At 42.2% G+C, this 64,553-nt stretch overlaps 1 protein-coding gene across 1 annotated transcript; it reads right to left on the reverse strand.

The window, feature by feature from the left end:
• Positions 1-18,216: 18,216 nt before the first annotated feature.
• Positions 18,217-58,174, reverse strand: LOC141268954 (uncharacterized). Its single transcript, XM_073680368.1, has 8 exons — positions 58,025-58,174; positions 51,609-52,091; positions 26,334-26,506; positions 24,126-24,259; positions 21,332-21,387; positions 19,602-19,783; positions 19,081-19,169; positions 18,217-18,260 (listed from the first exon to the last, which is right to left on the reverse strand). The coding sequence occupies exons 1-8, from the start codon at positions 58,172-58,174 to the stop codon at positions 18,217-18,219; spliced, it is 1,311 nt and encodes a 436-aa protein (XP_073536469.1).
• Positions 58,175-64,553: the final 6,379 nt, after the last annotated feature.

Genomic DNA, 64,553 nt, shown 5'->3' on the forward strand with positions numbered 1-64,553 from the left:
GGGCCAGTATTCTGTATGGAGCGTTATAAGGGGGCCAGTATCCTCTATGGAGCATTATATGGGGGCCAGTATCCTCTATGGAGCATTATATGGGGGCCAGTATCCTGTATGGAGCGTTATATGGGGACCAGTATTCTGCATGGAGCGTTATATGGGGACCAGTATTCTGCATGGAGCAATATATGGGGCCCATAATACTGTATGGAGGAGGACTATACTGTCCGGTCTGCACTGTGCATTGAGAGAATTTGCTGGTTTCTGAGCTATTGTAGAATTTACAATAGCTATCGCTCATGTAATGCAAGAAGTGAAATCTTCGGCTATGTACTATATATTACCAATCGTGGTATGTGTTAAAGGGGCCCACTGAGACTCTTTCGCCCAGGGCCCACAAAAACCTGGAGCCGTCCCTAGATAAGAGCATAGCAAGGTACGTGACCCCGGTATCTCCACCTTCCAGGGTAATCCAGGGGACAGGGATAGACTAGGGCACCCTCTAGTTCGAGGGATTGGGTAAGTGCTCACAGTCCCTAGTCACTATGTAACAGTTCCTCATCAAATTGCCTGCAAGACTTTTCCTGAGAATCCCCCATCTGTGTCCCAACACGTTCGATTATCCCCTACATTTGGAACTTTCAAGTGGAACTTTAAAACCCATCTCTCCAGAGCAGCTTACAGCCTGCAGTGACCCCGCTGCTACCTCACCACTACAAAAGCTGCCGCCTCAACAACACCAGAGCTGTTGAGACCCCGAAACTTACGATTTCCTTCCCCATTATCCTGTAGAATGTAAGCCCGTAAGGGCAGGGTCCTCTCCACTCTGTACCTGTGTGTCATTATTAGTTTTTTCATTGTAATTTCTCTTTGTGTACTGTATGTAACCCCTTCTTCATGTACAGCTCCATAGAATCAATGGTGCTCTAAAAATAAATAATAATAACCTGCAGATATGGGGTTAATCTGCAGGTTAACAGAGTTCTGATGCTGAGCGGCTGCCGCACTGAAAGACCCACTGCCAGAAGGAAATTGACTTTATTTTTCCCTACAGCCTCAGGATTTCAGTCATAGCGGCGCAGCTTCAGTCACCACTCAGTACATAAAGAGCGGTGGCTGTAACCACGCCCTGGCACTGACTAACAGTCGGCTTTACTGTGCATCAGTGCTGAGCTGGCTGTCAGTCAGTGCCAGGGAGGAGGAGGGTAATTTCAGCTGCCACTCACTATGTACTGTGTGGTGACTAGAGCTGCACCGGCCTTGACTCCAAGACTGAAAGGTGGAGGCTGCTGGGAGGAATAAAAGTTCACTTATTTATTCCGGCAGTCGAGTTTTCAGTATGGTGACCGCACGGCGTCAGAACACTATTAACCTGCAGATTAACTTCATATCTGAAGGTCCATAGCGTTTTTTCACATGACAGGTTCCCTGTAACGGCTTACGGCATTAAAATGTTTGCTTACAGTGAAATTATAAATAATTGATTGTAAGGCTGGGTATGCCATGGACAAATATTTTTACTGCAGAGAAAAATACTGTCAAAATCATTCATTATTCAGTATGCCTAAAAGAATACACTAAAATGTCCTCAAATTTTTGGTCTTATGCCCTATTTTTAAAATAACACTGACTCTCACCCTACACTAACAGCTCGGCGGTACATTGATTTGGTTGTGGAACCACATTTTCTCCATATTGTTCCTGACATAATTACAGCTACCTTTTCCACATTCTGCACTAATTTCAGACACCATTGGTAAGACTTCATCATGGTCACTCATAAAAAACTATGGGACTGGCTGTTAAAACCACATGTCGTAAAAAATCTAAACTCAAATCTCTACAAATTACATTGAAGGTATGAAATATATTTGGAAACTAACCTTCTTGCACACATTAGGTTGGCTACGATTACGTTTTCTCTTCCTCCCAAGGTTTACTACAAGAAAAAGAGTGTTTCAAGTGCTGTTCTCTCTGAATGTGCATTTATTTTCTATACTTCATTCATGTGAGCTTTACTGTTATGTCCAGTAACGGTATTTACCCGCAGACAAAGAGATTTTTAATCTTGCCATAAAATCTTTCTTGTATTCTTCATTGAATGACACAGGAACCAAAGGTGTTGACTGCTACTGTACGGTGCCCCAGCGAGGTAGTCGTGGGCGAACTGCAGCCCCTGCTCGCTCTGGCACCCTACAGACAATTTGTATCCTCCCTCTGATGTGTGGCTGTGTATGTGGTGTTCTCCACTTACTTCAAACCATCCGATCGCGGCTGTCTCCAGGCATTTCTTTTCTGGGACCAGGGCAGCAATAAGTTCAGAGGACACGAGGTTCTTAACCATAACTTGGACTTTACTTGGGGAAGAGGAATATGTACAATATTTACAGGCAGATATAATGGATAAGGCCCGACAGGTTATTATCTCCCTCACAGGCGCTGGCAACATCTTCAGCCCTGGTTCCCTCTTTAAGTGAAGCATCTCTGTGACTCTAATCTCTAGCCCAAGAGACTCTTCTGTAATACCAACAGTGTTCCGGATCCAATATCTCCCCCACGTCTTAGCCTGGAGTCCTATTTATCTTCCTCAGCTTGCCTCTCAGGGAAGTATCAGTCCATCGCCACTGTTCTCGTGGCGTCATCGGGGGGTTGCGGGTAGTCCACTTCAGACTACCGAGCTCGGCGTAACGCTTTGCCGAGGGGGCGTTTAAGGCCTCTACAGCCAACTGCCAGAAATTTTCCCGTGTGGCCTTCCTTCTAGGAGGCCTCGCCCCCGCAACAGATTCTTCAGGCATAGGGGCCCCTCTGCTGCCCCAGAAGTGGTCGTTAGCGGCTCCGCAAACGGTTCCAGCCACCGGGGTATGGGCCGCTCACCTTCATCAGACGATGCTGTGGCAGCTGCTTCGGCCCCACCGGGATGTCCTTCGCCCTCCGCCGAGGAGGAAGCATCTTCCGGCATCCAGCTCCAACTCAACACACGCAATTCATGGATGAGCAGACCCATCTCCGGGTCAGGCCTAGTGGACCACTGTACGGGCACTGGGTACAAAGCCAAAGACTCACGGGCAGCGTCCGCGGGTGAGTGACTTCCGATTGCGACCCCTGGGGTAATCAGCTTTAGGATTTCCTCCTCACCGCTCATTCCGGACAGGTCATCCGATCCTCCGGCTGCCATCTTCTTAGAGCGTCCACTGCAGCACCTCCTTCCTCTCGTGCACTGGACAGAAAATGGCGCTGGTCGCTTACCAGTGACACGCGTCCTGCACGTCCAACTCCTCCTCTTTCTGGGCCAGCCTTCTGATGCGACCGCCGCGTCACTCGTCACTCTCGGCAGCTCCGCCTTCAGCCGCGCCCCTTCTCTGTGCGTGCTGATACTCACTGGGCCGGACTTTGCTTTACGCCACGCCCTCTTCCTCACTGGACGTCCCATCCTGGGACGCATCTTCACTGCTGGGCCCATACTTCTTTGGGCCAGAACTCGTAGGGGCTGGACATCTTTTCGCGCTCTCCTGCGCCGTCCACTCCCATGATAGGCGGTTCTTCTCCTAGACTTTACCGCCACTGTCACCATCTTGGAATCCATGCTTCGGGCCGCCATCTTGGGCCGCATACCTTCCAACACTTTCTCTTCAGTGTTCTGCGTCGGCTCTTCCCCGTTTTCTTCATGTGAGGAGCTCGCATCCTGCCGACTACGCCAAATGTAAGGTGCCCCAGCGAGGTAGTCGTGGGCGAGCTGTAGCCCCTGCTCGCTCTGGCACCCTACAGACAATTCGTGTTCTCCCTCTGATGTGTGGCTGTGTATGTGGTGTTCTCCACTTACTTCAAACCATCCGATAGCGGCTGTCTCCAGGCATTTCTCTTCTGGGACCAGGGCAGCAATAAATTCAGAGGACACGAGGTTCTTAACCATAACTTGGACTTTACTTGGGGAAGAGGAATATGTACAATATTTACAGGCAGATATAATGGATAAGGCCCGACAGGTTATTATCTCCCTCACAGGCGCTGGCAACATCTTCAGCCCTGGTTCCCTCTTTAAGTGAAGCATCTCTGTGACTCTAATCGCTAGCCCAAGAGACTCTTCTGTAATACAAACAGTGTTCCGGATCCAATATCTCCCCCACGTCTTAGCCTGGAGTCCTATTTATCTTCCTCTGCTTCCTGCAGACTAGAAGTGCCCAGGGTCCTCAATACCTCTGTTGAGTTTCTCCGGCCGGCTAACAGGACTCTTGAGTAGGGAGACTTTTACACTGGCGATATCACTGTCTGAGGGTATGGAGCTCCCGTCTACCCCAGCAGCCACCATATAGTCAGGCTGCCCGTACAGTTCACTGTCCTATCTCTTACTATATCATCACTTCCTGCTTCTGGAAACTAAGCAGAGATTTTCCTAATGTGCCCACCCTCTGTGGACTGTCATCATACAGCATTAACCCCATCACTGTCTGTAACACTGCTAGCAGACTCAACCTTACATCTGCACCCAGGACAGTGGCATCTTGTGGCTGATTACAGGTACTGCAGCCCACAAGGCATTATGCCAGAACCAAGCTCTATAACACTCAAGGCTTGGTCAGGGCACTAAGTTCCCCCTCTTCTCTACTGACTGGACCACTGATGCTAACCTCTTAGCTTGGCCTACCAACAGTTCTGAGAGGTTTAACTACGGGAACACTCCCTTTAACTACTTCAGTGCCAAAAGGAAGGCTACGTCCTTCCACACTATTACACTACCACCAGGAGGCTGACACTAAGGTCACGGCTCCACTATGAGTAATTGGTCAGTATTCGATCAGTTTTTTTTTTTCAGGAGTGGGAGCCAAAACCAGCTGAGGAACAATCAGAGAACAGGTAAAATAGAAACAAGTGCACCAATTCTGCATTTATCACCCACTCCTGGTTTTGGCTCTCACTCCTAAGAAAAAATACTGACCGAATACTGACCAAATACTGATAGAGGGGCCATGTCCTAAGAATTACAAAAGTCAGTTCGTACACTGCAGGCTATACCTAACTAAACCAGGTAGCGAGAAAGTACTATGAAAAACATACAACAACAAATAGCAAAACTAAGGAAGTAGTAATAGGCCACAATGGAAACCATGAACATCCTGTCAGGGTCATAAGTGTGAGAAAAGTGTCCCCATAGGAAAACTACGAGAAAGAGATTTTACGGTTGCTCCATTGGGGGAAAAGGGAATCACAGGACGTTCTAACTCATTCCTCTTGGGTGGGTAATAACATGTAAATAGCAGAAAAGAAAAAAGAGGCCATGAGATAACAGGATGAACCATAGCTGTCTGTAGAGCCTACCTGATAAGGCTGGCATCTACAAAAAAACTAACACCCTGTAAAGGCCATAAGAATGTGTAGATGGAGCAACAAGCAATGGACTGAGAACGTCCAGCTGTGATGTTGGTATCCCCTGGGACTGGATGAAGGGGTGTTAATGGAATGAAGTCTAACCTATGAATTAAGTGGAAAAAGATGAGACCAACACGAGAAAAAGGAAGGCACCAGACGCAAAACTCCTTTACCTAGAGAATGGCAGAGCAGCAGGAAACAGCCTCCAGTTAAGAGGACCCTCTGATGAACAGGATGATGAAGGGGAAGGCTACATCTCCAGCTCTCAATAGAGAAGCCTCTACAACATCAATCACCAAGATAAACTCCCAAGACGCATAGGGTGGAGGTAAGCAAAGGACCTTTGAAGGAAGGACTTGCCATGAGAATTAGAAGCCAGAGACCTCTGAAATAGAAAAGAGAAGATAGAGCCTTGACTCTAAAAATGGGTAGCGAACCAAATCTTATTTCAGGCTCTGTTTGTAAATTAGTTTCAGATTTGTGACAAATCTGTAACTAAATCTGCAGTGGAAATTTTTCGCAATGTGAGAAAATGTTCCTCCACGCTTCGTACATTACTTCATCGGGAGTTCGGAGGGTTTTAGAAAAACGGCATAATAACCATGACGTAAAAACCCACCGACGTAAATAGGTGGAAGAAGGTATCCTTGAAAGAGAATATCTGGATGCTATGGGGGGCAAATGCAATGAGTAATGAGAGTCTTGAACCCAAACTGTAGAACTGCGATTCGTCCTGGATGACCGGATCAATGTCCAGGCTTCTGCAAAGTTGACATACAGTTAGGTCCATATATATTTGGAGAGAGACAACATTTTTCTAATTTTGGTTCTAGACATTACCACAATGAATTTTAAACAAAACAATTCAGATGCAGTTGAAGTTCAGACTTTCAGCTTTCATTTGAGGGTATCCATATTAAAATTGGATGAAGGGTTTAGAAGTTTCAGCTCCGTAACATGTGCCACCCTGTTTTTAAAGGGACCAAAAGTAATTGGACAGTTGACTCCAAGGCCATTTCATGGACAGGTGTGGGCAATCCCTTCGTTATGTCATTCTCAATTAAGCAGATAAAAGGCCTGGAGTTGATTTGAGGTGTGGTGCTTGCATTTGGAAGGTTTTGCTGTGAAGTAAACATGCGGTCAAAGGAGCTCTCCATGCAGGTGAAACAAGCCATCCTTGAGCTGCAAAAACAGAAAAAACCCATCCGAGAAACTGCTACAATATTAGGAGTGGCAAAATCTACAGTTTGGTACATCCTGAGAAAGAAAGAAAGCACTGGTGAACTCATGAATGCAAAAAGACCTGAGCGCCCATGGAAGACAACAGTGGTGGATGATCGCAGAATCATCTCCATGGTGAAGAGAAACCCCTTCACAACAGCCAACCAAGTGAACAACACTCTCCAGGAGGTAGGCATATCAATATGCAAATCTACCATAAAGAGAAGACTGCAGTAAATACAGAGGGTTCACTGCACGGTGCAAGCCACTCATAAGCATCAAGAGTAAAAAGGCTAGACTGGACTTTGCTAAAAAAACATCTAAAAAAGCCAGCACAGTTCTGGAAGAACATTCTTTGGACAGATGAAACCAAGATCAACCTCTACCAGAATGATGGAAAGAGAAAAGTATGGCGAAGGCGTGGAACAGCTCATGATCCAAAGCATACCACATCATCTGTAAAACACGGCAGAGGCAGTGTGATGGCTTGGGCATGCATGGCTGCCAGTGGCACTGGGTCACTAGTGTTTATTGATGATGTGACACAGGACAGAAGCAGACGAATGAATTCTGATGTATTCACAGCCATACTGTGTGCTCAGATCCAGCCAAATGCAGCCAAACTGATTGGTCGTCGTTTCATACTACAGATGGACAATGACCCAAAACATAAAGCCAAAGCAACCCAGGAGTTTATTAAAGAAAAGAAGTGGAATATTCTTGAATGGCCAAGTCAGTCACCTGATCTCAACCCAATTGAGCATGCATTTCACTTGTTAAAGACTAAACTTCAGACAGAAAGGCCCACAAACAAACAGCATCTGTAAACCACCGCAGTGAAGGCCTGGCAGAGCATCAAAAAGGAGGAAACACAGCGTCTGGTGATGTCCATGAGTTCAAGACTTCAGGCAGTCATTGCCAACAAAGGGTTTTCAACCAAGTACTAGAAATGAACATTTTATTTACAATTATTTAATCTGTCCAATTACTTTTGGTCCCTTTAAAAACAGGTTGGCACATGTTAAGGAGCTGAAACTTCTAAACCCTTCATCCAATTTTAATGTGGATACCCTAAAATGAAAGCTGAAAGTCTGAACTTCAACTGCATCTGAATTGTTTTGTTTAACCACTTCGCACCAGAGCCTGTTTTCGCCTTCGTGACCGGGCCAATTTTTTCAATTCTGACCACTGTCACTTTATGAAGTAATTACTCTGGAACGCTTCAACGTATTCCCCTGATTCTGAGACTGTTTTTTCATGACATATTGTACTTCATGATAGTGGTAAAATTTCTTCGATACAACTTGCGTTTCTTTGTGAAAAAATCAGAAATTTGGCGAAAATTTTGAAAATTTTGCAATTTTCAAACTTAGAATTTTCATGCCCTTAAATCAGAGAGATATGTCACACAAAATAGTTAATAAATAACATTTCCCACATGTCTACTTTACATCAGCACAATTTTGGAACCAACATTTTTTTTTGTTAGGGAGCTATAAGGGTTAAAAGTTGACCAGCGATTTCTCATTTTTCCAACAAAATTTACAAAAACATTTTTTAGGGACCACATCATATTTGAAGTCACTTTGAGGGGTCTTTATGACAGAAAATACCCAAAAGTGACACCATTCTAAAAACTGCACCCAAGAACTTTATTAACCCTTCAGGTGCTTCACAGGAATTTTTGTAATGTGGAAGAAAAAAATTAACATTTAACTTTTTTCACAAAAATGTTACTTTAGATCCAATTTTTTTTATTTTCACAGGGGTAACAGGAAAAAATGGACCCCAAATTATTTTGTGCAATTTCTCTTGAGCGTGCTGATACCCCATATGTGAGGGAAAACCACTGTTTGGGCGCACTGCAGGGTTTGAAAGGGAAAGAGTGCCATTTGAATGTAAAATTTGTTTGAATAATTAGCGGACGCCATGTTGCATTTGGGGAGCCCCTGATGTGCCTAAACAGTGGAAACCCCCCACAAGTGACACCATTTTGTAAACTAGACCCCTTAGGGAACTTATTTAGATGTGTGGTGAGCACCTTGCACCCCCAGCTGCTTCACAGAAGTTTATAATATTGAGTCGTAAAAATAAAATTTTCACATTTTTCCCACAAAAAATGTTTTTCATTCCCTAATTTTGTATTATCATAAGGGTAACAGGATAAATTGCACCATGAAATTTGTTGTGCAATTTCTCCTGAGTACGCCGATACCCCATATGTGGGGGAAAACCACTGCTTTGGTGTACGGCAGGGTTCGGAAGAGAAAGGAGCGCTATGTTGGCTGGGATAGGTGGCAGACACAATGTCACATTTGAAGAGTCGCTGACATGCCGAAACAGCAGAAACCCCCACAAGTGACCCCATTTTGTAAACTACACCTCTCAAAGAATTCATCTAGGGAAGTAGTGAGTATTTTTTAATTTTTTAATTTATACCATTGGGCAGTGAAAAAAGCATAATTATATTTTTACCACAAAAAAATGTTTTACCCTCAGATTTTACATTTTCACACAGGGCAATGGGTAAAAATGGTGCCGAAATGTGTCACACAATTTCTTCTAAAAGTGGCAATACACCATATGTGGCTGTATCGTACCGCTCAGCCATACGGCGAGATCTGGGGGGGACGGAGCGCTATTTGACAATTGGAGAACAAATTATTGTAGAATAGGCATTTGGATTTGGGAGCACAAAATTTTCTGAATTTCTTTTGGGGGGCAAGGGCCATTTATTTTTTCCAGAGCCTTTCTGCTACCAGTAACTTGGAAGTCCCTTATATTTTTAACAGATGACGGACCTGAGTGGGGACTAGCTTTTTTTGAGGACTGAGTTGAAGCTTTTATTGGGAACATTTTACGTAACATTTATCCGGCGCTCTAGGCTGAGCATTTACATCGGGGTTTCCATCTAAATTTCCAAGTGATGTAATTCAGATAAAACCCCTGCGGGATCCATTCACTGTAATGAGGCAGCAGAGTTACTCTGGACTCCGTCTGGCCTCTGTTTAGCGGTTTCCTTTTTTTCAGAAGTGCACAAAACTGTGGCCAACCGCACTTTTATGCACGCCTAAAACAAATGACACCGTGGGATCCCAGGCTAGACGGCGTCCACAGTGGCCTATATCTGCCTCATTACAGGGAATCTTCCGTCATGGGTTCCGGCTGAATCACGTATTTCAGAGATTTACACGGAAACTCTGGTGTAAGCGCTCAGCGCAGACCGCAGGATAAATGTGGGCAGAGCCTTACTGCGATCTTTGGGAGACATAATAAACAAATCAGTAGCAGGTGAAGAATTGGTTTTATTTTTTACGCCGTTCCTAGTGTGATATAACTGATTAGATTACTTTATTCTTCGGGTCGGTGCGATTACAGAGATACCAGATTTATATCAGGTTTTTATGACTGACAGCTGTCACACACTAAAAGACGCTTTTTTTGCGAAATCTAGTTTTTGCATCACCATATTTTGAGAGTTATAATTTTTCCATATTTCGGCCGACAGAGTCATGTGACGGCTTGTTTTTTGCGGGACGAGTTGACATTTTTATTGGTACCATTTTTGTGTATGTGACATTTTTTGATCGCTTTCTATTCCGTTTTTTGGGAGGTAAAATTAACAAAAAACAACAATTCAGGAATTGTTTTTTGAGGTTTTTTTTTATGCCGTTCTGCGTGTGGTAAAAGTGATCAGGCAGCGTTATTCTTCGGGTCAGTACGTTTACTGCGATACTACGCTTACTGTATTTTTTTTAATGTTTTGGCGCTTTTACACAATAAAACAATTTTATAGAAAAAAATATTTTTTTTGCATTGCTTTATTCTGAGCGCTATAACTTTTTTATTTTTCGGCTGATGGAGCAGTATGGCGGCTTTTTTTTTGCGGAACAAGATGACGTTTTCAGCGGTACCATTTTTATTTCTATTTTGCTTTTTGATCGCATTTTTTTCCACTTTTTGTTTGGCGATATGATGAAAAAGCATATTTTTTTGCTCCGTTTTTTATTTATTTTTATTACGGTGTGCATAGAAGGAGTTAATTAGTGTGACAGTTTTATAGCTCGGGTTGCTTCGGACGCGGCGATACCAAATATGTGTACTTTTTTTGGTTTTGTAAAAATATACGGATTTATTGGTTTAATATTTTATTTATTTATTTTTATTTATTTTGTAATTTTTTTTTAACAGTTTAAAAACATTTTTTTTTTACTTTTTTTTACATTTTTACTTAGTCCCTGTATGGGACATTAATTTTTATTTTTCTGATCACTGATTTCATGTAATGTAATAGACATGTATTACATTACATGAGATCTTCGCTGACTGTTTCACAGTCAGAGTCTCCTGCCAGGCTTCAGCTGCAGGCTGAGCCAGGCAGGACACCATATATGGCAGATCTGGAGGCGATCATATGTCCTCCAGCTGCCATAGCAACCCCAGGTCCTGGAAGGTATCGGGGGTCGTCGGAGAGGTAAGTAAGACGACCCCCTCTCCTCTGTCTATCTTCTATATGCCGCGATCACTATAGATCGCGGCATATAGAACATAGCAAAGGGTTAACATCACTGGGACCTGATCCAATCAGGTCACGATGATATCCCCTGTCAGAGCTAACGCTCTGCACCGGAATCGTAGCGCTTGCAGGACCCTGGGGGTCCGGAGCGCTGCGAGACCACCCACCGTTTTTTAACGTCGGCGCTGCACAGAGCCCAGCAAGCGCCAACGTTTATCTACAGTGGGCGGTCGGGAACCAGTTAAAATTCATTGTGGTAATGCCTAGAACCAAAATTAGAAAAATGTTGTCTCTGTCCAAATATATATGGACCTAACTGTATAACATCTGGGAGTGGATCACAGGATGAAGGTACCACTTTCCCATGCAAAGTCATTTTCTACTGATATAGTCAGGGATCGAATTGTCTATTCCTGGAATGTTAACTAAGGAAAAAAATACGGGAGGTTAACTGCCCAGTGGAGGATGTGGGAGACTTCTACCATAGATGGTTAGTTACAAATTCCACCCTGAGTATGCCACCACCTCAGCGATGCTTGATTGGAACAAAATGGATTGCCCACATTCCACCCAATGGCCAGTTGGCTCTGAGATCAAATGATTGCTTAGTAAGAAAGCTTCTATTGACTACAATAGTCTGTTACTGTATGTTGGGGAGACTCACCCAAAAAAACAAAAAACTGGACTAGGAAGAAATCCAGGAGAAAGGAATGACTTTTGACTGGTCAGAGTACAGCCTGGTTGCCTGTTCTATATGCCACACTGAGGGGTCCCAGTTTTTTGGACTGACTCATCTTAGGAAGTTGTCAATGTATCGTCCAGTTCATTTGTGTCCAACGCAATGCTGATAGGTTTCTGCTAGATGGTCTGACTCACAATGGGAAGTGGATAGATTATAGTCTGGATTGCTTGTGTGATACTTCTTACTTAGAGGTCTGTTTGTTGGTCTGACGAACTCACGAGAAGTCAGAGTAGCATCTGGTTCACTTGTACTACATGGCATACTGTGATGCTAGCTTGTCTGACTTACTGTGGGTCTATTCAACTTTAACGATAAGCGAATATTTTGCTAGATGGTCTGACTCCTTTGGAAAGTGGCAGAGTACTGTTTGGCTTGCTTGCGCAATATTCAACTTTAACGATAAGCGAATATTTTGCTTGCTGATCTGACTCCTCTAAAGTGGTCAGAGTACAATCTAAATCCCTTGCGTGATGCGCGATTCTGAGAGTTCTCTCTTTCATGATCTGATTCACTGTGGGAAGTGGTCAGAGTACCGCCTGGTCCACTTGTGCAAAATGTCATACTGAGAGATCTATGCTTGTTGGTCTAACACCTTGGTTAACTCAGCCACTGACTGAGGAGGACCCCAGGAAAGAATGCGGCAATGGCAGTGGGTGAGTGCAAACAGTAAAGGTCCCAATAGGGTAGTGTGATGGAAATTTGTAACATAGTTTTTAAGGTTGAAGGAAGACTAAGTCCATCTAGTTCAACCCATAGCCTAACATGTTGATCCAGAGGAAGGCAAAAAAAACCTCATGGGGCAAACAATAGGCTCCACATTGGGGAAAAAAATTCCTTCCTGACTCCATACGACAATCAGACTAGTTCCCTGGATCAACGCCCTATCAAGGAATCTAGTATATATAACCTGTAATATTATAATTTTCAAGAAAGGCATCCAGGCCCTTCTTAAATTTTAGTAGTGAATCACTCATTACAACATCATGTGGCAGTAAGTTTCATAGTCTCACTGCTCTTACAGTAAAGAATCTGCGTCTGTGATTATGATTAAACCTTCTTTCCTCCAGACATAGAAGATGCCCCCTTGTTCCCGTCTCAGGCTTCAGAGTAAAAAGATCAGTAGAAAGGTCTTTGTACTGTCCCCTCATATACTTGTACATAGTAATAAGATCACCCCTAAGCCTTCGTTTTTCCAAACTATATAACTCCAAGTGTAATAACCTGTCTTGATATTGCAGACCCTCCAGTTCTCTAATAACCTTGGTCGCTCTTCTCTGCACCCGCTCCAGTTCAGCTATGTCTTTCTTATACACCGGAGACCAGAACTGTACACAGTATTCTAAGTGTGGTCGCACTAGTGACTTGTATAGAGGTAAAATTATATTCTCCTCATGAGCATCTATGCCTCTTTTAATGCATCCCATTATTCTATTTGCCTTTGCAGCAGCTGCCTGACACTGGTCACCAAACGTGAGCTTGTCGTCCACCAATACACGGAGGTCTCAGTGACAGTTTTGCCCAGTGTTTTACAATTAAGCATAGAATTATACATTTTATTTCCTCTGCCCAAGTGCATTACCTTACATTTATCCCCATTAAAGCTCATTTGCCATTTATCAGCCCAAGCTTCTAGTTTACATAGATCCTCCTGTAATATAAAATTATCCTCCTCTGTATTGATTACCCTGCAGAGTTTAGTGTCATCTGCAAATATTGAAATACTACTCTGTATGCCCCCTACAAGGTCATTAATAAATATGTTAAAAAGTGGGCCCAATACTGACTCTGTGGTACCCCACTGTTAACTGTGACCCAGTCTGAGTGTGTTCCATTAATAATCACCCTTTGTTTCCAATCACTGAGCCAGTCCTTAACCAAATTACATATATTTTCCCCTATCCCCATTGTTCTCATTTTATGTATCAACCTTTTGTGTGGAACCGTATCAAAAGCTTCCTAAAAGTCCATATGCACAACATCCACTGCTTTTCCTTGGTCCAGTCCAGAACTTACCTCTTCATAAAAGCTGATCAGATTAGTTTGACAGGAACGGTCCCTCATAAACCCATGTTGATATTGGGTCATGAGGTTATTCTTCTTCAGATACTCTAGTATAGCATCTCTTAGGAAACCCTCTAGGATTTTACCCACAGTAGAGGTTAAGCTTACTGGCCTATAATTTCCAAGTTCAGTTTTTGTCCCCTTTTTGAATATTGGCACCACATTTGCTATACGCCAGTCCTGCGGTACAAACCCTGTTATTATGGAATCTTTAAAGATTAAAAATAATGGTCTATCTATGACGTTACTTAATTCCTGCAGTACTCGCGGGTGTATACCATCCGGGCCCAGGGATTTGGCAACTTTAGTGATTTTTAGATGCCGCTGTACTTCCTGCTGGGTTAAGCAAGTGACATTTAATGGAGAATTTTTGTTATCACTGATCATATTTTCTGTGATGCGATTTTCTTGTGTAAATACTGTTGAAGAAAAATCATTTAGCATATTGACTTTTTCTTCATTCACCATTTCACCCAGACTATTTTTAAGGGGGCCAACACTATTATTTTTTAGCTTCTTACTATTTATGTAGTTAAAGAATATTTTGGGATTATATTTACTTTCTCTGTCTCAATCTTTGCTGCCTTGATTTGTTTTTTACAGAATTTAATTTTCTGTATTTATTTAATGCCTCATCACTACCTACTTGCTTTAGTTCTCTAAATGCTTTCTTTTTGTCATTTACTGCGCCCCTTACAGCTCTATTTAGCCATAGTGGTTTCCTCCTATTTCTAGTCTGTTTATTCCCATAGGGTATATATTGTGCATAGATCCTATTCAGGATGCTAATAAATGTCTCCCATTTGCTTTGTGTAGTTTTATGTCTCAGGATATCGTCACAGTTTATTGCACTAAGATCATCTCTCAACCGTTGGGAATTTGCCTTCCTGAAGTTTAGTGTCGTAGTAACCCCCCTCTACTACACATCTTATTAAATGATACATGAAATCTTATTATTTTGTGATCACTATTACCCAAGTGACCCCCAACTCGCATATTTGATATGCGGTCTGGCCTGTTGGTTAATATTAGGTCTAGCAGTGCCTCCCTTTTTGTTGGGTCCTGAACCAGTTGTGAAAGGTAATTGTCTCTCATAGTTGTCAAAAACCTACTACCTTTGCTGGAACTACAGGTTTCTGTTCTCCAATGTATTTCAGGGTAGCTAAAGTACCCCATAATAATGTCTTCTCCTTGAGTTGCTGCTTCATCTATTTGCTTTACAAGGATATTCTCCGCTGCTTCCATTATTTTTGGAGACTTATAACAAACCCCTATCAGTAATTTATCATTTTTTTTCCCCTCCCCTTATCTACACCCACAGGGACTCTACATTTTCATTAGATTCACATATATTCTCACGCAAAATGGGTTTTAAGGATGATTTTACATATAAACACACACACACACACACACACACACACACACACACACACACACACACACCCTCGCTTGTTTGTATGGTCATTTCTGAACAGACTATAGCCCAGTAAATTAACTGCCCTGTCATGACTCTCGTCCAGCCAGGTCTCAGATATCCCCACCATGTTAAAATTATTTTCCAACAAAATTAATTCTAATCATTTTGTTGGTTAGGCTTCTGGCATTAGTGTACATGCATTTTATGTATCTCTCTGTACCTCTATTCCTTCTTACTATATTGACTGTTCTAACCCCACTCCCAATTTCTTTATTTGTGCCCAGGTCACTATCTGCACTATCTTCCCCACCTATAAAATGAATACCCTCCCCCCAATCCCTAGTTTAAACACTCCTACAACCTTCTAACCATTTTCTCCCCCAGCACAGCTACACCCTCCCCATTGAGGTGCAGCCCGTCCCTAGCGTAGAACCTGTAGCCAGCTGAGCAGTCGGCCCAGTTGTCCAGGAGCCCAAACCCCTCCTTCCTACACCAATTCCTGAGCCACTTATTTATCTCCCTAATGTCCTGTTGTCTCTCTGGCGTGGCACGTGGTACAGGCAGTATTTCAGAGAATACCACCTTGGAGGTCCTTGCTTTAAGCTTGCAGCCTAATTCCCTGAAATCATCTTTAAGGACCTTCCACAAACCTCTAACGTAATCTGTCAACCTGATCAGCGATGTGCCGGACTTGAGTGCCAGGTAGGCAGCACACTGTTTGACGATCCCTGTCTTTGTGACAGATTGCCCTATCTGTTCCCCTAATAATTGAGTCCCCCACTACCAGCACCTGCCTGGCCTGCCCTGCTCTCCTATTTCCCCCCTTACTGCAACTGACAATCCTCCGGCTTTCAGAGGATATGCCTTGCTGCAGCAGTGCTACCCCTGTACTGACACCCCCTTCATCTGCCAACTTTGCAAACTTATTGGGGTGTGCCAGATCAGGACTAGCCTCCCTGGCACTCTTTCCTCTACCCCCCCTTCTAACTGTCACCCAGGTAGCTACCTCACTGTCCTGCAGCTCCCTACTACCACTCTCACCCACATTTACCCCAGTGAGAAGCTGCTCAGTGAGCAGCAGACTCCTTTCCATATTGTCAATGGATCTCAGTGTTGCCAGCTACTCATTTAGATCCAGTACCTGGGCTTCCAACATTCACACATCTCGCACAGCAGTATGCACCCACGACCGGCTCTTCAAGGACTGCATACATGTGGCAAGATGTACACTGGATAGCATTGTCAATAATGGAGCTCATTTCCTAATGGGGATTACACTAGACAGAAATGTTAAGTAAAAAAGAAATGTAAAGAATGAATAAAATACAGACAGCAATTCAGTCCAAATTCCTTCCTTCCAAACTCCCTGAATCCAAAGTTACTGAATCACAGGTTACATACTTACTTCCGTTTGCACTTATGCTCCGGTCACACTCGGCTCGTTCACACTCGCTAAGGAAGTAGATTTAAGAGCTTTTTTTTTTTCCCCTTTAGCAGCAATCCAACCTACAGCTCTATGCACTTCCAAAGGACTGGGTGCCCCAAACAGCTGCCCCTTATAAACCCTTAATTATGACCACTCACCCTTAATTAACCCCTTGTGAGTATAGCTACACCTCAGGATTTAAGTGCAATGTAGTTAACCCTTAAACACACAAGTAGTAAAATAAGAGACTGTAAACTGTAGAGAGAAAATAGGTTTTAAAAAGCCCAATAAAATTAAACAGGTAGAAAAGCACTCAGTAGGTCACAATTCAGCAACTCACAGCAATTCACAAAGGTATTTTCTGCAGGATTCCCAATTACCTATTCACTGAATCCCAAGTCACACACTTACTTCCGTTTGCACTTACGCTCCGGTCACACTCAGCTCGTTCACACTCGCTAAGGTAGAAGATTTAAAGAGGTATTTCTTTTTTTTATTTTCCCCTTTAGTAGCAATCCAACCTACAGCTCAATGCACTTCCAAAAAAAAGGGAAGTGGTCAGAGTACCGCCTTTTCCACTTGTACAAAATGTCATACTGAGAGATCTATGCTTGCTGGGCTATCACCTTGGTTAACTCAGCCACTGACTGAGGAGGGCCCCTGGAAAGCATGCGGCAATGGCAGTGGGTGAGTGCAAACCGCAAAGGTCCCAACAGGGTAGTGTGATGGAAATTTGTGCTGACATGAGGTGCAAGAAAAAATTGTGATAAGGGGCACTGGGCAGGCTTTGAGTGTATAGTCCTCTATAAGGGTCAGACATGGCAGAGAGACAGAAGGAAACAGATAGATGGCACAGGAGTATTAGAGTGCTACGGGTGACACTTCTGGTATCGCTCCTTGGGCAGACAGACCTACCCAGTCCTGTAGGGCTGGGAATGGCTGAGGGTCGGTAGAAGTGGAGTAATGGCGGTGTCTGCTGGAGTAAGGAGCATTAAGAGTTAAAGGTGGGGACAGAACTGAAAGCGCAAAAAAAGTCTGCACAATCCTGACTGACTGAAGGGGACGAGTTCATGGTCAATTGGTAGCTTAATAGGCCGCAGCGGAAGCTGGGTAATAAATATATTTTAGTCCAACACTTGATGGAGAATCGGGATTGCAATAGACTGATGGGAAGGGAGCATCTGCGGGCAACAAAGGACGCAACCAAGGAACACCACTGAAACAAGGAGCCAGCAGAATGCAGGAACTGCTACGACTCCGGCGCGCATAGGAAATATTTAACTGTACTAAAGAGGCAAGTTATCTGGTAACGCTGAATCCCTTTTCACTCTATGCAATGAGTCACGCTGTGGGGGAGTCAAAAGGCAAGGACGATATACCAGGACATCTGGTATGTCAGGTAATATGGTCCTAACATCCAGAACATCCAGAGCAGACAAGATACAGTCTGACCATTTGAGCGCTGTCATTTAAGTCTATAGCGTGGTGACAGAGTGGCCATTCAGCTCTGCTTCCCAACCTAAATGGAAAAGAGAAAAAAGTTAGAATAAGAAAAAACAAAAGGAGAAACAGGTCTGGAAACTTGACCTCTGTCTATCTCAAACATGACACTTAGCTAAACTGGTTTAGTCCAGTGTTTTTAGCTGAGTGTAGCCTGCAGGGGAGGAGCTGACTTTTATTTTTCTTAGGCCCCACTATCAGTATTCGGTCAGTATTTTTTCTCAGGAGTGGGAGCCAAAACCAGGAGTGGGTGATAAATGCAGAATTGGTGCACTTGTTTCAATTATACCTTTACTCTGATTGTTCCTCACCTGGTTTTGGCTCCCACTCCTGAGAAAAAATACTGACCAATTACTGATAGTGGGGCCATGGCCTTAGTGACAGCCTCCTGGTGGCAGAAGTCAACAGCCATGGTTCCTATTGGTTCTGTGTCCCCCAATGAAGCCACGAGAGAAATAAGGGTAATTGCAGGTAAATAACATTAAATCCTGCCTGACTGCTTTGCTGCAGTAGCTCTGAATGAACTAACCATCATGGAAATCTATATGGATTCTAACCTGAGCAATCTTTCATTCTCAACAGAGAAAAGCCACAGGCTAGCTTCAAGATACCCAAATATATAAACTGTCCTGCTTCCAGCTAGACTACAATAAGCAAATTAACTCCTCCAGCACTGGAGAATTTATCCCCTTTTATTACCAAATCTATTTTTGTTGATTTTTTCGTTTTTGTGTCACTGCCTTCAGAGATCCTCAAGTTTATTATTTTTTGCTGGTTGAGTTGAACTTCCTAATGGCACCATTGTAGGTACCACATATAGCTAATTTTAATGCTATCACCTGTTGAGTTCTTGCTTCTGCTACTCATTAATTCAGTAGAAGATTTGGTACTTTGGAACAATTCTTCACTGTCAGAGACTTTGCACGTTCTGCAAGAAAACACCAAATGGAAATATATAATATACATACAGCCAAGATTTTTTAATAGCGGATATAAGAAAATATCTAATTAAACACAACTTTTGGGTCTTCAAAAGGGTTGTTTAACCCATTCCCACTGCAGCCAATTTTTATTTTTGCCCTTTCATTTTCTTCTCTCCTTCTAAGAGCCACAACTTTTTTATTTTCCCATCGCCATAGCAGTATGAAGCCATTTTTATTGTGAGATGAGTTCTGGGCCCAGAGATGATTTTTTTGTGATTATGAGTTTTAGGTCTCTTTCAGACATCTGTGATTTTTCTCACACGTAAAAAACACATACAAATGAATGTCCATCAGTGTTTTAGAGCCAGTTTCACCAGTGTTTGGGCTGTGTGACAGTTTTTACCATTAGTATTTCATCAGTGACTTGTTACTTGTACCTTTCAAATAAACCTCTCTTTATCTCTTCCTCTTCCCTTCTAGTATTTTCATTCAAGTGAGTATCTTGTGCTCCTTTTCTTGTTGGAGATTTGCTTAGATCCTTGTGTTGTTGGTCCATCTCAAAATCAGTATTATTTTGGCTCATTAGCAGCACACAATCTTTAATAACTGATTCTAGAACCTGGGAAATGAAATACAAAGTTATTATTTTTCTACCGTATTTGAAACATTCCGCATTTTTACATAATAAGAGTGCAAGCCTACGACTACAGAGGCATGCAAAATCTAAACTTTGGATGTGTGAAGGAGTCCATGTGTCATTGTTTCAACCCATTATATACCAAACTATCTTCCTCTAGAAGTAATACTTTTTTTGGACAAAAGGTTTGTACATATGGCATGCAATGTAACATGGTATCATTTTTCTCTGACAGATTTGTGCAGAGAAACCTTTATATACCTCATGCAGCACTGCAGCTACCAAAAGGCATGTTTTTATTTAAAAAAAATTATAAACGTATGCATTTTGGTGCAGACAGTTTTTTCTAGCCTATTAAAACCTAGAAAAGGGCCAGATTGCTGGAGTGGGAAGAGAAAATTCCCCTCTATACTTTAGGACAGTCCAGAGTTTGGCCAGTGCTATATGGCTAGCTGCTGATTTGCTAATACAGGATTCCCGGGCCGTGGAAGAGGCAGTAATGTCGGCCTGTGGAAGTCATGATTACAAGAATGGACACGTGCGTTATTTTGTGGTGCTAGAAAGCAAATTTTCAACCTGTTAGCTAGAGGCGTTATGATATATATAGTTGGTGACCACAAGGCCTAAGATTTCTTTTCTGTGCTGATGTGTCATTTTTTTTGCATGAGAATCGGAGAAATCTGGATTTAAACAACAATGCTCTGCTTTGGATTGAAGTTTTTATGTGCCTGCTTCCATGGACCCATCTAAGGCTCATTTCACATTACTGTTTGGGATCAATTGGTAACAAATCCAGTTGAAATAAAACAAAAAGAGCAGATGCCAACCGGATACCATACTGAAACCAAACACTTGGGTATCCCTTTTGTATTAGCTTTCATCCATTTTTTTCCCATTTTGAACAGATCCATTTTTAATAGAGGTGTCTTTGAACGCCTCTAGTGTTCTAGGCATACACAGTGTTAAAAATCGATCCATTAAACATGACATAATGATCCATTTGCTATAGATTTGAATGCTAAAAATCAGATCCATTGGACAGACAAAGAAAACGGTCATGGATTACATTTTTTTTTAGTCTGAACAAAAACAGACGAAACAGATGCAGACTAATGCCTTTTTAGGAAATATAAAAACTCATTCAAATGAACGGGTCCTGTAATTGAGCGATTTATTTCTGCTGTTATGCTCCCCAAATGGATCCTAAAAATGGAAGTAAATACAAACATGTGAGCAGAGCCTGAGGAGACAGCAGTGCCGGGAGATAAACCTCTATTTACATTCCTAGATGAAATGGGGGGGTACAAATAATAGCAGGAGGTTTCTGCCGCCAGGTTTACTTAGATATAAAAAGGGTTTGTTGTGATGATACAGATGCCAACTGTATGGGATAACTTCAAATCCTGACTTTTTAGGGTTTGTAGAGAAGAGCAAGTTACAAAAAATGCTTTAAATACATTTGTAGTATAAGACATGACATCACATTATAAAAATAAACAATTGTATAAACCAGTAAGAAGCAAGACATACCTGTTGTTCTTTAGTTTCTGTTCGCAGTTGTTCCTCATCTGTAATACCATGCATGGCTAAAAATTAACTATAAGTTAGATATATTTTGTGACACAAGATGGAAAGAATAAATCAATACATAACGATTCCACTGGTTTCCTAACATATTTCCTTCATTAATTATTATGTTTGATCAGATGTATATCCATAGAGCCAATGCGTAGAACGATTAGGACGGTAAGAGACCACAGGGTTGTTTCTTATAGGACTTGGAAGGATGACTGTAGCTAGAGGTACAGTACAGACCAAAAGTTTGGACACACCATCTCATTTAAAGATTTTTCTGTATTTTCATAACTATGAAAATTGTACATTCACACTGAAGGCATCAAAACTATGAATTAACACATGTGGAATTATATACTTAACAAAAAAGTGTGAAACAACCGAAAATATGTCTTATATTCTAGGTTCTTCAAAGTAGCCACCTTTTGCTTTGATGACTGCTTTGCACACTCTTGGCATTCTCTTGATGAGCTTCAAGAGGTAGTCACCGGAAATGGTCTTCCGACAATCTTGAAGGAGTTCCCAGAGATGCTTAGCACTTGTTGGCCCTTTTGCCTTCACTCTGCGGTCCAGCTCACCCCAAACCATCTCGATTGGGTTCAGGTCTGGTGACTGTGGAGGTCAGGTCATCTGGCGTAGCACCCCATCACTCTCCTTCTTGGTCAAATAGCCCTTACACAGCCTGGAGGTGTGTTTGGGGTCATTGTCCTGTTGAAAAATAAATGATGGTCCAACTAAATGCAAACCGGATGGAATAGCATGCCGCTGCAAGATGCTGTGGTAGAGATGCTGGTTCAGTATGCCTTCGATTTTGAATAAATCCCCAACAGTGTCACCAGCAAAGCACCCCCACACCATCACACCTCCTCCTCCATGCTTCACGGTGGGAACCAGGCATGTAGAGTCCATCCGTTCACCTTTTCTGCGTTGCACAAAGACACGGTGGTTGGAACCAAAGATCTCAAATTTGGACTCATCAGACCAAAGCACAGATTTCCACTGGTCTAATGTCCATTCCTTGTGTTCTTTAGCCCAAACAAGTCTCTTATGCTTGTTGCCTTTCCTTAGCAGTGGTTTCCTAGCAGCTATTTTACCATGAAGGCCTGCTGCACAAAGTCTCCTCTTAACAGTTGTTGAAGAGATGTGTCTGCTGCTAGAACTCTGTGTGGCATTGACCTGGTCTCTAATCTGAGCTGCTGTTAACCTGCGATTTCTGAGGCTGGTGACTTGGATAAACTTATCCTCAGAAGCAGAGGTGACTCTTGGTCTTCCTTTCCTGGGGCGTTCCTCATGTGAGCCAGTTTCTTTGTAGCGTTTGATGGTTTTTGCAACTGCACTTGGGGACACTTTCAAAGTTTGCCTAATTTTTCGGACTGACTGACCTTCATTTCTTAAAGTAATGATGGCCACTCGTTTTTCTTTACTTAGCTGCTTTTTTCTTGCCATAATACAAATTCTAACAGTCTATTCAGTAGGACTATCAGCTGTGTATCCACCTGACTTCAGCACAACACAACTGATGGTCCCTACCCCATTTATAAGGCAGGAAATCCCACTTATTAAACCTGACAGGGTACACCTGTGAAGTGAAAACCATTTCCGGTGACTACCTCTTGAAGCTCATCAAGAGAATGCCAAAAGTGTGCAAAGCAGTCATCAAAGCAAAAGGTGGCTACTTTGAAGAACCTAGAATATAAAAGTGTTTCACACTTTTTTGTTAAGTATATAATTCCACATGTGTTAATTCATAGGTTTGATGCCTTCAGTGTGAATGTACAATTTTCAAAGTCATGAAAATACAGAAAAATCTTTAAATAAGAAGGTGTGTCCAAACTTTTGGTCTGTACTGTACATGTGTAGCAAAGTTCAAGTTGATCTACTGCATCATGTGCCATTTGAAAATGTCAATTTATAGTTTGCTACATGATATAACAGGTTAAAGCACAAGTTAAAGTTTTCTACATCTGTATATGAAGTCAAAGAAAAACCAGATGAATTTCTGGGTCACAGACCTCCTATCTTGGTAGTTTTTAGACAAGCCAATGTCAAAGACACAGGTGCGCAGGGTCATTGAAAAACTGGGGTCAAAAAAAAGTTCACAGAGCAAATTTAAGGAAAGCTCGAGCAGGAAACAAAAGTCTTTGCTATTGTATAATAATATCTATATTGCATATAAAGTAGGGTCTAAAATACCCTTAGATGACATTATTAGCGTTTCTGGGTGCAATAAATGTAAGTGACAGTTGTAATTCAGCTTCTGATTTCTGCTGCGGGACCATGAGTTGCTCAAATACATTAGTTTTATTTTTTCCTTAGTATAAGGATTAATCATAATCCTTTTAGCATAGTTAAGAGGTACAGGTGACCTACTGCGTCTCTCTATTACACCCATAAAGAGAGGCTGCTGCACGCCACGAGGGACAATTGCTCAAACAACTACATCCAGCAGGTATTGTGCACTTGGATGATTACCATAATTAAGAGTAGGAGATTATATTTTCTGGACAGCAGATGGATGCCTCAGCAAGTGTCCTGCCCGGGAGCCTGAGTGATCTCAGATTGGGCAGAGAAGGTGCACCATCTCTTTAACAGCAACCCGTAATTTCATGTGCAAGAAAGGCTGCAGAGCTTTGATTATTTAGGATGTCTTATAAAGACGATGCTTTGTTAACTGAACACAAGACTGACATCTCTACGTGGGAGAGCAGCTGTAATTGTTATGATCTGCCTCTTTTCCTGCTTCTCTTACCTGCTGTCATACAAGTAGTAGTTTTGGAAACCTCACTAGATGGCTTTACTTCTTCAAGACACGGAAGACTAGTCTGTGAACGTGAAGCATCGTTCCAGCTGACATTTTTACCTTTATTAAGTGTCAACTTCTCACTATTTGGGCAGTGGAGAAAATATGTTATTAAAGTCAGCATTTTGCACCATTACAATTGGACACTTTTTTCTATTATCAATTTAATAGGTGGAAATATTACAAGAGACTGAATATGAATTTATTAAATGTAATAGTTAGGATCCACTGACAACTAAATGCTGCCCTGTGTACAGTTAATGCTTTCAGCAGTGGACAGGGGTCCACATTAGCACAATGACTGGTCTGTGCTGGCTGTGATGCTTCATGCGTTCTGACACCTTTCTATCTTAGCTGGCATTAACTTTTTTAGCCCTTCTGTGTAATCAGACCAGAAGGCTAGCCTTTGCTCTCCAAGTTCATCAATAAGCCTTGGGCACTCATGACCTATTTTTCATCACTTGCTCTTTTCGCACCATTTTTAGTAAGTAGTAAACACTGCATACCATCAACACCCCACAAGACCAGCCGCTTAAGAGAGGCTTTCTCCCTTCCATTTAGACACCAAACTTGGCTCTTGTCAAAGTGACTCAGATCCTTGCGCTTCTCATATTTCCTGCCTCTAACACCGGGGTAGCTCTAGAAAATAGCGAGTTGAAAGCCACTAAAGCGGCATTTACGCTGAAAGATAATTGTGAACGAGCTTTGCTAAAACACTCATTTCACGACTATCTTGCCATGTAAACAGACTGCGGATGAAATAGCAAAACTCTTGTTCATCGGGTAAAGTGATCTTTCGCACTGCGCAAAAAAGGTATGGTTCTCGGAAACACATTGTGCTGCGCACTGAAGGAACTAGCATCGTTTATTTTGGTCTGCACGTGTAGAACTATGGTTCCATTTACACAAACCGAACGATAGCACAATATGACCTCCGATTGGTAAACTTTAACAAGTCAGCGGTCATTTGAATTCTTATTTACGTAGGCAGACTAAAGTAAACGATGCACACTGAGCAATCTATACTAGATCACTCAGTGCACACAGACTGCCATTGATCTCAGCAGTGCGAGTCCTGATTACACAGGACTGCGGCATAAAACATGATTTCACTCTATGATCACCTGGTGATAATTTCACCCATTTTGCTTGTTCAACGGGCGATAGGCAGCCTATTTAGAGGACAAGACAACTGTTTTCAACAAAGCTCGTACACAATTATCTTGAAGTGTAAATGTCCCTTTAGCTCTTCTGTACAACCAATTTAATTGTCCGATGATTTCTATCTTTGCATTATCGATCCCCTGTCAGCAATCAGTGAGGATGTAACGCATACAATGCATGTAATTATAAGTAACAACAGGACAATATATTCTTAGGCTACGATCACATAAATGCCTGTATCTTGCATCAGTATTTGCAAGGAAAAACCAGAAGTGGAACTAAGAGTATGTGCAGACGATTAGCGCAAGTGCGCTGCGTGCAATCTGCAGCGGCCAAATGTTACAGCATAGTGGATGGGATTTATACAAATCCCATGCCCACTACACGTCTGCGGCACACCCGCGGAAATTGACATGCGGTCTATGGGGAAAGCATGCGGGCTTTCCCCATAGACCTAATCTTTATGGGGAAAGTCTGCATGTGAGAAAAATAAATAAATAAAAAAAAAGAGGCCGGCACTCATTCGCATAATGAGCGGAAGAAGGAGGCGGCTTCTCCGCAGCCTCGGGGCCGCAGCCGGCTCCGGATGGTCTGCACATACCCTAACACAGAAAAAGTGTCTTGGAAACCTCTTCTGGACTTTGGAAATTCCTGGATTCTGTCCTACAAATACTGCTGCAAGGACATAAATACTGATGTGCGAAAGTGGCCTTAACATATAAGAAAGTGAGTGCATGCTGGTTTTTATAAAACACATCTGCCACCAGATTTAACACTACAAATTGCAAACAATATTATATAGATTTCTTATTCCAGATGAGGCTGGTGTATTTACCTTGAGAAATCCGTGTCAGAATAAATGGATAATTCTCATATAAAAATTTTATGAGTCAAGCTAATGCAATGCTCTCAAATGTAATTGTGTATGTAGTTTTTGTAGTTAAATCTAGCTATAGATGCTTTATAACTCATCCCTCATAGAATTTTCCTTACTTGGAGACTGGAAATGATTTTTGTGTAACTGATTGTTCTTCCACACTAAAAAGATGGCTGATATCACTGGGAATACATCCAAAACTATTCAACAATGAAGGTGAAAACCCGGTACTTTCCTCATTTACAATTGTTTCTTCAGGTGTTTCCTGTAGATACATATTTTGTATAAACTGTGAATAAAGAAGAAACAGCGGCAAAGCTTTATAAAAAAAAAAAATTATAAAGTGAATGGTATAATCAAATGTGAAGAAAAATAAAAACCGTGAAATATCTGTAATGTAGACATATACACTACCTAAATAATTAAAAAATAAACAGCAAAATAATCTTTTAGAAAATTATTACTATACATTGGCTGGCTTTGCTATGGAGATGAGCCAGCATCCTTCACAAGGTTCAGGTCACAAAATGAGACAGGAAACGCTACGCTGTGTCTGACACACACCTGAAGACGTAAAGGGGTTTTCCCACGAACAAAAGTTCATTTTAATCAATGGCTGTGTCTGACCGTGTACGGAACATGTTCTTATCATACCACATCTCCTGGGCAGGGGAGGAAGTAAAAGAGGATACAGACATTAAAGCACTGGATCACAGCTGATTCTTTCTTTGAAGTAAAACATTATGTAAAAACAGGCAGTGAAATGTTTTACCTCACAAAATGAATAGTCTGCGATCCCCTGCTGTCCTGTCTGTATACTCTTTTGCTTCCTCCCCTGCCCAGGAGATGTGGTATGATCACGCCATGTTCCTGCACGGTCAGACACAGCCATTACACAGTACACAGCAGGGGCATAGTTATAAGATTATCTCAGCACAGGAACATTTTATTTAAACACATCTGTGAAGGATCTACACCTCCCCACCCGCTTGAAGTCACAAATTACATCAGACGCATCACGTGATTCAGATCTGTCCTTTGCACCTACATGACGTTCTTCACTCCATTGGGGACACATAAGGTCAGACTGGTACGGTTCTACACAGACAGCCCCTGTCCACACGGGTACAGGTAGGTACCGGGAGTGAGAAGAGGTGGCCCACTCATACACTGATGTGGCATCAAACTCACGCACAGCCCTGACAGACTGAGAGGCCCCTCTCACTGACCCCAGTAAAACAGAACCCTGTCAGCCTGGTAGAGCTGCCACCAGTTCCTATTAAATATAATTTCCACTAGCGAACCAGGGGATTATATCGGGCCAGGAAGCAGCCCCGGTAGCATGTGGATTAAGCCGAACAACGCATGTGTGGATTCGTGGATTGATATAAAAGAGCAGCCCAAGGTTAAATTATATATTTAATCGCCTTAAGGGCACACTAGACAATACACTTTATACATAAGGGTTATACATACATAATGGTCAGAGATGCAAACACAATAGTAGTGGTACAAAAGATATAAGCAGATAATAAGAGTCAGTGATCAGTCAGATGGAAGGCCTGGCTTGCGGGGGAGGGCTGCCACATGGGAGGCTTGTGGGTCCCTCTGCGGGGTGACTTCCCTCACACGATGTGTCGTCGTGACCTCCCGGAGAGAAAGCACTAGGCCAGAGCTTAAGGAGCTTTTAACCTCTTTGAGTCACCCCCACCTGCTCCATGGGTTGGACCTAGATCTCCACACCTGGCTTCCATCAGCTATAAATAAAATGGGTTATAATTCCTTAGTGGACTCTCCTAGGGAGCCGGTTCTGGTGTCATCAGATTCAACTGGGCCCCTGCTACGCATGGAGACCAAACACAGTGGCCCTAGGGGTTTCCCGAAAGGCTGTGCCGGGTATCTCCCCATCCCTATGCCCTAGACTGGGCTGGGAGCTAGGCTGACATTCCACATTCTCTTGGGATCTCGAAAATGTATGTTATGAATGGCTAGGACATACAGTATTTCCATAACTCTGCATTGAATTACACTTGTCTGACACAAAGGGAAGGCCGCATGGCTTGGATCCACAGGGGTCTTCCTGTTGTAGCCCACCAACTAGCTGGTGGGGGTGTAACTCCTTGGCTTGGAGCTGCTAAGTGAGATTTTGGTCACTCACGGTCTCTTCGCCCCTTCCCTCTTCCTTGGCTGCAGAAGTGTCCAGTTACAACTGTACTGTACACTACCTTTAAAATCCCTGCCAAATAGGATACAATAATTGACATGGGATTATATCTCCAATATTCTTCACAACATTCAATTGTGAAAGTTATTATTATTCCAAGATCTATTGATTAAAATGAACTTTCGTTCATGGGAAAACCCCTTTGGCTATGTGCTCACGATGCAGAAAAGCTCCAGACTTTTTCCTGAGCGTTTCTGCATCTCTCTGGCAGAACGAACGCATGCGGATTTTACATGCGTTTTTCTGCCAGGAACAAAGCGTATGTCCCGCGTTTTTCACATGCAATTTCGTATGCGGGCTGTCAAGCGCTTTTCCAAGCGATTTTAGCATCATTTGGAAAAGTACTTGACAACTTGGTCACACTATATAAATCCATGCAACCGGAATGGATTTATATAGAGTGACCAAGTTAATAGTTAAAAATAATGGTAAAAAATAAACATTATACTCACCTTCCGATAGCCCCCGGTCTGCTTCTCCGATGCGTCCGGTGTGTTAGGCGGATCGCGGTGGTCTGAAAGGACCTTCCATGATGTAATTTAGTCGTGTGACAGGTCACATGACTAAATGACGTCATGGAAGGTCCTTTTAGACCATCGCGAGCCGCCGGGGAGCCAGGACGCACCAGGATGCACCGTACCGGAGACCGGGGCCCATCGGAAGGTAAGTATAATGTTTATTTTTGATTTTAAATTCATTTTTTTTTTACAGGTACTATGGTACCCGGGTCTAGAGGAGAGTCGTCTCTTCTCCAGACCTGGGTATCATCCGCACATTCAATCGATTAATATCCGCATGTGCACATGTAGTGATGCGGATATTATGCGATTCAATGCAAGTCATTGGCGGCGAAAACGCCGCGATTACGCAAAATTAATGGTAGTGCTGCGGATTTTTCCGCAATGATAATCCGCAGCGGAAATTTCCGCAGCATGTGCACAGATTATCATTGGGGAACATTGTAGACCTTCTACCAAGAATACAAAAACGCATCGCGGGCACACAGCCTTTAAGTAGCAACATTTGAAGAGTGTCTGCGTTCTCTTGAATATGACACAATTAGTGGTATGATAAAATTGTATGTTTATTGTCAACGTGTTTCAGAGTGGACCGACTCCTTCTTCAAGACAACCATACGTAAATAAATAGGTTATTTATGTATGGTTGTCCTGAATGAGTCGGCGGACTCTGAAACGCGTTGACAATAAACATACAATTTTATCATACCACTAATTGTGTCATATTCAAGAGAGAGCAGACACTCTTCAAATCCTGCAACTTTAATCTGTTTCACGGAAGCTGCAGCATTTGGTTTTCAGGCTCTATAAGTGTTGTGTCTCACAACCTCAGAAGGTGAGCAGTTCTACCTTTAATTATCATCCTTTTAATGTGGATAAGACCCTATCGCGCTCTTGTATTTATTTACAAACCTGAAGACTACCTACCGACCTAGCTTGAATCTGAAACATCGGGGCAACTTCAACACTTTTACTATAATTTTTAGCTGAAAACTCCTTTAACCCCTTTCTGACGTCAGGCGTAATAATATGTATCTGCGCCCTGGGCCTATTGGACCAGATACGTATTAGTATGCCTTGGCGATTGGGCCCGCACACAGGCTGTGCGGGCACGATCGCCGCCAGGTGTTAGCTGATTCTCACAGCTGACACCTGGTCCTATGGCACCACTCCCGGCACATTAAGCCCCAAAATGCTGCGATCGAAGTTGGTCGCAGCATCCCAGGAGCAAGGGGAGGTAAGCGGCTTACTTACCTCCTTCTCCAGCGTCCTGCACTGTCGGTGCCGGGTCCCAGTAGTGGTCATGGTGACCCGATGTCGTCATTACGACATTCGAGTCACCAGACAGTAGTAAGTTACTTTGATCATGCGCAGTGCGCGATCAAAGTAACTTCTGCCTGTGCAGGACTGACACTCCGCATAGCACAGAGATGATGCGGCATCTCTATGCTATGCAAATGATCAGCCTGCAAAATATGAAAAAGTCCCATAGTGGGACAAAGTGTAAAAAATAATAAAATAAAATATACTGTACCCATAAATAAATTTTATTACGAAAAAAAACAAAACAATAAAACCAATAAAAGTACACATATTTGGTATAGTCACGTCCGGAATGACTTGAGCTATAAAACTGTCCCCCTAATTAACCAAATTAGTAAACACAGTAAAAAATAAAAATAAAAAACAAAGCAAAAAAAGATGCTTTATCATCATACCACTAAACGAAAAATAGAATAAAACGCGATCAAAAAGACGAATGTAAATAAAAATGATACCGCTGAAAATGTCATCTTATCCCGCAAAAAACAAGCCGCCATACAGCTCCATCAGCCGAAAATTAAAAGTTATAGCTCTCTATAGAATAAAGCTATACAAAAAAATATTTTTTTCTATAAAATAGTTCTTATTGTGTAAAAGCGTCAAACATAAAAAAGATATAAATGTGGTACCACTGTAAATGTACTGACCAGAAGAATAAAGCTGTCTTATCAATTTTATCACACGCTGAATGGCATAAAAAATAAATAAATTCCTGAATTGTTGTTTTTTGTTTATTCTGCCTCCCAAAAATCGGAATAGAAAGCGATCAAAAAATGTCACGTGACCGAAAATGGTACCAATAAAAACATCAACTTGTTCCGCAAAAAACAAGCCATCACATGACTTTGTCGACTGAAATATGGAAAAATTATAGCTCTCAAAATATGGCGATGCAAAAACTAGTCTTTTTAGGGGGTTTTTAGTGTGTGACAGCTGTCAATCATAAAAACCCGATATGAACCTGGTATCACTATAATTGCACCGACCCGAAGAATAAAGACGTCTAATCACTTATACTGCAAGAGGAAGGGCTTTAAAAATAAACCCTAGGGTTAGGTTTGTGCTAAGGTTAGGGTTGTGCTAGGGTTAGGGTTGTGCTAGGGTTAGGGTTGTGCTAGGGTTAGGGGTAGGGGTAGGGTTGTGCTAGGGTTGAGATTTTTTCAAAAGTAAACAAAAAAAAATGACGACGATATGGCGACTAGTGTTGAGCACAAGTGCTCGCTACTTGAGTTTGCATCGAGTGCTTGGGTATGCGGTTGCTCGAGTCTCCTCCCCATATGCTTCGCAGCTTAAAAAAAAAACCTCGCGGGGATTGCCTGCCATGCACGAGCGATCCCCGCATTTTTTGGGGGGGTATTTAACAACCGTGAAACATGCGGAGTGGGGACTCGAGCATGTCACTTGAGCACCCGTGATACATGGTGCATACCCGAGCACCCGATGCAAACTTAAGTAGCGAGCACTTGCGCTCAAGACTAATGACAACTTATTCAATATGATGACCTAATGTTATCAATTTCTGTGTTGTACCTCTGGGTTCAAAATATTCACTATACCCTTTGATAAAATCTTTGAGGGGTCTAGTTTCCAAAATGGGGTAACTTGTGGGGGGGGGGGTTTCCAATGTTTAGGCGCATCAGGGGCTCTCCAAACGCGACATTGCGTCTGCTCTCGATTCCAGCCAATTTTGCATTTTGCACACAGTGCTCCTTACCTTCTGAACCCTGCCGTGCGCCCAAACACATATGGGGTATCGTTGTACTCAGGAGAAATTGCACAACAGTTTTTGGGGTCCATTTTCTCCTCTTACCCTTGTGAAAATAAAAAATTTGGGGCTAAAAGATCATTTTTGTGGAAAAAGTTAGATTTTTTTTATTTTCACGGCTCCTTTTTATAAACTTCTGTGAAACACCTTGGTGTTCAGGGTGCTCACCACACATCTAGATAAGATCCCTGAGGGCTCTAGTTTCCAAAATGGTTTCACTTGTGGGGGGTTTCCATTGTTTAGGCACATCAGGTATCCACTAATTATTCAAGCAAATTTTACATTCAAAAAGTCACTTCCGAACCCTGCCGTGCACCCAAACAGTGGTTTTCCCCCACATATGGGGTATCTACTTACTCAGGAAAAATTGCACAACAAATGGTATGGTGCAATTTCTCCTGTTACCCTTATGAAAATGCAAAATTGGGGGCTGAAAAACATTTTTGTGGGAAAAATGTGAAAATTTTATTTTTACAGCTCAATGTTATAAACTTCTGTGAAGCACCTGGGGGTTCAAAGTGCTCACCACACATCTAGATAAGGTCCCTGAGGGGTCTAGTTTCCAAATTGGTGTCACTTGTAGGGGGTTTCCACTGTTTAGGCACATCAGGAGCTTCCCAAACGCAACATGGCGTCCGCTAATTATTCAAGCAAATTTTACATTCAAAAAGTCAAATGGTGCTCCTTCTCTTCTGAGCCCTGCCGTGCGTCCAAACAGAGGTTTTCTCCCACATATGGGGTATTGGCGTGCTCAGGAGAAATTGCACAACAAATTTTGGGGTCCACCTTGCGAAAATAAAAAAATTGGGGTCTAAAGTAACATTTTTGTGAAAAAAGTTAAATGTTCATTTTTTTTCTTCCACATTCCAAAACTTCCTGTGAAGCACCAGGAGGGTTAATAAACTTCTTGAATGTGGTTTTGAGCATCTTGAGGGGTGTAGTTTTTAGAATGGTGTCACTCTTGGGTATTTTCTGTCATAAAGGCCCCTCAAAGTGACTTCAAATGTGATGTGGTCCCTAAAAAATAGTTTTGCAAATTTTGTTGGAAAAATGAGAAATCGCTGGTCAACTTTCAACCCTTATAACTTCCTAACAAAAAAAATTTGGTTACAAAATTGTGCTGATGTAAAGTAGACATGTGGGAAATGTTTTTTATTAACTATTTTTGTGCGACATATCTCTCTGGTTTAAGGGCATGAAAATTTAAAGTTTGGAAATTAAGAAATTTACAACATCTTCGCTACATTTCCGATTTTTTCACAAATAAATGCAAGTCATATCGAAGAAATTTTACCACTATCATGAAGTACAATATGTCACGAAAAAAGAATCTCAGAATCAGTGGGATCCGTTGAAGCGTTCTAGAGTAATTACCTCATAAAGTGACAGTGGTCAGAATTGTAAAAATTGGCCTGGTCAATAACGTGCAAACCACCCTCAGGGGTAAAAGGGTTAATGAGGTTGTCCAATGTAATATGTCAGCAAATTTTTACTTTGTAATATGTAGACAGCAGGGGTTAGGGGCAGAAACACAGATTTCAACTATGTGTCAAATTTTTTGGTCTGTGAACTGTTTACTTACAATGAAGGTTTTATCGCCAGGACATTACCACTGCTGGACAAAAGCATAAGTCCTGGTCCCCTCTTCTGATAAGCAGCTCACTGTTAATAGACAATGTACGTAGGGAGCTTGGTGTGGGCGGGGTTAGCTTTCTCAGCTCTGCTACATGCTGCATCTAAAAACTCTGGTTGTGTCACAACTGCTGCACCCAGTAAGTGATACATTGTTGGATTCAGGGTCTCTTTGCCTACATCAGGCTGCTCTCAGATGAGATAGCAAAAACCTGCTGACAGATTACCTTTAATGGTTAAAATTGCAAACTGCTTGTAAAAAAAACATTGGAATTAAAGCCACGTTCACATGTTCAGTATTTGGTCAGCATTTTACATTAGTAAGCCAAAATCAGGAGTGGATGAAAAATATAGAGGTGGTGCACCATTCTATTACACTTTTCCCCTGATTGTTTCACTCCTGATTTTGGCTTACTGAACATGTCCTTACTAGTGTTGAGCGAGTATGTTCTGTCCGAGTACGCTCGGGCCGAGCTCCGAGTATCTATAGCTGCTCGGTGATATGCTTGAATCCCTCCCGTGTGCATGATTTGCAACTGTTTGGCAGCTTTATTACATGTGAGGAATGTCTAACAATCGCAAATCATGCACAAGGGAGCGATTCAAGCATATCACCGAGCAGCTGTAAATACTCGGTGCTCGGCCCGAGCGTACTCGGCGAAAGGGTTAACAGAACATACTCGCTCAACACTAGTCCTTACCTCTTAGTAAAAATCCTTTGCGTACTCAAGAACAGAGGGATTTTTAATTCTAATGTGTACTGCTTGTAGTCTACGTTACCGGCTACCTCAGCGTGATCAGTTTTCTAGTAAAAGAGTGTGTGCTTACAAGCTGTTTTCCATACAGCTTGCAACTGCTCCTATGAAGCTGGCCTGATCACTAGATCCGACCAGGCTCAGTGCTCCTGTGCTGCAAAGGCAAAGCTGCCTCTAGTAGCAGCATGGGAGAGCGTACAGTTCGCGACCATGCCGCTGATCTAAACTGTCAATCTTCAGGAGTGTACGGCCCCTTGGCAAAGCAGGAAGCTGGGAGGCAGAGGAGAGTTAAGCTCCTGAAGACAGAAGATGAGCCACTACGTATTTTAAGCATTATGAGGATAACATGGCATGGCTGTGAGCGGCTTTATCACGCATTATGTGACTGAATCTTTAGAACATGTCAAATTTGCTATTACATTTACACCATACTCCCCTTTTAAATCCCTCGATGCCCAGCACCAATGTTTTGAGTGCATGCCTCTTGCCTATGCTGATATAGCAGAAGCAATATTCTTCTGCATTGGCACATGAATGCTGCACCAATTAACAGCCACGGCAGTGATGCCAGGAGGTGTAGCCAGATATGAGACCAGCAGGAAACCACAGGTGCGGATCACGGTTTTATCACACTGACATCACGGCTCAGGAGAACCAAAATGGATTTATATTGATTTGTGGCTATGCTATTTTGCCTGGGGATAAAGGAACCATAAATACGGCTTCTTTATCAGCTTTTGTTTGTTTCTTTATTTTAGACATAATTGATCTGTATGTAGAATGTATTTCAGCTGACACTGTTACTACAGACGGGTGCTGCCATCTAGCAGCCCTGCCTGGCGGTTTCACATCCGGCTTTTCTACTATAGGAAATCTGTCATAGCACAATAATAAAGTGTAATACCTCATGCACACAACTGTAGTATGGCTCATTTTGCACAGACTCGTAAGGCTTCATCACACCTTTGTATGTCTCCAATTTTCTTAGGGGCATGTGTTTTTTTTTTACAGTTGAATTCTATAAAAATGCAATACACTTCCATCCATCATCGTATGGGACAAGTATGTAGTGTTTCTCCTCTATCAACTTCTTCCTCTATAGGAAAGGAATGACAAGCTGTGGACTTGAAAAAAGCACTAAATAGGCAAAGTAAAAAAAAGGCTGCTTGTGAATGAGGTTTTTGAACTATCATTCACTTTGCTGGTATTGTAAAATGCCACGTGTGAACATACTCTAAGGGTGATGCAATTACACTGAACATTCCTAGGAACATTCTTTTCCCAGTGTGAACTTGCTGACGATCAATGAAATTATCTTTTGGCTGTTTTTTATTTTTAAAAAAACATAGTTCTTTGCAGCACATTGTCCTGTGTGCTGACAACTGCTACTGATCATTCTGTGCACATTGTAAGTGCGGTCGGGCTATTACTAAAAGACCAATCAGCTTGTAACAATCGTCAGTCATTTACTGGTTAGCCAGTGTAAACGAGTCCAACCGAGTCCAACTGGTAGGCCACGTTCACACAGTCATTATTTGGTCAGTTTTACATCAGTATTTGTATACCAAAACCAGGAGTGGGTGATAAATACAGAAGTGGTGACGTGTTTCTATGATACTTTTCCTCTGATTGCTCCTCTCCTGGTTTTGGCTTAAAAATACACAGGTAAAAACTCACCAAACACTCAATGTGTGCACGTGGTCTTAGGCTACGTTCCCAAGATGAGTTTTTGGTGCGTTTTTAACCCCTTTCTGATGTGAGACCTATCCATACGTCCCTGTAACCTTGTACTTATTGACCTCCTCTCTCTTAGGGACACCCAAAATGCGGCACTGCTCACGTTGGACCTTAGGTCCTCTTTCTATTCACTCCAGGCCCTATCTAACTATCTAATGCTCAGTCACTCGCCATTCAAACTTATCCCTCCCACTCTGGGCTAGTCCCAAACATTAACTCTATCTATCCCTACTGTCAAACTACACTCATTATCAATATTACTAACATCATTGACACAGATCACAATTTACATTATACATCACAGTTCACATTACATCACATAACATTAAACTTGTTTCTTCAAGAGGGAACGCGAGCAGCATGTCCATCTCCATTCAAGAGAATAAAGGAACTATGGTCTTTTGTTTTGTAGATGGCACTTTATCAATGTGAACTATTTATTATCTGATTTAATGCTTTATAGCAGTGCTGGCAAACCTATGGCACGCGTGCCAGAGGAGGCACACAGAGCCCTCCCTAAGGGCACGCGCGCCATAGCCTCAGCACTAGCGTTCCTGGACCGGGCTCGGCGGGTTAGGAGCCCGGCAACACCAGCCCCTACTTCAGCTAGATGTGCGCTCTTGGACGCACATCTAGCTGAAGTGTATTGCAGCGCACGAACTTGCCAGGTCCGTGCGCCGCAATACACGCTGCTGGCCAATCAGAGGCCAGCAGCTGACATCAGCGTACACGTCTTACAGCAAAGAAAGTGAAAAACCTGCACCACCTGCAAGCAGCTGCAATAGTCAGTGCAAAGCTGAACATGTACAATGCAGACACCTAAATAGGACTTGGTAACATTTCAGGTGCAAAAGCTCATAGAAAAGTTTAAACAGTCCAAAATAAGCATAAGAAAGAAAAATGAGCTGCACTCACCAGTCCTTAAAAGCAGTATCTTTATTCCATAAGGATAAAAAGTCCGGCAAGCAGGGAGAGCGGGGAAGAAAAAAGCAGACAACAGCTGTTTCGCGTGAAGACGCTTCTACAGGTCTGTGTTACAGCTGTTGTTTGCTTTTTTCTTCCCCGCTCTCCCTGCTTGCCGGACTTTTTATCCTTATGGAATAAAGATACTGCTTTTAAGGACTGGTGAGTGCAGCTCATTTTTCTTTCTTATGGTTATCAGCGTACACGTGACTGGACGCATGGCAGTGACATCATGCACCCCCATCGCTTGGATGCTAAAGTCAGCTGCCGGCTTCAGAAGACGACATGGTGCGGGAGAGGAAGGAAGGGGAGTATGAATGTTTATTATGTTTTTTTGTTTGTTTGCTTTTTCTATGTGATGAACAGAGGCGCCGGCAGGATGAGGGCGCATATACAATGGTGGGGGATATACCAGGATGGGGGCACATATACAATGATGGGGGATATACCAGGATGGGGGGCACATATACAATGATGGGGGATATACCAGGATGGGGGCACATATACAATGATAGGTAATATAACAGGATGGGGCAGCATATACAATGATGGGGAATATACAAGGATGGGGGTGCATCTAAATGATACAACGATGGGGGATATACCTGGATGGGGGCAGCATATACAATGATACAATGATGGGGGATATACCAAGATGGGGGCAGCATATACAATGATAGGGGATATACCAGGATTGGGGAGGCATATACCACGATTTGGGGAGCATATACAAGGATGGGGACAACATATATAGAAGGATGGGGAGGCTTATACCAGGATGGGGGTGAGTATATTCTTTATATCTGCAGTCTCATATCGATTCTCCTTTCTGAGGCAGCTCTATGCTGCCCCCGCCTGCAATTTGTACGAGTTGTTTTTTCTAAACTAAAACCTCAGTATTTAGGTTAAATTGCCGTGTTGGCACTTGGCGATAAAGAAGTGAGTTTTAGGTTGCAGTTTGGGCACTCGGTCTGTAAAAGGTTCGCCATCACTGCTCTATAGAGATATTTCTCCCAATGAGCATTATTCACAAATGTACATTAAAAGTTAACACATTTCATAGACTCCCCCCTAATAACAAGCTATTTATTCCTTTTAAAAAAAAAACCTTGTCACTTCTTTTCAGTATACAAAGGTAGTTTTCCACCGATAAGCCATAACATTAAAACCAGTAATATTGTGCAGGATCCCTAGCTGTCCAGCAGCCAAAACAGCACTCATCCAAAGGAAAAAATATTTACTGCAATATTCAAATAGATGTTTTACTATATATTACGTTTTTTTTATTACTTGAAAAAAAAAAAAAAAAAATACAAAAAAATTGATGTATGTTTGGTATCGTTTCATTGGACTGACCTGGACAATCAAGTTTCCAGGTCATTTTTACTGCACAATGGCAGCCATAAAAACAAAATCCATAAAACAACGGCAGAATTGATTTTTCTATCACCATTTCGTCCGACTTTGATTTTTTTTTTTTTTACCATTTTTCAGTACATTGTATAGCCAAATAAATGGTGTTGTTCAAAACTACAACTTGCAACTTGTCCAGCATAACAACAAGCCTTCATACCTCTATGTTGACGGAAATGTTAAAAGTAATGGATCTTGTAAGAAGGAGAGAAAAAAAGGAACGGGGGGAAAAAAAGGAAAAAATTCCCTGGTCCTTAAAGGGTTAATAATAATATAAATTGTATTTCATTGGTCACATCAGATTTTAGCAATATTAGAAAGCTCCAATAAAGAAAACCGCAGCACTCCACTTCATCCGAGGTATTTTATTCACCAGACATGCAATGTTTCAACCACAGCCGTCTTTGACAAGCTGGAGTGGTGAGACTTCTTTATTTATTGGATCTTAAAGGTGTTTTCCCACAAACAAAAGTTGATTTTAGGATAACCAATATACAGTATGTATAACCGCGCTGGTTTGAGTGAATAAAAAGGTATCGACTAGAAGTTAATTGAATATAAAAGATATAGGATTTATTTAGATAATGGTAAAATACTGATTAAAATACTAAAAAATCCTGTTGTAAAATAGATCATAGGGGTGCTTCTCCATTCACTTTATGTCAGGCCTTTGTCTATGGGGGTATGGATGGACTGAAGGTTCCCATGGGGGAATTTAAAAAAAAAATAGAAAATTAGTAGTGAGGTGGAGTGAGCGTCAAGTATTAATCAGATACACAGTTGGGCAGGAGGTACCTGGTATCTCTTGTTGTCGATTAGGAAGGACGGTTACTGATAGGAAGGACCGTATTCATAATATACATAGATTCTTCAACACAACACACCAACATGAGACACCAATCAACACTAATAGTGTTGATATAAGTAAAACTAGGGAATCATTGCAAATCATGGAAAGAAATGAGAGAACTCTGGGAGGTAGCCACTTTGGAACGCTACTTGGCCTTTGATAGTATCCCTATGGGCCTATGTGTTTCGAAACCCCTATCAGGGGATATAGGGGACCAAGCCACCCTAGCCGAATGAAACGAGATGTTTAAATCATTCTCAAAACAAGCTGTCTCATGCATCATAGAGAAACGTAAAAAACAACTTATGGAAAGTAAAGGGAAAATCTCCAAATTATATCACGACATTAAACCTTACCAAAACCATCCCGAAATTATCCGTCTATCTACCAGTATTAGAAGTTGCATACATACCAAGGAAAAAGAAGTCATACAGAGAAAAAGACGGAAATTTGGAAGGGATGCCATTACTGAACCACTAACGTCTACCTCAAATAATAATGTGTTTGAAATTGTCGATGAAGTAGAGGGTACGCCCAACACAACACCAACTTCTGAAGACCAATTCTCTGTTTACCCAACACCCAATAATGAGAATCCTCCAGCTAACTCTAATAACACTCACAGACCCACAGAAATAGCGAGTTCAAGTAATTCCATCGCCACTAATAGAGCTGTGACTACACAAAACAGGCTCGATGTAATAAGTACACTTGATGAAACACCATTACCCCCCTCCCACCGGACCATACCAACTAGTCCAGCATCAACCAATGAGACACCCATCCTTAATCCTGATAGGACTCATACTACCTCCTCCCACCATCCAACAGTACGTAAACATACGGCGAATACAAAAAATTTTTCAATCGGCTCCAAGACAAAATGTAAGAGGAGCTGCAGGGGGGGGGGGAACTCGCCAAAAAGAAAATACTACCACCTCATGAAATAACTGAAAACCATACATCTATCTTCAATCTAAGCCAGAACCCTCTAAAACCGAATGAAGTCTTTTTGCTAAATAAAGGATTAAAATACGCCCCATCCACTAAGTTCGATAAATTTGGGGCCTTCATAGGCAGCAAACATTTTTAAAAAAAATACACCTAGTACTTTATCCAACCCCACCTGACCTTCTTACCAATAACTATAAACACATGGATCTGAGAAACAAATCAAACTTTTACCCCTTGAACCAGTATTCCACATCAATGGAAACTTTCCAGAAAAATGTTATAGATGACATTCGGCGAGAAAGTGAAAAAAACTGTTCGAACTTCAAAAACAACCTCATTCGAAAAGAGTGTCAAGCAATTAAACAACTGCAAAGCAACAATAATATAATTAATACTTGATTACCATCAATATCACAATGAATCATTAAGACTCCTAAGTGACAATCAAACCTATGAACACATGACTAAAGACCCTACTCCACTCTACACAAAAGAAATGAAGGCCTTGATCAATATAGGACTCAAAAAAGGATTCCTTAATAAACATGAATATGAGTATATTAACACTCCGTATCCTAGAACGGCCATATTATATCACTTACTGAAGATCCATAAATCCTTAGACAACCCCCCAGGAAGACCCATAATCTCTGGTATTCATAGCTTGACCTCAAACCTTTCCCATTATGTGGACAAGTCTGCATAATCTAGTCCCACTCCTACCATCACACTTAAGGACACAACACACGCCCTAAGGTTTCTGAATGAGGTCCAATAGCAAAGCCATTATAGTCTTGGCACTCTTGACATCACCAGCCTATACACTGTTATCCAACACCAAAAGGGGTGTCAAGCAGCTACTCACTTCTTAAACATAGCGGGATGCCTCTGGACCAAATTAACTACATACCAGAATGTATGTTGTTTATTTTAAATCATAATTCCTTCCGATTTGAGGATAACTACTATACCCAGCAATGGGGGACCGCCATGGGGACCAGGTTCCAGGGCTGTGGAGTCGGTAAGCCAAACCTCAAACTCTGACTCCTCAAATTCCATGACACCGACTCCACGACTCTAAATCCCTCATACATGGCTCATGTTTAAGTGATAAATTTACTGTAGCACAGATTCATCTCAGCTAAAAGTCTAGACCCTTAGATCAGGAATAGGACAGACATTTATAGGACATTTCCCAAATTCTTATGAAAAAAATACTCCCCACAAACTGCATTGAACTACTGTACTCAATTTATTATATATTTTAGGAGCTGGAGTCGGTTCATTTTATACCGACTCCGACTTCACCAAAATGGACACAGACCCCGACTCCACGACTCCGACGCCACAGGCAGGTTCGCACCTAGTTACACCAATCTCTACGTGGGGATGTGGGAATTCGCCACTGTTATGATCTGCTACAAGCACTAAGGAAAGAAAGGAGATCTGTCCCTACAATAGAACTAAGCTAGATCCCTACGATGTAATGGGGATCCTGATCCTGCGATCAGACCCGCTAAAGTCCTCGGCTAGTCTGTACGAAGATCTATAGATGCAAGGGAGGGATCCCTACAAGAACTAGGGACTGGGATAAAGTTGGACACCTCCTAGCAGAGATTGTAGCAGTAAAAGACAAACACACAACATAGAACATAAAGGTCCGAAGACCTAGCTAAACTGACTGAGAAAGGTAACTAAGCACCAGGCTAGCTTAAGAGTAGAAATTACAATGAAGTCCAGCAAGGCCAGGAGGGTGGAGCAGGATTAAATAGGCAAAAAAGGTCATGTGACCAGCAAGATAGAAAAAACCTAACAGGAGAGTTCTAACAGTACCCCCTCTTCTATGAGGATCCTCTGGATCCCCTAGGCCCAGGCTTATCAGGAAACCTCTTGTGAAACGCTCTGACAAGTCTGGAAGCGGAAACATCATCCGCCCTCACCCATGAGTTATCCTCGGGTCCGAAACCCTTCCAAGCGACGAGATACTGCAAACTACCTCTATACCGTCTAGAATTTAGGATGCGGGAAATTTCGTATTCCCCGTCCTCCACCACCGGAGGAACAGTGGCAGAGGCGTCTCCATCTGACACATAAGCTCTTTTCAACAGAGAAACATGAAACACCGGATTACTCTTCCAGGAGGTAGGAACCTCCAACCTAACAGCAGATTGGTTAACTACCTGAAGCACCTTAAAGGGCCCTACAAACTTGGGACCCAATTTTTTAGAAGGAATCCTCAACCGCAGATTCTTAGAGGACAACCAAACCATGTCACCAATAGCAAACAAAACCTCTTGCCGTTTCCTATCAAAGTACCTCTTAGATTTTTTGTTAGCCTCCTGAAGATTACCACGCACATCCGTCCAAATTCTCTCCAAATCACCGGAAAAACTCTCCTCCTCAGGCACAGCCGATACCAATTTGGAGAATGACCCAAAAGACGGATGTCTCCCAGAACAACAAAAAAAAAGGCGAACAACCAGCAGAAGAGGATGTATGGTTGTTAAGAGCAAACTCAGCAAGTGGCAGAAACTCAGACCACCCCTCCTGATTGTCTGCCACAAAACAACGCAAGAACTGCTCGACATCCTGATTCTTCCTTTCTGTCTGGCCATTAGACTCAGGATGATATCCGGATGAAAACGACAAAGGAACTCCCAACCTGTCACAAAAAGCACGCCAGAAACGAGCCACGAACTGAGGTCCCCTATCCGAAACAATGTCAGTAGGAACGCCATGTAGTCTGACAATTTCCTTGACAAAGGCCTTAGCGAGTGTCTTAGCGCAGGGCAGTTTGATGAAAGGAACCAAGTGACTCATCTTGCTAAAACGGTCCACGACCACCCAGATGACTGTGAAACCCTCAGAGGGGGGAAGGTCAGTAATAAAGTCCATAGCCAGATGTGTCCAAGGTGCACTAGGAACCTCCAGAGGGCAAAGCAACCCCACTACAGGAGTATGTGAAGACTTAGCTCTAACACACACCGTACATTGACGCACCCACTTAATGACTTCCTTCTGCCATCCAGGCCACCAAAAACTGCGACCCACAAGTCTCTTGGTCTCAGAAATTCCTGGATGACCTGCCAACCGAGACTCATGACACTCAACAAACAAATCTCTCCTAAAGGTCCTGGGCACAAACAACCTCCCATGGGGAGTGTTAGATGGGGCATTCTCCTGTGCTTTAAGAATCTCATCTTCCAAAACGGAGTCCAATGCAGCAATCACAACACCTTCTTGTAAAATGCTCCCCTCCTCCTCAGCACCGACCATGGGAGAAAAGCTGCGAGACAAAGCATCAGCTTTAACATTCTTGGTACCCGGGATGTAAGTAACGGAAAAATTAAAGCGCGAGAAAAAAAAGTGCCCACCTAGCCTGACGGGCATTCAAGCGCTTGGCAGCATCAAGATAGATCAGATTTTTATGATCAGTGAAAACCTGAATGGGAAATTCAGCACCTTCCAAGAGATGACGCCAGTGTTCAAATGCGAGTTTAATAGCCAGCAATTCCCGATTACCAATATCGTAATTAAGTTCAGTCTCAGAAAAAAATTTTGAAAAAAAAGCACAGGGATGTACTCCATCCTTGTTTTTCTGAGACAACACCGCACCGACCGCCACCGAAGAAGCATCAACCTCAACCAAAAACGGCTTAGTCACATCAGGCTGCATAAGGATGGGAGCAGAGCTGAACCTCTCCTTTAGAAACACAAAAGCTTCAATGGCCTCAGTAGTCCACTGAACAGCATTAGCACCTTTCCTGGTGAGATCGGTCAGTGGTTTGACAATAATAGAAATTTTTTTAATGAATTTTCTGTAATAATTGGCGAAACCCAAAAACCTCTGTATCGATTTCAAACCAATAGGCCTAGGCCATTCCTGAACCTTCACAGGGTCCATCTCAAAGCCCTCGCTGGAGATAATGTAGCCCAAAAAACTAATTCTCTGTACAGCGAACTCACATTTCTCCAGCTTAGCAAAAAGCGAATTGTCAATTAATAACTGTAATACCTCACGTACGCTCCGCCAATGAGACTCCAGATCCGGTGAATAAATCAAAATGTCATCCAAATACACAACCACATTTTTGCCGATCAAAGGTCTAAGGATGTCATTAATAAGATTCTGAAAGAATGCTGGTGCATTGGTAAGACCAAAAGGCATAACCAGATTCTCAAAATGACCCACAGGAGTGTTAAAAACAGTCTTCCATTCATCACCCTCCTTCATGCGCAACAAATTGTATGCCCCCCGGAGATCAATTTTAGAGAACCACTTGGCCCCCACTAACTGGTTAAACAAATCAGGAATCAATGGCAGTGGGTAAGGATTGCGTACAGTAATTTTATTAATCTCACGAAAATCCAGACAAGGACGTAAACCGCCGTCCTTTTTTTTAACAAAAAAAAATCCAACAGCCACAGGAGACTTGGAAGGCCTAATGTGACCGGCGGCCAAGCTTGTCTGTATGTATTCCTCCAAAGCCTTTCTCTCAGGAATAGTAAGATTAAATAAACGACTCTTAGGAAGAGTTGCTCCAGGGACAAATTCAATGGTACAATCATAGTCTCTATGGGGAGGCAAAATTTGTGACTCCTCCTCAGAAAAAACTCTCCAAAAATCCTGAATAGGTACAGGTAATTCCCCTTTTTCCACCGCAGCAATACGTCCGTTACAACACTTGTCATAACACTTAGGGCTCCAGGACTTAATTTCATTGGTAGACCAATCCAGTACACGATTGTGCAATTTTAACCAGGGTAACCCCAAAACTACTGGAGAAGGCAAATTATTTAATACTACCAAATCCAAATTTTCTTGGTGAATACCATTAATAGTGAGGGGAAATTCACAGACCTTGTGAGTAACACTCTTCAAGGGGGAGCCATCGACAGAAACTACAGCAATAGGGGATGACAAAGGTTTGGGTTTTAATTTAAGTTTTTCCAAGAATCCCCCATCAATCACATTCAGAGTAGAACCACAATCCACAAACATCCGAAATTCAATTAATTCTTCCTGAGCAGCAGTAGTAGCAGAAAGAAATACCCCCTTAGTATTTAAACAGGCTATACGGGCGTAACTGACCTTTTTTTTTTCTTTGTTCATACGAAGCACACAGTTCTTAATAAAATGGTCAGATTTCCCGCAATAAAAGCACAAACCTTCAGAAGATCTGCGGTCTTTTTCCTGAGAGCGGGGTGCCTTCGCCCCAATCTCCATCGGCTCTCCAATGTCAGTACAGACCCTCTCAAGACTCGGAGCTGACATGGCAGAGGATTTACTCTCATTAACCCTTGCAAAGAAGTCTCCTGTCCACCCGTATAGCTAATTGCATTGCCTCCTGTAAGTTTCCAGGTGTGGGATAAGCAATCAGCAAATCCTTAACCCTTTCACCTAGCCCTGCAAGAAACAAACTTTTCAAAGCTGAATCGTTCCACCCCACCTGGGCAGACCACCGACGGAAGTGAGAACAATATTTTTCCACATTACCTGATCCCTGCCTCAAACGTCTCAATTCAGTCTCAGCTGATGAGACACGATCAGGATCATCATACAACAAACCCAAAGCAGAAAAAAAACTATCCACTGATCTAAAGCACGGATCACTAGGTTGGAGAGAAAAGGCCCATCCCTGAGGTTCTTTGCGCAAAAGTGACATTATGAACCCTATGCGCTGTGATTCATCACCAGAGGATCTGGGTCTCAAACGAAAATACAACAAACAAGCATTTTTAAAGGAAAAAAATTCTTGTTGATCACCAAAAAATAAATCAGGCAAACGTACCTTTGGCTCCACAAAATGTGCTCCAGAACAGCTACTCACGTGTTGTTGGAGCTCGGCCACCTCCAGACAGAGTCCCTGCAGGCGTTGAGCCAAATCCTGAACCGACACCATGATGGAAACTGGAGGTCTTTCCTTAGAGATATTTTTGGGCTGGACTTACTGTTATGATCTGCTACAAGCACTAAGGAAAGAAAGGAGATCTGTCCCTACAATAGAACTAAGCTAGATCCCTACGATGTAACGGGGAACCTGATCCTGCGATCAGACCCGCTAAAGTCCTCGGCTAGTCTGTACGAAGATCTATAGATGCAAGGGAGGGATCCCTACAAGAACTAGGGACTGGGATAAAGTTGGACACCTCCTAGCAGAGATTGTAGCAGTAAAAGACAAACACACAACATAGAACATAAAGGTCCGAAGACCTAGCTAAACTGACTGAGAAAGGTAAGTAAGCACCAGGCTAGCTTAAGAGTAGAAATTACAATGAAGTCCAGCAAGGCCAGGAGGGCGGAGCAGGATTAAATAGGCAAAAAAGGTCATGTGACCAGCAAGATAGAACTCTCCTGTTAGGTTTTTTGCAACAGCCACAATATACCCTCACGGAACACTACATGCGAACCTGGTCCTCTGGCGACGTTCATTGATGATGTACTTTTCATTTGGTCAAGCGACCAATCCTCCCTTCCTGAATTCATAGCAGGTATCAACACAAATGACTTCTTTTTAAATTTTACCTCCATCACCAGTTCGGAACAAAATTAACTTTTTAGATTTAACTATCTACATCAAAAAAGGTAAAATAGAAACTCGTACATTCTTCAAACTGACGGATACAAACAGCTTTATTTCGAAAGACAGCTGCCATTTACCCAGCTGGGTTCTAAATATACCGCATAGCCAAAATATGCAACTACACCGCAACTGTTCAAATCCTCAGGACTATGAAAATGAGGCCAATCTTCTAACTCATAAATTCCTAGAAAAAGGTTATGACCACCAACACCTCGTTGCCACTCGGGAGCAAGTGAAAAACATGCCACGTTCCATACTTCTTCTCAGTAGTAAAAAGAACACCCATGAACAAGAGATGTCCAAGTCCATAAACATCCCCCTATCATAACTTCCTTTAATTCAAATACACATATTATGGGGAAAATTGTAAAACACCACTGGAGCAATTTACAGGATGATAAGATTATAGGAGACCTTATACCCCAGGCACCAAGATTAGTTTTTAGGAAAGCCAGAAATCTGGGGATTATGGTTACTCCATCTGTAAAAAAATCCCTCTATTTACAGAACTTCCTCCTATTTCAATACACCTGGCTTCTTTCCATGCAGAAAATGCATGGTTTTCAAAACACTAAGCAGCAGGAAACAAATAACTGTGACTAATGGAACCAATGAATACACTATTAAAGACCACATAACCTTTTGTATTAAAGGCGCAATACAGGTGCTTCTCACTAAATTAGAATCTCATCAAAAAGTTAATTTATTTCAGTTCTTCAATACAAAAAGTGAAACTCATATTATATAGAGTCATTACAAACAGAGTGATCTATTTCAAGTGTTTATTTCTGTTAATGTTGATGATTATGGCTTACAGCCAATGAAAACACAAAAGTCATTATCTCAGTAAATTAGAATACTTTATAACACCAGCTTGAAAAATGTTTTTAAAATCTGAAATGTTGACCTACTGAAATGTATGTTCAGTAAATGCACTCAATACTTGGTCGGGGCTCCTTTGGCATCAATTACTGCATCAATGCGGCGTGGCATGGAGGTGATCAGCCTGTGGCGCTGCTGAGGTGTTATGGAAGCCCAGGTTGCTTTGATAGCAGCCTTCAGCTCGTCTGCATTGTTGGGTCTGGTGTCTCTCGTCTTCCTCTTGACAATACCCCATAGATTCTCTATGGGGATAAGGTCAGACGAGTTTGCTGGCCAATCAAGCACAGTGATACTGTTGTTTTTAAACCAGGAATTGGTACTTTTGGCAGTGTGGACTGGCGCCAAGTCCTGCTGGAGAATGACATTTCCATCTCCAAAAAGCTTATCGGCAGAGGGAAGCATAAAGGGCTCTAAAATGTCCTGGTAGACGGCTGCGCTGACTTTGGTCTTGATAAAACACAGTGGACCTACACCAGCAGATGACATGGCTCCCCAAACCATCACTGATTGTGAAACCTTCACACTAGACCTCAATCAGCTTGGATTGTGGCCTCTCCACTCTTCCTCCAGACTGGGACCTTGATTTCCAAATGAAAATTGGAACTCTGGAACCTTGTGGAGTGTGTCAGTGACTGCCTTCTGGACATCTGTCAAGTCAGCAGTCTTTCCCATGATTGTGGAGCCTACTGAAATAGACTAAGGGACCTTTTTAAATGCTTAGGAAGCCTTTGCAGGTGTTTTTTGTTAATTATTTTAATTTACTGAGATAATGACTTTTGTGTTTTCATTGGCTGTAAGCCACAATCATCAACATTAACAGAAATAAACACATGAAATATATAATGACTCTATATAATATATGAGTTTCACTTTTTGTATTGAAGAACTGAAATAAATTAACTTTTTGATGAGATTCTAATTTAGTAAGATGCACCTGTATATGGTCTGCAGTGTCCATGCAACAAGCAGTATATAGGGCGTACCATTCACCAGATGAATACAAGGATAGGCGAGCATTTAAGGAATATTAAAAATAAATTTGAGGGCCACCCGTTATCTAAACATTTTAATGAAAAACGTGGGGGCTCCACAGCAAACATCAAAGTAATGGGTATTCAAGTGGTACAGAAAGATTGGTGAAAGGGCAACTTTATTAAAGAGATGTCCAGGGCAGAAAGCCACTGGATATTCCAATTGGACCCTCTGAGGCCAAAAGGCCTTAACTTTTGTCTTGCCAAAATCTGACCATTCTGTGTTCATTAAATGATCAATATTTCAGCATTGATGCCAATTTATTTTCTTAACCTAAACCAAATTTGGGAGGGTTTCAGCTTTCAAAAGAGTAATTTATAAAACCAATGGATGAATTTAACATCAGGTTATAAGCTTTTATTTACATAACATGGATAAGCGACATAACTTCTGTCAGGGAGTGTACCTTCATTGAGCAAATCCAGATCGGCAACAAGAGATACCAGGTACCTCCTGCCCAGTTGCGTATCTGATTAATACTTACAGCTCACTCCACCTCACTACTAATTTTCTATTTCCTACATAGGAATCTTCAGTCCATCCACACAGCCCCATAGACAAAGGCCTGACCTAAAGTGAACGGAGAAGCACCCCTATGATCTATTTTACTACAGGATTTTTTAGTATTTTAATCAGTATTTTTACCATTATCTAAATAAATCATATAGCTTTTATATTCAATTAACTTCTAGTCGATTCCTTTTTATTAATTCAAACCAACGCGGATATACAGTACAGACCAAAAGTTTGGACACACCTTCTCATTTAAAGATTTTTATGTATTTTCATGACTATGAAAATTGTACATTCACACTGAAGGCATCAAAACTATGAATTAACACATGTGGAATTATGTACTTAACAAAAAAGTGTGAAACAACTGAAAATATGTCTTATATTCTAGGTTCTTCAAAGTAGCCACCTTTTGCTTTGATGACTGCTTTGCACACTCTTGGCATTCTCTTGATGAGCTTCAAGAGGTAGTCACCGGAAATGGTCTTCCAACAATCTTGAAGGAGTTCCCAGAGATGCTTAGCACTTGTTGGCCCTTTTGCCTTCACTCTGCAGTCCAGCTCATCCCAAACCATCTCAATTAGGTTCAGGTCTGGTGACTGTGGAGGCCAGGTCATCTGGCGTAGCACCCCATCACTCTCCTTCTTGGTCAAATAGCCCTTACACAGCCTGGAGGTGTGTTTGGGGTCATTGTCCTGTTGAAAAATAAATGATGGTCCAGCTAAATGAAAACCGGATGGAATAGCATGCCGCTGCAAGATGCTGTGGTAGCCATGCTGGTTCAGTATGCCTTCAATTTTGAATAAATCCCCAACAGTGTCACCAGCAAAGCACCCCCACACCATCACACCTCCTCCTCCATGCTTCAGGGTGGGAATCAGGCATGTAGAGTCCATCCATTCACCTTTTTTGCGTCGCACAAAGACACGGTGGTTGGAACCAAAGATCTCAAATTTGGACTCATCAGACCAAAGCACAGATTTCCACTGGTCTAATGTCCATTCCTTGTGTTCTTTAGCCCAAACAAGTCTCTTCTGCTTGTTGCCTGTCCTTAGCAGTGGTTTCCTAGCAGCTATTTTACCATGAAGGCCTGCTGCACAAAGTCTCCTCTTAACAGTTGTTGAAGAGATGTTTCTGCTGCTAGAACTCTGTGTGGCATTGACCTGGTCTCTAATCTGAGCTGCTGTTAACCTGCGATTTCTGAGGCTGGTGACTCGGATAAACTTATCCTCAGAAGTAGAGGTGACTCTTGGTCTGCCTTTCCTAGGGCAGTCCTCATGTGAGCCAGTTTCTTTGTAGCGCTTGATTGTTTTTGCAACTGTACTTGGGGACACATTCAAAGTTTGCCCAATTTTTCGGACTGACTGACCTTCATTTCTTAAAGTAATGATGGCCACTCGTTTTTCTTTACTTAGCTGCTTTTTTATTGCCATAATACAAATTTTAACAGTCTATTCAGTAGGACTATTAGCTGTGTATCCACTAGAGTTCTGCACAATACAACTGAAGGTCCCAACCCCATTTATAAGGCAAGAAATCCCACTTATTAAACCTGACAGGGCACACCTGTGAAGTGAAAACCATTTCCGGTGACTACCTCTTGGAGCTCATCAAGAGAATGCCAAGAGTGTGCAAAGCAGTCATCAAAGCAAAAGGTGGCTACTTTGAAGAACCTAGAATATAAGACATATTTTCAGTTGTTTCACATTTTTTTGTTAAGTATATAATTACACATATGTTAATTCATAGTTTTGATGCCTTCAGTGTGAATGTACAATTTTCATAGTCATGAAAATACAGAAAAATCTTTAAATGAGAAGGTGTGTCCAAACTTTTGGTCTGTACTGTACATATATTGGTTATCCTGTAATGCCACTCCAGCTTGTGGTAGCTGTTTTTAGCTGCTGCAGGACTGAGTGTACCTCTTACAGCGCCCCCACCAATATTTTAAAAGTTGATTTTAATCAATTGAACTTGGAATAATAATAATTTCCACAATTAGAAATGTTTAAATAAAATGTTCCATAGATCTTATAAATGTGCCCCTGCTGTGTACTGTGTAATGGCTGTGTCTGACATACCTCATGAACATGGTCTGATCATACCTCATGGAAAAATCCCTTTAAGTATGTTTCTGGACAGGGATACTTTACTGCTTTGCACTCAGAAGATATGTGACAAGGGATAGAGTGCAGCTCCTTTTTCTTAATTTTACAAAGCTAGAACATATACCGTAATTGTAGTACCTTATCAGCTTTTTGTATACGAAGACCATAATCTTCTCTCTTATGTGTAACACTTTCATCCCTCTTTCCTTGTCTGTCGGTGTGGTCTCCCTCCATGCTGCACCCCTCTGTTGCAGACTGTAAAGACTGTGGATGTTGCATTGAATTAATTTCTTCCAACAACGCACAGGACAGCTCACCACTGCCATCTTCAGGCATTTCAAGAAATGACAGGTCGTCTATTAATTCTGTAAAACCGTCCAATACACCATCCATCTTTAGCAGGTCCTCAGTGTTGATCTCATCAATAAAGCTTATGGATTCTTTACATTCAATGTGTGCATCTCCATCTTTACTTGTCTCACTGACATTACGTTTTTTTCCTTGGATATCTAATGTCTCAATATTATCTGAAGGCACCATTTCTTTTTTTGGATAGGAGACGTCCATTGCTATTACGGCAGACAGCAAACTAGTGTCCTGAGAATCATCAATATTACTGTCCTGCATTTAATACAAAATAAAATCAGAAAGTTATATTAACAATCAACAGGAAAAAATGCTAAAACATAATAAAATGCTCACAACCCTTTACAAAAATCTTCAGTAGAGACCAATGGGTCAGACCCCATTAACCCTTTACCGCTGAAGTGGATTTTCACCATCCTGACTAAGCGTGGTAATAACTCAGTAATGCTTACACATCTAACTGATTGTGACAATGTTTTTTCATGACACATTGGTCTTCATGATCGTGGTAAATTTAAGTCGATATGATTTGCATTTATTTATGACAATATCTAAAATCTGACAAAATAGAAAAATTAGCAAATTTCGAGCTATACATTTTTATGCCTTGACCTTTTACTGACATATGACATACAGTTAGATCATAACTTGGCTCCCTAACTTTGAGGCGGGCTCAGGGACTGAGCCTTCATCTTTGCCAGCAGATGATGGCTGTGGTATTCAGCCATCATTTGCCTCAAACATACACGCATAGAGTGGTGCTCTACCCGTGGCTGTTAACATGTTAAATGCTACTGTCAATCAAAGACGGCGACATTTAGAATGCGCCTGGGAGGCACGCTGTTCTAATCATTTATCGGCACATTCACCACGCAATCACAGGGGGCACAAGGGGTTGCTGTGATAGCCAAGGACCTGATCAAGACCCCCATGCCTATCATGACCATAGTCCTGTGAAAGCCAGCTTATTGTTATCGTTCATAGGAGGCCAAGATTTTTGCTATATACAGCAGTATTGTTGTATATAGCAGTGACAATCACAGGTTTAAGTCTCCTCAGGGGACTAAGAAATAAAGTAAAAAAAACAATATATTAAAATTGGAATCACCCCGCTTTTCCGCCATTACAAATTAGGAAACAAAAAAATACACATATGTGCTGTCATTATATTTGTAAAAGTCAAATTTATCAAAATATAAAATAAATTAAATCAATCAGTAAACTGCGTAACAAGAAAAAAATCAAAACACCAGAATTGCCAACCAGAAACATTGTATCTATCCCCAAATGGTATCAATAAAATCAACATCTCAGGGCACAAAAAATAAGCCCTCACACAGCTCCATCATTCCAAAATTGAATACATTACAGCTCTTGCAAAATAGTGACACAAACAAATTGGGTTTTTTTAAACAAATTTCCACATTATTTTTCACTACTAAAATAAAACAAAAACTATACATGTTTAGAATCACCACAATTCTACTGATCTGGAGAATCACATTTACAGGTTCTTTTTTCTGTAACATGTATGCTTTAAATGTAAAACAAAAAACAACAAAACAGCGGAATTAAGCTTTTTCCGTTATTTTGCTGCACTTGGATTTTTTTCCTGCTTTCCAGTGCATCCAGCACATTACATGATAAAATGGATGGTGTCATTCAAAAGCACAACTCGTTCCACAAAAAAACAAACCCTCATATGCCTGTGTTTATGGAAAAATAAAAGTTAAAGCTCTTGGAAGAAAGGGAAAAAAAACAAAAGTGCAAAAACAGAAAATCACCATGTTGAGAAGGGATTAAATCAGATAGCTATACCACAGAAAAGAGAGTTAATACATAAGCATCATTTTTATACAACTTTTTTTGTAATGGTGTTAGAAGGGTTAAAAGTTTAGCAGCAATTTTTTTTTAATCAAATTTACAAAAAAAATTTTTTAGGGACTTCACTTTAACCCCTTAACGACGGCCGTAAAGCATTTTTACGGCGTCAGTTAAGTGTACTTATTCCTCAGCGCCGTGAAAATGCATCACTGAGGAATAAGGCTGTAGCGCCCCCCAGAGTAGGGGGTAGCTGAGACCCTGGAGAATATGATCAGGGCCGATTCTTCCGATCCTCGATCACGTGATCGCTGTTATTCACCGAATAACGGCGATCACAATCACAAAAAAAGAAAAAAGTGTGCCTGCGGTTACAATCATTTCTCTCTCCTCTGACATGATATACATGTCAGAGGAGAGAGAAGCGAAGACCCCTGAGCCCACCTGGTACCTCCGCCGTCCCCTGATCTTCCCTCAGCCTTCCGGCATCTTCCTGTAGAAAAAAAATGGTGGGCGCATGCGCAGTGCGCCCGCCGATATCTGCCGGCCGGCACCTGGCAACAATAGGGAATTTTCCCTATTGGTTCATTTTGATCACTGTGATAGGGTTTATCACAGTGATCAAAACAAAAAAAATAATAAATCAAACCACCCTTTCCCCCCCTCTTAGATAGAAATCTATATAAATAAAAATGTAAATGTTCATTTGTTCAAAATCTTAAATCTTTGAAAGTTCTTAACCAATTGCTTTGAAATTGCTTTGAAGGTGTGTCCAGATCAAAAGTTTGGACACACCTTCTCATTTAAAGATTTTTCCGTATTTTCATGACTTTGAAAATTGTACATTCACACTGAAGGCATCAAAACTATGAATTAACACATGTGGAATTATATACTTAACAAAAAAGTGTGAAACAACTAAAAATATGTCTTATATTCTAGGTTCTTCAAAGTAGCCACCTTTTGCTTTGATGACTGCTTTGCACACTCTTTGCATTCTCTTGATGAGCTTCAAGAGGTAGTCACCGGAAATGGTTTTCACTTCACAGGTGTGCCCTGTCAGGTTTAATAAGTGGGATTTCTTGCCTTATAAATGGGGTTGGGACCATCAGTTGTGTTGTGCAGAAGTCAGGTGGATACACAGCTGATAGTCCTACTGAATAGACTGTTAGAATTTGTATTATGGCAAGAAAAAAGCAGCTAAGTAAAGAAAAACGAGTGGCCATCATTACTTTAAGAAATGGAGGTCAGTCAGTCTGAAAAATTGGGCAAACTTTGAAAGTGTCCCCAAGTGCAGTTGCAAAAACCATCAAGCGCTACAAAGAAACTGGCTCACATGAGGACCGCCCCAGAAAGGAAGACCAAGAGTCACCTCTGCTTCTGAGGATAAGTTTATCCGAGTCACCAGCCTCAGAAATCGCAGGTTAATAGCAGCTCAGATTAGAGACCAGGTCAATGCCACACAGAGTTCTAGCAGCAGACACATCTCTACAACAACTGTTAAGAGGAGACTTTGTGAGGCAGGCCTTCATGGTAAAATAGCAGCTAGGAAACCACTGCTAAGGACAGGCAACAAGCATAAGAGACTTGTTTGGGCTAAAGAACACAAGCAATGGACATTAGACCAGTGGAAATCTGTGCTTTGGTCTGATGAGTCCAAATTTGAGATCTTTGGTTCCAACCACCGTGTCTTTGTGTAATGCAGAAAAGGTGAAAGGATGGACTCTACATGCCTGGTTCCCACCGTGAAGCATGGAGGAGGAGGTGTGATGGTGTGCTTTGCTGGTGACACTGTTGGGGATTTATTCAAAATTGAAGGCATACTGAACCAGCATGGCTACCACAGCATCTTGCAGCGGCATGCTATTCCATCCGGTTTGCGTTTAGTTGGACCATCATTTATTTCTCAACAGGATAATGACCCCAAACACATCTCCAGGCTGTGTAAGGGCTATTTGACCAAGAGGGAGAGTGATGGGGTGCTGCGCCAGATGACCTGGCTTCCACAGTCACCAGACCTGAACCCAATCGAGATGGTTTGGGGTGAGCTGGACCGCAGAGTGAAGGCAAAAGGGCCAACAAGTGCTAAGCATCTCTGGGAACTCCTTCAAGATTGTTGGAAGACCATTTCCGGTGACTACCTCTTGAAGGTTATCAAGAGAATGCCAAGAGTGTGCAAAGCAGTCAAAGCAAAAGGTGGCTACTTTGAAGAACCTAGAATATAAGACATATTTTCAGTTGTTTCGCACTTTTTTGTTAAGTATATAATTCCACATGTGTTAATTCATAGACTTGATGCCTTCAGTGTGAATGTACAATTTTCATAGTCATGAAAATACAGAAAAATCTTTAGATGAGAAGGTGTGTCCAAACTAGAGTCGGCAAACCAGACAATCTCTATAGCTACACAGACAATGGAACAACAAAAAATATTGTATACCCACAAGCATTGTGAAATTAAATATTTTAGAAACGTGCACTCTCTATTTTCTTTCTTTTCCATTCAACCACACTGAGCCACAGCAACGCGTGGCCGGGTACAGCTAGTTATAAAATAAAATGTTTTTTCTCCAATCTTTGCAGTTAAGGTTAGGATTGTGTTAGGGTTAGGATTAGGGTTGAGGTTGTGTTAGGGTTAGCATTAGGGTTAGGTTTGTGTTAGGATTAGGGATAGGATTAGGGTTGTGCTAGGATTAGGGTTAGGATTAGTGTTGCGTTAGGGTTAGAATTAGGGTGTGTTAGGTTTAGTGTTGCGTTAGGGTTAGGATTAGGGATGTGTTAGGGTTAGGATTAGGGTTGTTTTAGGGTTAGGGTTATGGTTGTATTAGGATTAGGGTTGTGTTAGAGTTACTGTTAGGATTAGGGTTATGTTAGGGTTGGGGATAGGGTTGGAGTTGGTATTTTTTCAAAAGTAAAAGAAAAAAAAATGATGATGATATGGCAACTAGTGTTGAGCGCAAGTGCTCGCTACTTGAGTTTGCATCGGGTGCTTGGGTATGCACCGAGTATCGCGGGTGCTCGAGGGGATTGCCTGCCATGCACGAGCAATCCCCGCATGTTTTTTTTTTGAGTGTCTAACAACCGTGAAACATGCGGTAAAGGGACTCGAGCATGTCACTCGAGCACCCACGATACATGGTGCATACCAGTGTACCCGATGCAAACTCAAGTAGCGAGCACTTGCGCTCAAGATTAATGACAAGTAATTCAATATGATGACCTAATGTTATCAAGTTCTGTGTCGTACCTCTGGGTTTAAAATGTTCACTATACCCCTTGATAAAATCCTTGAGAGGTCTAGTTTCCAAAATGGGGTCACTTGTGTTTTTTTTTTTACTATTTAGGTGCATCAGAGGCTCTCCAAACAACGCGACATGGTGTCCGCTCTCAATTCCAGTCAATTTTGCATTCAAAAAATCACACAGTGCTCCTTCACTTCTGAACCTTGCTGTGCACCCAAACAGTGTATTTTCCCCACATGTGGGGTATTGGCGTGCTCAGGAGAAATTGCACAACAGTTTTGGGGTCAATTTTTTCCTCTTACCCTTGAGAAAATAAAAAATTTGGGGCTAAAAGATAATTTTTGTGGAAAAAGTTAGATTTTTTTATTTTCAAGGCTCTATGTTATAAACATTTGTAAGGCACCTGGGGGTTCGGGATGCTCACCACACATCAAGATAAGGTCTCTGAGAGGTCTAGTTTCCAAAATGGTGTCACTTGTGGGGGGTTTCCACTGTTTAGGCACATCAGGGGCTCCCCAAATGTGACATGGTGTCCGCTAATTATTCAAGCAAATTTTACAATCAAAAAGTCAAATGGCGCTCCTTCCCTTCCGAACCCTGCCGTGCGCCCAAACAGTGGTTTTCCCCCACATGTGGGGTATCTGCTTACTCAGAAGAAATTGCACAACGGGGGGGCGTGGCTAGCAGGGGAAGGAGCAGGTCACATGGTTTAGAGCTCCTCAAGTAATCCTCCAACATCTTTGCAAATAAGCAGGATTAACCTATTAATCAACACCTGGAAGACCCGGGAGAGGGATTGCGTGGTTTAGGCACCCTCGTGTGGACTGTCTTTCCTAAGGAAGCATCGGTGCCTTGCGGCCTGTATGTAGACCCAGAGACATACTGAGGCCTACCTGTGGACTTAAAGCCTATACTCACCCGGGAAGCTCCTGGGTCCGCTGAGGGGAGACGCTGCCGCATCGCCCGTCGCTGCGGACACAGCCCGACAAGGATCGTCCTGAGGCCGTGGGGAGCGTGAGGAGGAGTGAGGTGAGCAGAGGCAATAGGAGCCGCGAGCCGCCGCTCGTGCCGCGACCGACAGTCGGCCCGTGTCGCTCTCCCCCACCTCCCCCCCCCCGGCCATACCGCGCTACCAACCCACACCGGCCCCACCAGCACTACTGGTCCAGAGAAGCCAGTTCCCTCAAGCGGGGTTTCGCTGGGAGCGGCCCGCTCATACGGCGCCCACCAGCGTGCGGCTGGGAGACGAGACGCGGTGTCACTGGGCACCGCCATTTTGCGACGCCTGTGGTTCGGACTGGTGCCTGGGACATTGAAGGCATTAGCGCCGCACTGCCGGTCCACGTGTAAGCCCCCCCCGGCTCAGCGTTACGCAAGCGTCACCAGGGGGACCGGTGCTGGCCAGCCCTGCATACAGGAGAAGTCGTCCCCCCAGTGATCGCCTAAGGACAATAAGAAGAAGGAGACAAAAGAGTCCCTGAGGTACTGTGCAGAGGCTCACCTGCGGCCGTAAGAATCTTCAGTGCCCCACCACAGTCGTTGCACCCCTCCCCCCCAGCTCTCACTCTCACAAATACCCCCCATTCACCCGTAAACAACATTTCTATTGAGCACTGGTGTCTCAGAGAGTGTAATTGGGACAGAGCACTAAGTGCATTTGGAAGGAGAGAGTAAACAAAAATATCAGAGACAAAGATAGCCCCTTCAGCCTATCTCAGTATTCAGGATCGCACTCTCTACAAACACCATAGGCCATTATGAATAACTTCCAGCCTTAGTACGGAAAACAACAAGATTCTTATATCTGCAACAACCATATCGGAAACAGAGCTTTACTGACATCTAGTGGCCAAAGAAAAATCTGACATCCAGCACTAAAAAAAGAGCTAAATAGTCTCAACTCAACTAACAAACCCTGAACAGACAATGACCCAATCCGATTAAAAGTCTTCACATGTAGGCAAAAGGAGATTCAATCGTAGCTCTCTTTTTTTTCTAACAAATCCTATCACACAAACATTAAACATGGGGAAATCAGGAGTTAAAACACCTCGAATGTCTTCTAAACCAACCAAAGTAGTCACACAAGCACACGTGGACAAATTCTTGAAAAAACAAGCAGGAATGCCAGACCTTGACAAGTCCTCTACACGCAATGACCCACATCAAGAGGAGGACTCAGACTCTCTTCCAGAAAGTGATTTGGATATTGGAGGGGACATGAGAGACAACACGGTAACCCGCTCATTTATAAAGAGAATTCGGTCCAAATCGTTAGAACCCATCTGCAAGGAGATCAAACATGACCTAGTACAACAGGGCCACAGATTGGAAACAGTAGAACACAATCAAGCAACCATGATACACCATTCCAACAACCTACTGGACTGTCTCATCTCACATGAAACTCAGCTTCAGAACATACAATCCACAGTAGAGGATCATGAGAACAGAGAAGGAAGAAACATTCGCATTTAGGGCCTACCGGAATTGATCGCACCAGAAGCCTTAAACACAGCAGCAAAGGAAATTCTCAGTAAACTCCTACTTGAAGAAGACCCTAAAGACATAGAACTGATTAGAGTACATAGGTCTTTAAGGCCCAGACCAAAACAGAATGAACCTCCGCGAGACGTTCTATGCCGATTCTTAGACTATAGAACAAAGAACCTCATTCTACGCAGAGCTCGAGAAGTAGAGAAGATAACATACGAAGAGGCCCAACTAAAACTCTTCCAAGATCTATCGACCACAACTTTAAAGAAGAGATGGATGTTAAAACAGTTTACAGGGGCCTTTCCACAAAAAGGCCACCGCTTCAGATGGCTTTTTCCCTTTGGCCTGCTCATCACGGCAGGAGATAAAAAACTCTGTCTGATCCTCCGCTGAAATAAAAGAGGTTTGCAAGTCACTCGATGTTACACTATCAACCTATCCAGACTTGGAGGAATTCCATTCAGCCTCACTACATCAACCCTTGCAAAACCCATTTGAATGGCAACAAGCTGGATCTCCCAAATCTCAGAGACAAAAAAGGAAATCTGCCAGAAGAACGCCATCCAAGGATGGAACCAATGTAACATGAGCATGAAACCTTTAGTTCCTCAAGCCAATATCTTTACTGGTTCTAAATGTTTTTTCTATGGTTATAAAACCTGCTTGATAATTAAGAACACTCAGTCTTGATTCCCCATGTCGAATAAACCCCCCCTCCTCCCTATCACCCCCTCTTCCCCTATTCTCCTGTTATCCCCTCCTCATCACCACAATCCTTCACCCCCCCCCCCCAGACCCTTTTTCCCCTTCCTCTCTTTGGTTTTCCCACACCCCCTTTCTGTTTTCTCCCCCCACCACCACCTCTTCCTATACCACTTCCCTTATATCTCCTCCCTAACCCAACCTTTAAGAAGTTGTCATCACTGTTTTAAGGATGGGATAAATAACTTGTATTTCCCTAAGAGCCTACAGAAATTGGGAGACATCGTTTAAATCTATAGGATTGTGTTATGTTAAACTGGTTATTGATAGTAATGCTTTTTATTACACATCTAACCCCCCCCTTCCTTTCCCAACCTCTCCAACCCATACCCTCCGACTCCTATCTACCAGGATAAGAGTACATACCCAGGCGGTCAACAATCCAGTCGCCAGTCCCAACGTTACATTCAGCACAATGATGGACTCGCAAGATAAGGTATACACCATTACCACTCTCAACGCTAAGGGGTTAAATTCTCCAGTAAATAGACGACACACACTTAATCTACTTAAAAAACAGAAAGCGGACATCTTGTTAATTCAGGAAACACACTTCAAACTTTCCAAACTCCCTAACTTTGAACAAACACATTATGCCACCTCTACACAGAGTCGAGAGGAGTCTCAATAGCAATCGCGAAAGGAATACCCCTCCAGATCCGAGAAACCCTCATAAATGCGAATGGACGCTTCATTTTCATAAAAGGACTATTAGCAGGAAATCTGGTAACAATATGCAGTCTATACGCCCCTAATAAAAAGCTTATGAAATAGCTAATAGCGAACATGAGGAAAATTAACGAATTCAGAGAGGGTGTCCTTATTATAGGAGATGACCTCAACGTAGCTTTGGAACCTCTTATAGACACCACAAAAAAGAAAAGTAAGTTCTCCCAGAGAGATTTAAATAGAATAAAATCACATGTTCAGTCACTACAAATGAGTGACGTGTGGAGGTACATGCACCCAGATGATCGCGATTACACCTTCTACTCTCACCCGCACAAATCCTACCATAGAATTGACTACTTACTAGCTCCTAAAAATACTTTCTCCATGATTAAAAAATCCTCAATACTACCGAATCTGTACTCCGACCACTCTATAGTAACCTTGACGCTACATAAACCCTACCTCACTCCTAGATCGTGGCGGCTCAATGAATCGGTGCTGTACCTACCTAATGCACATGATCGCATCACCAAGGTACTGAATCAGTACTTTGAGCAGAATGACAATGGTGAGGTATCGGCGCCGATTCTGTGGGAAGCCCACAAATCCGTGATGAGAGGAGAACTGATATCTATTAACACATTCATTAACAAAAAAAAGCAACATCGAATAAATACATTATATATGGAAATTTCTGACCTTGAACTCAAAACATAAGAAGCACATGGACTCTCAAACACTAAGGTAGCTATCCCAAAAAAGGCAACAGCTTAAGGATATTTTAAACGTCGGAGCTGCAAAATGGTATGCGTCTTGGCGGAATAGAATGTATGTACATGGCGATAAAGCATCTAAATTTATGCTCTCAAGAATTAGACAAAGACAACCCCAAACTTACATACACACAATTAAAAACCCAAAAAGGGACCTTCATGTCTAATTACGACCAGATAGAAATGGAATTTTTAAACTACTATAAGCAATTGTATAATTTACGACCAAATGAAAACTCTGAAGAAAAAGCAGAAAGGAGACATAAAATTCAATTCTTCCTATCCAAACTTAAGATGCCAAAAATTACAACCCTACAAAAACAGCAGCTAACTCGACCCTTTCAAATAAACGAGCTTAGGTCCGCCCTGTCAAGATGCCCTTCAGGCAAAGCACCAGACCCAGACTTCCCGGCTCAAGCTCTTGAAGCTAGAATATCCTTGATTTATAAGGAGGGTAAGGACCAGGAACTGTGTAGTAGCTATCGACAGATCTCTTTATTAAACGTGGATTTAAAACTATTCGCCAGCCTGATCGCTGGTCGTTATCTCCAAACTTCTTTCTAATATAATATCTTCGAGCCAGACAGGCTTTGTAGGAGGAAGAGATGGAAAAGATAATGCTCATAAAATACTACACCTAATGCATTATGTTAACAAACAGAAACTCCCCCTAGTGTTGCTGGGGACTGATGCAGAGAAGGCCTTTGACAGGGCGGACTGGATCTATCTGGAAGAAACACTCTTTAGCTTTGGCTTCCCAGCTCAACTAGTCAAGGCCATCCTAAGTATGTACACAAACCCTTCAGTACGCATCAGAATCAATGGCTCTTTAACGGAACCATTCACCATCCATAATGGCACGAGACAAGGTTGCCCACTATCCCCAATATTATTTATTCTAATGATGGAACCTCTTTTAGCAGCAATACAACTCAACAGGGAAATAACGGGTGTTACAGTAGGCGGAACACAACACAAAACAGCTTCCTTTGCAGATGGACTTACTAATCCTTATGTCCAACCCTATTAAAAGCTTCCCGGCCTTAATACAAATGCTAAAGGAATATAGCTCACTAACTAACTTTAAGGTCAATATGTCAAAGTCAGAAGCGATAGACTTAAATATCCCCCCCCCCCCCCCAACCAAACTTTATCCAAACTGAAATCTTTATACGCCTTTTCCTGGCCCAAACATTACATATCCTATTTAGGTATCAAATTGAGCAGATCCCAAAAAGACCTACTTTCCCTTAACTACCATCCATTATTAGATAAAGTAACTAAAACTATTAAAACATGGCGGGATTCCTTCCTCTCCTGGACAGGACGTAAGTACAGTACAGACCAAAAGTTTGGACACACCATCTCATTTAAAGATTTTTCTGTATTTTCATGACTATGAAAATTGTACATTCACACTGAAGGCATCAAAACTATGAATTAACACATGTGGAATTATATACTTAACAAAAAAGTGTGAAACAACTGAAAATATGTCTTATATTCTAGGTTCTTCAAAGTAGCCACCTTTTGCTTTGATGACTGCTTTGCACACTCTTGACATTCTCTTGATGAGCTTTAAGAGGTAGTCACCGGAAATGGTCTTCACTTCACAGGTGTGCCCTGTCAGGTTTATGAAGTGGGATTTCTTGCCTTATAAATGGGGTTAGGACCATCAGTTGTGTTGTGCAGAAGTCAGGTAGATACACAGTTGATAGTCCTACTGAATAGACTCGTAGAATTTGTATTATGGCAAGAAAAAAGCAGCAAAGTAAAGAAAAACGAGTGGCCATCATTAATTCAAGAAATGAAGGTCAGTCAGTCCGAAAAATTGGGAAAACTTTGAAAGTGTCCCCAAGTGCAGTTGCAAAACCCATCAAGCGCTACAAAGAAACTGGCTCACATGAGGACTGCCCCAGAAAAGGAAGACCAAGAGTCACCTCTGCTTCTGAGGATAAGTTTATCCGAGTCACCAGCCTCAGAAATCGCAGGTTAACAGCAGCTCAGATTAGAGACCAGGTCAATGCCACACAGAGTTCTAGCAGCAGACACATCTCTACAACAACTGTTAAGAGGAGACTTTGTGCAGCAGGCCTTCATGGTAAAATAGCTGCTAGGAAACCACTGCTAAGGACAGGCAACAAGTAGAAGAGACTTGTTTGGGCTAAAGAACACAAGGAATGGACATTAGACCAGTGGAAATCTGTGCTTTGGTCTGATGAGTCCAAATTTGAGATCTTTGGTTTCAACCACCGTGTCTTTGTGCGACGCAGAAAAGGCGAACGGATGGACTCTACTTGCCTGGTTCCCACCGTGAAGCATGGAGGAGGAGGTGTGATGGTGTGGGGGTGCTTTGCTGGTGACACTGTTGGGGATTTATTCAAAATTGAAGGCATACTGAACCAGCATGGCTACCACAGCATCTTGCAGCGGCATGCTATTCCATCCGGTTTGCGTTTAGTTGGACCATCATTTATTTTTCAACAGGACAATGACCCCAAACACACCTCCAGGCTGTGTAAGGGCTATTTGACCAAGAAGGAGAGTGATGGGGTGCTACGCCAGATGACCTGGCCTCCACAGTCACCAGACCTGAACCCAACTGAGATGGTTTGGGGTGAGCTGGACCACAGAGTGAAGGCAAAAGGGCCAACAAGTGCTAAGCATCTCTGGGAACTCCATCAAGATTGATGGAAGACCATTTCCGGTGACTACCTCTTGAAGCTCATCAAGAGAATGCCAAGAGTGTGCAAAGCAGTCATCAATGCAAAAGGTGGCTACTTTGAAGAACCTAGAATATAAGACATATTTTCAGTTGTTTCATGCTTTTTTATAAAGTATATAATTCCACATGTGTTAATTCATAGTTTTGATGCCTTCAGTGAGAATATACAATTTTCATAGTCATGAAAATACAGAAAAATCTTTAAATGAGATGGTGTGTCCAAACT

This window comes from Phyllobates terribilis, unplaced genomic scaffold, assembly GCF_046119375.1.
Source record: "Phyllobates terribilis strain yellow unplaced genomic scaffold, ASM4611937v1 Scaffold_1__5_contigs__length_1240528914, whole genome shotgun sequence".
Classification (NCBI taxonomy): domain Eukaryota; kingdom Metazoa; phylum Chordata; class Amphibia; order Anura; family Dendrobatidae; genus Phyllobates; species Phyllobates terribilis.

Coding starts and splice junctions, on each gene's coding strand:
- LOC141268954 (XM_073680368.1), bottom strand. CDS start 58,174: ATGGCGGTGCCCAGTGACACCGCGTCTCGTCTCCCAGCCGCACGCTGG. Junction 24,260..26,333: donor AAATCATTTCCAGTCTCCAA/GTAAGGAAAATT, acceptor CTGCCCAAATAG/TGAGAAGTTGACACTTAATA. Junction 19,784..21,331: donor CAGAAACTAAAGAACAACAG/GTATGTCTTGCT, acceptor TTCATTTCCCAG/GTTCTAGAATCAGTTATTAA.